Genomic DNA, 72,089 nt, shown 5'->3' with positions numbered 1-72,089 from the left:
CAGAATCTCTACCACCAAGTGTCCTTACTCCTTGAAAAATGTTCCACCCAGTCAACCCTTTGGTAGCTCTGAAGGAACACAGTGGGATCCATCATCTGTACTAAAATGGAAAAATGTAAATTCAGGAATTGGAACAAAAACCTATGGGGCATACTACTAAAAATCTTTAGAACTAAAGGAATTATTTTTGAGAACATATTTTGAAAACTTTGTCATGTTACTCTGTTGGCTCACAAACTGGCCCCTGTACATGAAGGGCAAGGAGAGATGGAAGAAAGAGGCAGACCACTCCAGATAGGTAGGTGGCAGTTTAATAAGCAAAGAACTTACATTATTTTCAGAAAATATTGGCCTTTAACATTTAAGTCTTTATTTATTTATTTGGCCGCACCATGTGGCTTGTGGGATCTCAGTTCCCCAACCAGGGATTGAACCCAGACCCTTGGCAGTGAAAGCACAGAATTCTAATTACTGGACTGCCAGGGAATTCCCCACAAGGGACTTCCATTTCAGGCTTGTCTTGAGCAGCTGCAAGACAGTAGATCTCCATACCTGCTTGCCAGAATCTTGAAAGTTTACATAGAGGCCTTAATGGGGTTCGGTCACATATACCAACCAGATGGTCTCAACATCACATTACTGTCTCAAGGCTGTGTCCTTGAAAACGGCTCCAGCTTTGAGAATGGTGGACTGAAGGTACATTCCAAGGATTGGAGAGGGGATGAGGAGCCTCTGATTGCCCAGGTCCGGCTTGAGAGTCAGCAGTTGGTCATGTCCTCTTGATGACCTCCACCAACATACTAATTCTTTTTTCTTTTTTAACATCTTTATTGGAGTATAATTGCTTTACATGGTGTGTTAGTTTCTGCTTTATAACAAAGTGAAAGAGTTATACATATACATATGTCCCCATATCTCTTCCCTCTTGCGTCTCCCTCCCTCCCACCCTCCCTATCCCACCCCTCTAGGTGGTCACAAAGCACGGAGCTGATCTCCCTTTGCTATGCGGTTGCTTCCCACTAGCTATCTATTTTACGTTTAGTAGTGTATATATGTCCATGCCACTCTCTCACTTTGTCCCAGCTTACCCTTCCCCCTCCCCATATCCTCAAGTCCATTCTCTAGTAGGTCTGCGTCTTTATTCTCGTCTTGCCCCAAGGTTCTTCATGACCTTCTTTTTTAAGATCCCATATATATGTGTTAGCGTACGGTATTTGTTTTTTCTTTCTGAATTACTTCACTCTATATGACAGACTCTAGGTCCATCCACCTCACTAAAAGTAACTCAATTTCGTTTCTTTTTATGGCTGAGTAATATTCCATAGTATATATGTGCCACATCTTCTTTATCCATTCATCTGCTGATGGACACTTAGGTTGCTTCTATGTCCTGGCTATTGTAAATAGAGCTGCAATGAACATTTTGGTACATGACTCTTTTTGAATTATGGTTTTCTCAGGGTATATGCCCAGTAGTGGGATTGCTGGGTCGTATGGCAGTTCTATTTTTAGTTTTTGAAGGAACCTCCATACTGTTCTCCATAGTGGCTGTATCAATTTACATTCCCACCAACAGTGCAAGAGTGTTCCCTTTTCTCCACACCCTCTCCAGTGTTTATTGTTTCTAGATTTTTTGATGATGGCCATTCTGACCGGTGTGAGATGATATCTCATTGTAGTTTTGACTTGCATTTCTCTAATGATTAATGATGTTGAGCATTCTTTCATGTGTCTGTTGGACATCTGTATATCTTCTTTGGAGAAATGTCTATTTAGGTCTTCTGCCCATCTTTGGATTGGGTTGTTCGTTTTTTTGTTATTGAGCTGCATGAGCTGCTTGTAAATCTTGGAGATTAATCCTTTGTCAGTTGCTTCATTTGCAAATATTTTCTCCCATTCTGATGGTTGTCTTTTGGTCTTGTTTATGGTTTCCTTTGCTGTGCAAAAGCTTTTAATTTCATTAGGTCCCATTTGTTTGTGTTCTTATTTCCATTTCTCTGGGAGCTGGGTCAAAAAGAATCTTGCTGTGATGTATGTCATAGAGTGTTCTGCCTATGTTTTCCTCTAAGAGTTGTTCTTAATATTACTTTCAATTTTATTTTCAATGTCCATGGGATTTATAGTGAAATAAAAATTGCAACTATATAATGGAGAAACCTGGCAAACTCTACCTGAGCCAAGTGATCAAGGTTAACTTTATCAGTTACAAGTCAAGTTGATAGCATATACCCCGGATATGTTGTATTGAGAATGTCACTTCATGTCTGTGGTCTTCCTCCCCAAAATCCATAACCTCAGTCTAACCATGAGTAAAACATCAAACAAACACAATTGAGGTGCATTCTAAAAATTACTTGACCAGTATTACTCTATACTGTCAAGGTTATGAAAAACAAGGAAAGTCTGAGAAACTGTCACAGGAATGGAATACTCTTCAGCCTTTAAAAAGAAGGAAATCCTGCCTTTTGTGACAACATGGATGAATATGAGGGCATTATGATAAGTGAAATAAGCCAGACACAAATACAGCATGATCTCACTTGTATGTGGAATCTAAAAAAAGTCAAACTCATAAAAGCAGAGAGTAGAATGGTGATTGTCAGGGACCGGGCAGTGGGAGAAATGGGGAGATGTTAGTCAAAGGGTATAAAAGTTCAGTTATGCAGGATGAATAATTTCTGGAGATCTAATGAACAGCATGGTGACTGTAGTTAATAATACTATATTAGATACTTGAAACTTGCTGAGATAGTTGATCTTAAGTGTTCTTACCACACACGTACAAAATTGGAACTATGTGATATGATGGTTATGTTAATTAGCTTGATTGTGGTAATCATTTCACAACGTATACATGTATCAAAACATCATTTTGTAAGCCTTAAATATATACAATTCTTATTTGTCAAGTATATCTCAGCAAGGCTGGAAAAAAGAAAATTAATAACCATTACCCCCCCCCCCAGTAAAGAAGAGCCTAGGGAGACATGATGACTAAATGTAATGTAGTGTCTTAGATGAGGTCTTGGCACAGAAAAAGAACATTCGATAAAAATTGAACAAATATGAATAAAGTATGGACTTTAGTTAATAATGTGTCAGTGTTGCTTCATTATTTCTGACAAATGTACCATACTAATGGAAGATGTTAACAACTGGGGAAACTGATTTCTGTAAATCTAAAATTGTTTTAAAATAAAATTTCATTAAAAAAAGACTAACCACACTAAGTGTTAGTCAGGATGTGGAAGAGCTGGCATTCTTATACCCTGCTGTGGGAATATATAATGGTACAACACTTGGAAAACAGTTTAGAAATTTCTTTTAAAAAACCCTGGGCCTATGTCTACCATGTGATCCAGCCATTCTAGTCCTAAGCATTTAGCCGAGAGAGAAGAAAGCATACGTCCAAAGGGATCAAGTATACTTCAATAAAATGTTTTTAAAAAGCTAAGGATAATTTCAGTTTGTGATTATTAAAATTACTTGATTCTGAAAAAGAGAGAAAGCATATGTCCATATGAGGAATTGGGAATCATTGGGAGGCGGGGAGCATAGAAGGCTTCCTGGAGAATATACATATCAACTGAGTGTTGATATGAAATAAAATCCCTAAATGACTGAGATGTTAAAAATGTCTCCTTAGTTTATGTTGGTGCCAAGAACTGTGCTAACTGCTATATCAGAAGCTGTATGAGTTTTCTAGGGCTGCCATTATAAAGTTATGACTTAAACAACAGAAATTTATTGTTTCACAATTCTGGAGGCTAGAAATCTGAAATTCGAAATAAATGTGTCAGCATGGTTGATTACTGCTGAGGACTGTACGGGAAAGACTGGTTCCAGGCCTCTCTCCTTGGCTTGTAAATTCATCATCCTGATCTCTGGCTTCATTCTCCCTTTGTGTTTGTCTATTTCTTTACATGGTGTTCTTTTATAAGGACACCAGTTGTATTGGATTAGGGACTAAGTACCTCTGCAATGACCCAGTTTCCAAATAAGATCATATTCTGAGGCAGTGGACGTTAGGATTTCAACATATGAATTTTGAGGGGACAAAATTAAACCCATAACAGATGACAGAAATGGAGCAGAGTTCTGGATCTCCGAAACCTCAGATTTCTTGTACAAATTAAATGGCATCTAATACACAGAAGCTCTTCGTACGGTGTCTTGGAAAGATAACATCTATTATACTAACACCAGTTTAGAATAGGAATTTTTTCCTTACAGTATATTTACAAAATGTTTGTTAAATCAAAACCTCTTCAGGGAGTCCTACCATATTTCAGGCAGTTTCAGGTGCTAGACATGAAAGCATAATGAAACATGGTTCCTACCTTGAAGGATCTCACAGTCTAATGAGGAAGTCAGAAACATACTTTTAAAAGTAGAACCAAAGGTTGTAGTTGTTGAATTCAATATCTGTATTTGTACAGTAGCAGGACAAAGACCATGGGAAGTAAAATAGAAAAGCAGTGTCGAAATGTATAGGAAGAAAATAAAAGCAGTTGTGTCCTCTAGATTGTAAGAGAGCTCACCTGGATGTGACGACTCCATTGTGTATTCATTTCACACTTTTGAGTCTTACTATGTGAGCTTGAAGGAAAACCATGCTTTTCACCTAAAAAATCCAATTAACATATTTGTATTTGTTCAACAGTTCATCCATATAGACATAATTTACTAAGGGCCTCATATGTGTGCTTAATAGCATTGTATTTGGGAAACCTTCAGTGAACGTTCAATTTAATTTGAAGATGAGGCCAGCTCTGAGACAGAATGTAATGGGGAGGCTGGAGTCTTTCATAAATCTACAATGTCAGGATACCAGAAGTCCCATTCTAGAAGTTTTAGAAGTTTAGAGATACAATGGAGAGTGAAGAGGAAACTGAATTCTAGGATATCAGCTATTCACTAATTTTTCATGTACATTCTCAAGTGACCAAATAACTAAATACAATAATAGTGATCTGTGATTCCCTGACCACTTGTGAGTATCTAGACTGGGACTCTGCCATGCTCTGGGGAATACACATGGCAGGTCTTATCCCTTAGAAACCTTACCATCTGTGTTTGCTTAACACAGACAAGCCGACAGATAATTGCAGGATTACCATCGGAGGAGCATAACTGAACCCTAGGACCACACAAGAGGATATCTTATCAAAAGTTGTCAGGAAAGACTTCTCAGATACTGTGGTATTTAATAATGAAACAGATCTGATTATCCCCATTTTACAGATAAGGAATCTGAGGATAAGACAAGTTGTTGGCCAAGTTCACACACCTGGTAAATCTGTGGAGCCAGTTTTCACTCTTGGTCTGTTTAACTCTAAACCACTATGTGCTTTAAATGGTAGCCACCAAGTAGAAGTCCTATGAATTTTTTGGCTTAAAAATTACTAAAACTGCTAAGTCTAGAGTAGTTTTGGATCAGGAGGCATCTTCCAGGGAGAGATTACTGTAAATGTCTCTGTATTTTCCTGGTGTCTCACCACAGGGTAATTGGCTTAGCCAAGCTGTGAGTATTGCAGGACTCTGAAGCAGGCCTTCCACTTTGCCTTTTCTAGTTAACAGCTGTTTCTGTGGAACTGCTCCCTCTTAGGATTAGACATGACTTCTTTTTTAAAATTGAAGTATTGTTGATTTACAGTATTTCAGGTATACAGCATAGTGATTCAGTATTTTTACAGATTATACTTCATTAAAAGTTATTACAAGATGATGGCTATAATTCCCTGTGCTGTACAATATATCCTTGTTGCTTATTTATTTTATGCATAGTAGTTTGTATCTCTTAGTCCCTACCCCTATCTTCTCCCCTCCCCTTCCCTCTCCCCACTGGTAACCACTAGTTTGTTTTCTATATCTGTGAGTCTGTTTCTGTTCTGCTGTATACATTCGTGTATTTTATTTTTTCGATTCCACATATAAGTGATATCATGTAGTATTTGTCCTTCTGCCTGACTTATTTCACTAAGCATAATATTCTCTAGGTCCATCCACGTTGCTGCAAATGGCAGAATTTCATTCTTTTTTATGGCTGAGTAATATTCCATTGTATATGTGATATATATATCACATATTCTTTATTCATTTGTCTGTTGATGGGCACTTGGGTTGCTTCCATATCTTGGCTATTATAAATAATGCTGGTATGAACATTGGGGTGCATGTATTTTTTCGAATTAGTGTTTTTGATTTTTTTGAATATATACCCAGGAGTGGAATTGCTGGATCATATGGTGGTTCTAATTTTAGTTTTTTGCGGAGCTTCCATACTTTTTTCCATAGTCCTTGACACAATAGAACAGTTGGACTTATCTACAGATATCTACAGGACAGTATATCCAAAAACAGTATAATATACAGTCTTTTCAAGTGCACATGGAACATTCTCCAGGATAGATTACATACTAGGCCACAAAACAAGTCTCAACAAATTTAAGTGGACACTACTTTAAGTGACAAGGACAGAAGTTGTATATCCAGTTTCCAAGCCCTTTCACTGGATAAGACACCTATCTTCCCCAGAAGGAAACTTTAATGTTGCTGTTTTCTTCCAAGATGCCTGCTTCTTCCTGATCTCACAAAAAATGTGAGGAAAAAAAAAAGCAGATCTGTGGTTTCCATACAAATTTGATAGGGTGTCTTAATGCAATATATAATATGCAAATCTCTTTTAGACTTTCTATTTTGAAATAATTGCTGACTCACAGGAAGTTCAGAAATGGTACGTAGATTCCTATGTGCCCTTCAACCAACTTCCCACAATGGAGACATCTTATATTTAGAGTACAGTATCACAACCAGGAAATTGACATCAGCAGAATATTATTAACTAGACTTTTACAAAGCATTCAATTTCACTATTTTTTGCAGGCATTAAAAATTGTGTATGTATAGCTTTATACAGTTTTATCCCATGTTTAGATTCATGAAATCATCACCACAGTCATGATACAGAACTATTTCATCATTGCAAAGGAAGTTCCTCATATTGCCTCTCATTTAGCAACAACTCTCCCCCATCTCCATTCCCTGGCAACCACTAATCTGTTCTCCATCTTTATAGCTTTGTCATTTTGAGAATGTTATATAAATAGAATCATACAGTATGTAACCTTTAGAGTATTTTTTTCATTGAGTGTAATGTCTATGACATACATACAGGACGTTGCATTTATCGATAATTCAATTATTTCTTTTTGCTAAATAGTATTCAGTTGTAGGGACGCACTAGAATTTGTTTAACTACTGAAAGATATTTAGGTTGTTTCCAGTATTTTTGTTGTTATGAATAAAGCTGCTATGAACATTCACATGAAGATTTTTGTGTAAAGATAAGTTTTCATTTCTCTGGAATAAATTCTCAAGAGTGTGATTGCTGGGTTATATGGTAAGTACAGGTATGGTTCTATAAGAAAATGCCAAATTACTTTCCAGAGTAGTTGTACCATTTTACATTACCACTAACAATGTATGAAAGATCTAGTTTCCTAATTCTCAGTAGCATTTGGTATTGTCACTATATTTTATTTTAGCCAATCTACTATCTGTGTAGTGATATTACATTGTGGCATTAATTGGCAATTCCCTGATGGCTAAAAATGTTGAACATCTTTTCATGTGCTTATTTTCCATCCATATGACTGACTTCAGTAAGATGTCAGTTCATGTCTTTTACTTCTCTTCTAACTGAATATTGTTTTACTGTTAAGTTTTGCGACTTCATTGTATATTGTAAATATAAGATCATGTTTGATATGTAATTTGCAAAACGTTTTCTCCCAGTCTGTAGTTTGTCTTTTCATCATCTTAACAGAGTGTTTAGCAGCACAAATGTTTTTGATTTTAATTTTGATAAAATCCAATTTATGTTTTTTTTTAAATGGATCATGTTATTGTGTCATGTCTAAGGACTTTTCATCTATCCCCAGGTCATCAAGATTTTCTCCTGTTTTTTTTTTCTTAAATTTTTAAAAGTTTACTCTTGACATTTAAATCCACTATCCATCTTGCATTTGACTTTTGTATATGATGTAAGTTTTAGGTTGAGGTTCTTTTTTTTTTTTCCTATAGATGTCTAATTGTTCCAGTACAATTTTTTAAAGAGGTATCATTCTTCCACTGAATTGCTTTTGCCCTTTGTCCAAAATCAGTTTGGCATATTTGTGTGAATCTATTTCTGTGTTCTCTATGCTGCTCAGTTTACATGTGTGCCTATTCCTCTGCAATACCACATTGTCTTCATTATTGTAGCTATATAGTAAGTCTTAACATTAGCAGAGTGATTTCTCCCACTTTATTTTTCTTTCTCAGAATCGTTTTAGTTATTCTAGTTTATTTGTCTTTCCATAGTAAGTCCCCTATATATGAATGAGCTCTGTTCCAAGAACGTGTTTGTAAGTCCAACAAAGTTAGCCTAGGTACCCAACTAACACAATCGGCTATATAGTACTGTACTGTAATAGATTTAAAATACTTTTCATACGAATAATACATAAAAAACAAACACAAAGGGGCTTCCCTCGTAGCGCAGTGGTTAAGAATCCACCTGCCAATGCAGGAGACACAGGTTCGTTCCCTGGTCTGGGAAGATCCCACGTGCCATGGAGCAACTAAGCCCTTGCGCCACAACTACCGAGCCTGCGCTCTGGAGCCCACGAGCCACAGCTACTGAGCCCGCGAGCCACAACTATGGAAGCCCACGTGCCGAGAGCCTGTGCTCCGCGACAAGAGAAGCCACCACAGTGAGAAGCCCGTGCACCACAACGAAGAGCAGCCCCCATTTGCCACAACCAGAGAAAAGCCCACGTGCAGCAACGAAGACCCAATGCAGCCAAAAAAAAAAAAAACACAAAAATTAAAGAAAACGTTTTTAATCTTACAGTACAGCACCTTGAAAAGTACAGTAGTACAGTACAACAGCTGGCATACCGGGGCTGGCATCGAGTGAACAGGCAAGAAGAGTTACTGACTGGAGGAGGAAGAGGAGGTGGGAGATGGTAGAGCTGAAGGATCATCAGCAATAGGAGATGGAAGGCAAGCTGCAATTTCACTCACGCCTGACGTTGATGGCACAGATTCTGGTTCCTTGCTGGATTCAATTCTATCGACCCTCTTGAAAAAAGGATCCAGTGATATCTGGGTAGTAGCTCTTTTTTCTCGTCATAGATGACACAGTAGCAGTGGGTTGCATTCTGAACGGCTGCTGCAACCATCATGTACCATTCTATGTTCAGGTCCTGTGCCTCAAAAACTAACAGTGCCTCCTCAAATAAAGAGAATCCCCTTGCCATTTCCTGTGTCATGAATATCTTTGGTTCTTCAGTTACTTCTTCTTCCTCATATCTCTCTTCATCCTTTCTCTGGGCATCCAACTCCATCAAGTCTTCATTAGTAAGCTCCTCGTGTTGCACAGCAACGGTACTGTACAGTAAAGTACACAAAAGCACAATCACTTGTAGAGGATGCATGCACGTGACAATGTATACCAGACATGCGAACTAACTTACATGATTGGACATGTGAAGGTATGTTCACATCTTTGAAAGTTTGCAATTTGAAGGTTTGTATGTAGGGGACTTACTGTATAAATTTTAGTACTAACTTGTCTGTATCTATAAATAATCTTGCTGGGATTTTTGATGAGAATTGTGTTCATCCTATAGATCAATGTGAGAAAATTGACATAGTTTCTCTTTTCATTCTTCCAGTCCATGGAAATGTTATGTATCTTCATTTATTTAGTTCTTATTTTATTTATTTAATCAGCATTTTAATTGGCTGCAGTCATAGATGGTGAAATTGCCCCTGACAGTGTTTCATCCATTGATCTTCACAGACATCTTGCCAGCTATGTGGTTTGGAATAGATCAAGGGAGACATGGAAGGGATCTCCATTGACATCAGAAGCTGTGATATCAAGACCTCTTGCTCATCTTCATGTAAGAGATCAACGTACAGATGCTTTACAAGTCTTACTATTAAAATTACACCTAGTATTTCTTTTTTAGGAGTGATTGTAAATGGTATTTAGTTTTTGATTTGGTTCCACATATTCTTTGCTAATATAGAGAAATAGGGTTGGTTTTTGGCTGATGATCTTGTAGCCTGTAACGTTGCTGAATTCTCTTATTCTAGAAGTTTTCTGTGTTTTTTTTTTTTTTTTGTAGAATCCTTGGGGCTTTGTACATAGATAACAATGTTATCTGCCATTAAGGATAATTTAATTTTTCCTTTCCAATCTGTATCCCTTTTATTTCCTTTTCTGGCCTTACTGTATCAATACTTCCTAAGACATCCAGTAATATGTTGAATAAGAGTGGTGGGAGTGGACATACATTCCATGTTTCTAATCTTAAAGAAAAAGCATTCACTCTTTCACCACTAAGTATGATCTTAGCTCTAGGGTGTTTATAGATGTTCTTTTTCAAGTTGAGGAAGTCCCCCTCTCTTCCTGATTTGCTGAGAGTTTTTTTTTTTATCCTGCTTGGGTTTTGAATTTTTTCAAATGCTTTTTCTTTATCAATTGATATGATTTTTCTTCTTTAAGCTATTGTTACAGTTTTTATTTTAAAATATTGAACCAGCCTTGTATTCTTGGAATAAACCCCACTTGGTCATAGTATATAATTATTTTGATATATTACTAAATAAAATTTGCTAGTATTTTTAGGGTTTTTGCTTTTATGCTCATGAGAGATACTGGTTTTTAGTTTTCTTTTGTTGTACTGTCTTTATCTGTTTTTGGTATAACAGGTCTCATAAAAGTAGTTGGGAATTGTACTCTCCTATATTGCAGAAGAGATTTGCGGAATTGGTGTTAATTCTTCTTTAAAATTTTGGTAGAATTCTCCAGTGAAAACCTTCTGGGTCTAGATGATTTTTTGAAGCTTTTAAATTACAGATTCAATTTATCTTATAGATATAGGACTCAATATTATCTGTTTCATATGGGGTGAGTTATGGTAATATGCGGTTTTAAAGGAATTGTTCCAGACTTGTGGTTGCCAAGGGGGAGTGGAGGGGGGGAGGGAAGGACTGGGAGTTTGGGATTAGCAAATGTGAACTATAATATATAGGATGGATAAACAAGGTCCTACTGTATAGCACAGGGAACCGTATTCAATATCCTGTGACAAACCGTAAGGGGAAAGAATATTTAAAAAAAGAATCTCTCTATATAACTGAGTCACTTTGCTGTACAGCAGAGATTGACACAACATTGTAAATCAACTATACTTCACTAAAAAAATAAACTAAAAAAAGGAATTGTTCTATTTTATTTACATTGTCGAATTTGTGTTTGTACACTTGTTTATAATCATCCCTAAGTATCCTTTTAAAGGATCTATAATTATATTCCCTAGTTCAAACTTGATATTAGTAATTTTTGTTTTCTTTCATGTTATTTTTTGTCAAACTCATTAAAGGTTTGTCAATTTTATTGCTATTTTCAAAGAAAGAGCTTTTGGCTTTATTGATAATAGGTTTTCAATTTTATTGATGCCTGGTTTTATCTTAATTATTTCCATTCTTCTGATTGCTTGGGATTCGTTTTACACTGCTACGTTTTACCTCATTCCACTAGTTGGGGTAAGGTAGTTAAGCTCCCCTCTTGGCCTTCCTGACATCAGTCGAGATAATTTTACCATTGCTGCTGGCTTGGAGTAGGACAGGTATTGTCAAAAGTTTTCTGTTTTGCTAGGTTGCCCTATTCCAATACCTTTGGCTAAAGGGCTTATTTAAACATCTTCTTGTTTGTATGTTTTTATTTTTAAAAATTTTTTACAGCTTTATTGGAGTATAATTGCTTTCCAATGTTGTGTTAGTTTCTGCTATATAACAAAGTGAATCAGCTATATGTATACATATATCCCCATACCCTCTCCCTCTTGAGCCTCCCTCTCACCTTCCCTATCACACCCCTCTAGGTGGTCACAAAGCACCAAGCTGATCTCCCTGCGCTATGCAGCTGCTTTGCACTAGCTATCTATCTTACGTTTGGTAGTGTATATATGTCAATGCTACTCTCTCACTTCATCCCAGCCTACCCTTCCCCCTCCCCATGTCCTCAAGTCCATTCGCTATGTCTGCGTCTTTATTCCTGTACTGCCCCTAGGTTCATCAGAACCATTTTTTTTCAGATTCCATATATATGTGTTAGCATACGGTATTTGTTTTTCACATTCTGACTTACTTCACTGTGTATGACAGACTCTAGGTCCATCCACCTCACTACAAATAACAATTTTGTTTCTTTTTATGGCTGAGTAATATTCCATTGTATATATGTGCCACATCTTCTTTATCCATTCATCTGTCGATGGACACTTAGGTTGCTTCCATGTCCTGGCTATTGTAAATAGTGCTGCAATGAACATTGTGGTACATGTCTCTTTTTGAATTATGGTTTTCTCAGGGTATATGCCCAGTAGTGGGATTACTGGGTCATATGGTAGTTCTATTTTTAGTTTTTTGAGGAACCTCTATACTGTTCTGCATAGTGGCTGTATCAATTTACATTCCCACCAACAGGGCAGGAGGGTTCCCTTTTCTCCACACCCTCTCCAGCATTTATTGTTTGTAGATTTTTTTTTAATTTATGTATTTATTTTTGGCTGTGTTGGGTCTTCGTTTCTGTGCAAGGGCTTTCTCTAGTTGTGGCAAGCGGGGGCCACTCTTCATCGCGGTGCGCAGGCCTCTCACTATCACGGCCTCTCTTGTTGCGGAGCACAGGCTCCAGACGCGCAGGCTCAGTAGTTGTGGCTCATGGGCTTAGTGGCTCCGTGGCATGTGGGATCTTCCCAGACCAGGGCTTGAACCCGTGTCCCCTGCATTGGCAGGCAGATTCTCAACCACTGCACCACCAGGGAAACCCTGTTTGTAGATTTTTAATGATGGCCATTCTGACCAGTGTGAGGTGATACCACATTGTAGTTTTGATTTGCATTTTTCTAATGATTAGTGATGTTGGGTTTCATGGGTTTGTTGGCAATCTGTATGTCTTCTTTGGAGAAATGTCTGTTTAGGTCTTCCTCCCATTTTTGGATTGGGTTGTTTGTTTTTTTGCAATTGAGCTGCATGAGCTGCTTGTATATTTTGGAGATTAATCCTTTGTCAGTTGCTTCGTTTGCAAATATTTTCCCCCATTCTGAGGGCTGTCTTTTCATCTTGTATATGGTTTCCTTTGCTGTGCAAAAGCTTTTAAGTTTCATTAGATCCCATTTGTTTATTTTTGTTTTTATTTCCATTACTCTAGGAGGTGGTTCAAAAAGGATCTTGCTGTGATTTATGTCAAAGAGTGTTCTGCCTATGTTTTCCTATATTTAGGTCTTTATTCCATTTTGAGTTTATTTTTGTGTATGCTGTTAGGAAGTGTTCTAATTTCATTCTTTTACACGTAGCTGTCCAGTTTTCCCAGCACCACTTATTGAAGAGGCTGTCTTTTCTCCATTGTATATTCTTGCCTCCTTTGTCAAAGATAAGGTGACCATATGTGCATGGGTTTATCTCTGGGCTTTCTATCCTGTTCCATTGATCTATGTTTCTGTTTTTGTGCGAGTACCAAACTGTCTTGATTACTGTAGCTTTGTAGTATAGTCTGAAGTCAGGGAGCCTGATTCCTCCAGCTCTGTTTTTCTTTCTCAAGTTTGCTTTGGCTATTCGGGATCCTTTGTGTTTCCATACAAATTGTAAAATTGTTTGTTCTAGTTCTGTGAAAAATGCCATTGGTAGTTTGATAAGGATTGCATTGAATTTGTAGATTGCTTTGGGTAGTATAGTCATTTTCACAATGTTCATTCTTCCAATCCAAGAACATGGTATATTTCTCCATCTATTTGTATCATCTTTAATTTCTTTCATCAGTGTCTTATAGTTTTCTGCATACAGGTCTTTTGTCTCCTCAGGTAGGTTTATTCCTATGTATTTTATTCTTTTTGTTGCAATGGTAAATTCTATCAAACATTTAGAGACGATCTAACACCTCTTCTTCTGAAACTCTTCCAAAATATAGCAGAGGGAGGAACACTCCCAAACTCATTCTGTGAGGCCACCATCACCCTGATACCAAAACCAGACAAAGATGTCACCAAAAAAGAATACTACAGGCCAATATCACTGATGAACATAGATGCAAATACCAGCAAACAGAATCCAACAGCACATTAAAATGATCATACACCATGATCAAGTGGAGTTTATCCCAGGAATGCAAGGATTCTTCAATATATGCAAATCAATCAATGTGATACACCATATTAAGAAATTGAAGGATAAAAACCATATGATCATCTCAATAGATGCAGAAAAAGCTTTTGACAAAATTCAACAGTGATTTATGATAAAAACTCTCCAGAAAGTGGGCATAGAGGGAACCTAACTCAACATAATAAAGGCCATATATGACAGACTCGCAGCCAACATCATTCTCAATGGTGAAAAACTGAAACCATTTCCTCTAAGATCAGGGACAAGACAAAGGTGCCCATTCTCACCACTATTATTCGACATAGTTTTGGAAGTTTTAGCCACGGCAATCAGAGAAGAAAAAGAAATAAATGGAATCCAAATCGGAAAAGAAGAAGTAAAACTGTCACTGTTTGCAGATGACATGATACTATATATAGAGAGTCCTAAAGATGCCACCAGAAAACTACTAGAGCTAATCAGTGAATTTGGTAAAGTAGCAGGATACAAAATTAATGCACAGAAATCTCTTGCATTCCTATATACTAACAATGAAAAATCAGAAAGAGAAATTAAGGAAACACTCCCATTTACCATTGTTTTTAATTTTATAATAAAAATTGTTATCTGCAACTGTTGGCATTTCCAGATGGCAGGTTTCTCCAGCACTCTGTCTGGGATATATGGCATGCAAAAGGAAAACCCAGGGACCTCACCACTGTCTTGTACCTCAAGTCCTGAGGTTCTGTGGCAGTCTGCTTTCTTATTTCCATCTTTCAGAATCTTCCTATGCTTGTTTTATCTTTGGATTTTTATTTGTAAGAGGTAGAACCAGGAAGTAATGGGGCTATTGCATTTTGGCCAAAACTAGAGGTACAAATATATGTTAAAAATTTTAAAATTCAGCATTATGAGCAAAAAAAGATCTGAACTTGTTGAGAATGCTTTAACTCATTCAGCACACAAATGATTTATACATACCTCAAAATAGTCTCTGGATCATATTTCATTACATAGAAAACAAAATTTTCACTTTAAATGAAAAAAGTTACACATTTTTATATAGAAATACTGCCATTTTTCAACAGTAAACCTCAACTAGCATGCTCTTGGAACATTCTTTGGTTATCTCTTGATAAACTGCATATCACTGAAAATTTTGCAGTTCTACCCATGAAAGCAAGTTTATTTTAAAGCCACATACACACCCTATTAAAATCCCTGTCTTTACAACGAGGCGTGTTAAGACCCCAAGAAGACTAGACTTCCCTTTGATCCTAGCATGGATGCTTAGTGTGATAGGCTAGTTAAGCCATTTATTTATTTATTTTTAAAATTTTTTCAAGGAAAAGTAAAATTTGTGTTGGTTTATATGCAGGAATTCACTCTATATAAACTTCACCTATAATCTAACCTGCTACTATAAATATAGCCATTTATAACTATATAAATTTTTAAAATACAACTATTTAAATTTATCATGTATTTGTTTTTAAATATGTAAAACAATGTCCATGGCAAAGACTCAATGCATGTTCTATGTATATCTGAGCAGATACTGATAGTTGGATGAAGAGTTGCTACTTGGATAGATAAGTAAGTTGTCCCCAGTGGTAGCAAAATACATATTCAGTGGACAGCCTGGGGAGGGGAGGTTTTGGAAGATGTTGGTTTCTGTTAACATGAACTTTTCAGTACTTGTCATGGAGTCAGATGAGGGCAGACTAGAAAGGCTAATATTTCTTGTCTGTCCAGGCTCTCAGACTATGACCTTGGGCAAGTTATTTGAATTTCTTGTAGGTGGATGTTGTTACCTATAAGATGTAGCCACCTACCATATAAAGATTATTCTGAGTAATTAAAGTGCTTAAAATAGTGCATGAACATGATGTATTATCATATTTATATATAAGAATGCTTGCATCTGTATTCATGAAATAGTTGGTCTGTAGTTTTCTTTTCTTGAAACATCATTGCTTGGTTTTGGTACCATTGTATTGCTGGCCTCAGAGAATGAGTAGGGAAGTATTACCTCCTCTTCAAGTTTCTAGAAAAGCTTGTAAAAAATTGGTATTATTTCTTCTTTAAATATTTGGTAGAATTCCCCAGTAAAGTGATCTGAGCTGAAAGAGTTCTTTCTTGGAAGGTTTTTAAAAAAATGTTACTTATCATAATCAACCTTTAAATAATACTGTACTGCTTCATGTATGAAATAAAAACCATGCAATATTCTACTTTCATTTCTTTTGCCTCCAACTTTATGCTAATATTGCTATGTTCTACTTCTACATGTGACATAAAACCTAAAATATGTTATTATGATCTTTGTTTTACATAGTTGATTACTATTTTTTATAGGTAAGGATTTTTCCAAGAGGGGGGAAAGAGACTATTGCATAGGGAAAATTCTCTGACCGTGAGATCCTCAAGCATCTCAAAAGTTAGGGAGAAAGAGCTTTTCTTTTTTTTTTGACTTTTGTATTTTGGGACAATGTGACTTATTTTTAAAAATTGTGTTGGAGTTGAGGCCACTGGCTGATGAACTCACAAGTGTAGGTAGTGTGCTACATGAGGGGCAAGTTTTTCGCTAACATCACAAGGGTCTCTGGCCCAATGAGTGGAGTTTGATAGTAATACTTGCTACAAATGTAAAAAAAAAAAAAAAATTGTGGTAACATAAGGTAAAATTAACCATTCTAACTAGTTGTAAATGTACAGTTCAGCGGCATTAAGTTCATTAACATTGTTGTGAAAACATCACCACCATCCATCTCCAGAAATTTTTCATCTTTCCAAACGGAAATTCTGTATTTGTTAAACAACTATGCATTCCCCTCTCCCTCAGCCCCTGTAAACCACCATTCTACTTTCTGTTTCTATGAATCTGACTACACTAGTAAATCATATAAGTGTAAACATACAAAATGTCATTTTCTGACTAGTTCTTTCACTTAGCATAATGTCTTCAAGATTTATCCATGTTGTAGCATGTGTCAGAATTTTCTATCTTTTTAAGGCTGAATAATATTCCATTGTCTGTATATACCACCTTTTATTTATCCATTCATATGTTGATAGACAACACTGAGGGTTACATCAACCTTTTGGCCATTGTGAATAATGCTGCTATGTTCATGAGTGTACAATAATCTGTTCAAGCCTTTCCTTTCAGTTCTTTTTGGTAAATACTCAGAAGTGGAATTAATGGATCATACACTAATTCTATTTTTAATTTTTTGAGGAACAGCCAAACTGTTTTCTGCAGCAGCTGCACCATTTTACGGTCCCACAAGCAATGCACAAGGGTTGCACTTTCTCCACATCCTTACCAAATTTGTTTTCTCGATTAAAATTTTTAAATTAAATAACTAAAATAATTTTAATAATTAAAATAATTTTCATTGAGGTAACATTGGTTCTAACATTATATGTTTCATGTGTATACCATTATATTTTGACTTCTGTATATACTACAGTATGCTAACCACCAAAAGTTTAGTTTCTATCCATCACCATACAATTGACCCCCTTTACCCATTTTGCCCTCCCCCTATACCCCCTCCCCTCTGGTAAACACTACTTTGTTCTCTGTATCTATGTTTTAGTTTTTGTTTTGTTTGATTTGTTCATTTATTTGTATTTGTTCATTTAAAAATTTTTATGTTCCGCATATGAGTGAAATCATATGGCATTTGTCTTTCTCTGTCTGACTTATTTCACTTAGTGTAATACCCTCAAGGTCCATCCATGTCATTGTAGATGGCAAGATTTAATCTTTTTTTATGGTTGACTAGTATTCCATTGTGTGTATATATGTGTGTGTGTGTGTGTGTGTGTATAAATCCCATCTTCTTTATTCATTCATCATCAGTGGGTACTTAGGTTGTTTCCATATCTTAGGTATTGTAAATAATGCTGTGATAAACATAAGGGTGTTTTTCAAATTAGTGATTTTGTTTTCTTGGGATAAACACCCAGAAGTAGAATTGCTGGATCATGTGGTAGTTGTTATTTTTAATTGTTTGAGGAATATCCATACTGTTTTCCATAGTGGCTGCACCAATTTACATTCCCACCAACAGTACACAAAGTTTCCCTTTTCCACACATCCTTGCCAACAATTGTCATTTATAACCTTTTTGGTAATAGCCATCCTAACAGGTATGAGGTGATATCTCACTGTGATTTTCATTTGCATTGCCCTAATAATTGGTGATGCTGAATGTCTTTTCATGTGCCTGTTGTCCATCTGTATGTCTCCTTTGGAAAAATGTCTATATTCAGCTCCTATGCCCATTTTTTAAATTAGGTTGTTCGTTTTTTTGTTATTGTTGAGCTGTATGAGTTCTTTATATATTTTAGATATTAACCCCTTATTGGACATATAATTTGCAAATATCTTCCCCCATTTGGTAGGTTGTCTTTTTATTTTGGTGATGGTTTCCTTTGCTGTGCACATGATTTTTAGTTTGGTGTATTTCCATTTCTTTACTTTTTTGCTTTTGTTTCCCTTGCCTGAGGAGACATCCAGAAAGATACTGTTAAGACCAATGTAAACGAGTATGCTGCCTATGTTTTCTCCTAGGAGTTTTACTGTTTCAGGTCTTACATTCAAGTCTTTAATATATTTTAAGTTGACTTTTGTGTATGGTGTAAGATAGGGGTCTAGTTTCATTCTTTTGCATGTGGCTGTACAGTTTTCCCAACACCATTTATTAAAGAGACTATCCTTTCTTCATTGTATGTTCTTTGCTCCTTTGTTATAAATTAATTGACCATATATGTGTGGGTTTATCTGGGGTCTCAATTCTGTTCCATTGATCTGTGTGTTTATTTTTCTGTCAATGCCATGCTGTTTTGATTACTGTAGCTTTGTAGTATGATTTGAAACCAGGGAGTGTGATATCTCCAGCTTTGTTCTTTTTTATCAGGATTGCTTTGGCGTTGGTTATTGCATAAATTTTAGGATTTTTTGTTTTATTTCTGTGAAAAATGTCATTGTGGTTTTTTTTTTTTTTTTTTTTTTTAATTTTATTTATTTATTTATTTATTTATTTATGGCTGTGTTGGGTCTTCGTTTCTGTGCGAGGGCTTTCTCTAGTTGCGGCAAGTGGGGGCCACTCTTCATCGCGGTGCGTGGGACTCTCACTATCGCGGCCTCTCTTGTTGCGGAGCACAGGCTCCAGATGCGCAGGCTCAGTAGTTGTGGCGCACGGGCCTAGTCGCTCCGTGGCATGTGGGATCTTCCCAGACCAGGGCTCGAACCCGTGTCCCCTGCATTGGCAGGCAGATTCTCAACCACTGCGCCACCAGGGAAGCCCCGTCATTGTGGTTTTGATAGGCATTTGATTGAATCTGTAGATTGTTTTAGGTAATATGGACATTGTAACAATGTTAATTTTTCTAATCCATGAGCACAGATATTTCCATTTCTTAGTGTCTTCTGCCATTTCTTTCAATGATGTCTTATATTTATTAGTGTACAGGTCTTTTGCCTCCTTGTTTAAATTTATTCCTAGGTATTTTATTCTTTTTGTTGCAATTGTATCAATAAATGGGTTTGTTTTCTTAATTTCTCTTTCTGCTAGCTTGTTGTTAGTGTATAGAAACACACAGATTTTTGTATATTGATTTTGTACCCTGCAACATTACTATATTCATTTATTATTTCAAATAGATTTTTTGGTGGAGTCTTTAGGGTTTTCTATATATAAAATCATGCAATTCACAAATAGTGACAGTTTTACTTCTTCCCTTCCAATTTGGATACCTTTTATTTCTTTTTCTTGCCTAATTGCTCTGGCTAGGACTTCCAATACTATGTTGAATTGGGACATAGAGTGGGCATCCATGTCTTGTTCCTGATTTTAGAGGGATAGCTTTCAGTTTTTCACCATTGAGTATGAAGTTACTCAATGTGGGTTTGTCATATTTGTCCTTTATTGAGGTATGTTCCTTCTATACCCATTTTTTTGAGAGTGTTCATCATAAATGGGTGTTGAATCTTATCAATTGCTCTTTTGCATCTATCGAGATACTCATATGATTTTTTATCTTTCATTTTTGTTAATGTGATGTATCACATTGATTGAATTGTGGATCTTAAACCATCCTTGCATCCCTGAAATGAATCTCATTTGATCATGACATATTATCCTTTTAATGGATTTTATTCAGTTTGCTAATATTTTGTTGAGAATTTTTGCATCTGTGTTCATCAGAGATATTGACCTATAATTTTCTCTTTTTTGTGGTATCTTTGTCTGGTTTTGGTATCGGGGTAATGTTGGCTACATAAAATGAATTGAGAAATGTTCCCTCTTCAATTTTTAGAAGAGTTTGAGAAGGATAGGTATTAAATCTTCTTTGAATGTTTGCTAGAATTCTCCTATGAAACCATCTGTTCCTGGACTTTTGTTTTTGGGGAGATTTTTGATTATTGTTTCAATCTCCTTACTAGTGATCAGTCTATTCAGAATGTCTGTTTCTTTGTAATTCAGTCTCGTATGGTTGAATGTTTCTATGAAATAATCCATTTCTTCTAGGTTGTCCAGTTTGTTGACATATAGCTGTTTATAGTATTCTTTTATAATACTTTGTATTTCTGTGTTATATGTTGTAATTTCTGTTTCATTTCTGATTTTATTTATATGAGCCTTCTCTCTTTTTTTCCTTAGTGAATCTAGATAAAGGTTTGTCAATTTTGTTTATCCTTTCAATGAACTATCTCTTAGATTCATGGATATTTTCTATTGTCTTTTTAGTCTCTATTTCATTTATTTCCACTCTAATCATTATTGTTTGCTTCCTTCTACTAACTTTGGGTTTTGCTTGTTCTTTTTCTAGCTCCTTTAGTTGTAAGGTTAGATTGTTTGTTTAAGATTTTTCTTGTTTCTTGAGATAGGCCTCTATAAATTCCATCTTAGTAGCACTGCTATAAAATCCCTCTTAGTAGCACTTTTGCAGCATCCCATAGATTTTGGTATGCCATATTTTCATTTTCATTTCATTTTCATTTTCATTCTTCAGGTATTTTTTTATTTCTCCTTTGATTTCTTCATTGTACCCCATAGTTGTTCAGTAGTATGGTGTTTAGTCTCCACATATTTGTGATTTTTTCAACTTTCTTCTTGTAGTTGATTTCTAATTTTATACCATTGTGGTTGGAAAGGATGCTTGACATGATTTCAATATTCTTAAATTTATTGAGACTTGTTTTATGTCCCAATATTTGGTCTATCCTCGAGAATGTTCCATGTGTACTTGACAAGAATGTGTGTTCTGCTGCATTTGGATGGAATGTTCTCTACAAATCTATGAAGTCCATCTGGCCTATTGTTTCATTTAAAGGTACTATTTCCAGACTTCCTTGGTGGCACAGCAGTTAAGAATCTTCCTGCCGGGCTTCCTTGGTGGCACAGTGGTTGAGAATCTGCCTTCCAATGCAGGGGACACGGGTTCGAGCCCTGGTCTGGGAAGATCCCACATGCCGCGGAGCAACTGGGCCCGTGAACCACAAATACTGAGCCTGAGCGTCTGGAGCTTCTGCTCCGCAACAAGAGAGGCCACGATAGTGAGAGGCCCGTGCACCGCAATGAAGAGTGGCCCCCACTCGCCGCAACTGGAGAAAGCCCTCACGCAGAAACGAAGACCCAACACAGCCAAAAATAAAAATAATTAATAAATAATTAAAAAAAAAGAATCTTCCTGCCAATGCACGGGACACAGGTTCGGTCCCTGGTCTGGGAAGATTCCACATGCCATGGAGCAACTAAGCCTGTGAGCCACAACTACTGAACCTGCACTCCAGAGCCCACAAGACACAACTACTGAGCCTATGCACCACAACTACTGAAGCCTGTGTGCCCTAGAGCCCACACGCCACAACTACTGAGCCCACATGCCACAACTACTGAAGCCCGCGTACTCTAGGGCCCGTGTGCTGCAACTACTGAAGCCCGCATGCCTAGAGCCCATGCTCCACAGCAAGAGAAGCCACTGCAATGAGAAGCCCTCACACCACAATGAAGAGTAGCCCCCGCTCGCCACAACTAGAGAAAGCCAGCACGCAGCAACAAAGACCCAACACAGCCATAAATAAGTAAAATTAAAAAAAATAAAGGTACTATTTCCTTCTTGACTTTTTGTCTGGATAATCTTTCCATTGGGTGTTAAAGCCCCCTACTGTTATTGTGTTGCTGTCATTTTCTCACTTTAGGGGTCTGTTAATAATTGCTGTTTATATTTTGGTGCTCTGATGTTGGCTGCACATATATTAATAATTTTTATGTCCTCTTAATGAATTGTCCCATTTATCATTATATAGTGTCCATCTTTGTGTCTTGTTGCCATTTTTGGCTTGAAGTCTGTTTATTCTGATATGAATATGGCTACGCTTGCTTCTCTTGGCAGTCATTTGCTTGGAGTATCATTTTCCATCTCTTCCCATTGAACCTGTATTTGACTTTAGAGCTGAGTCTCCTGGAGGCAGCATATAGTTGGGTCTTGTTTTTTAATCCTTCCAGCCACTCTGTGTCTTTTGACTGGTGAATTAAATCCATTTACATTTAGGGTGATTATTGATACATGAGGGCTTAATACTGCCATTTTATCTTTTGTTTTCTGGTTATTCTATATCTCCATTGTTTATTTTTCCTTGTGTTTCTGTCTTCCATTTTAGTTTAGTGGTTTTCTCCAATGTTTTTCTCAGTTTATTTTTTTTTTATGTCTTGTGTCTTTGCTCTAGATGTATGTTTCATGGTTACCATGGGGTTTGTATAAAACATATCATAGATAAAATAGTCGTTTTTCTGTTGATAGCATCTTATTTTCACTTGCCTATGTGGCTTCCTTCATTTTCCTCTTTCCCTTTTATATTTCTGTTGCCTCAAATTATCTCTTTTTATGGTGTGAGTTAGTTGCCAAATTGAATTAGCTATAGTTATTTTTATTGCTTTTTCTCCTTTAAGCTTTATGCTATAATTGTTTAAGAACATACTTTTATATAGAGTTGCAACTTTCTGATTCTATTTATCATTTTACTCAAAATTTTGTGTACTCTTGCCCTTTCATTTCAGGTAGAAGAACTCCTTTCAACAATTCTTGTAAAGCAGGTCTAGTGGTTATGAACTCCCTCCATTTTGGTTGTCTGGGAAAGCCTTTATTTCTCTTTCATATCTGGAGGATAACTTTGCTGGATAGAGTATTCTTGGATGACAGCTTTTATCCTTTTGTATTTTGAGTATGTCATTCCACTCTCTCCTGGCCTGTAGAGTTTCTGAGAAATCTGCTGGTAGCCTAATGGCAGTTCCTTTGTAGATTACCTTTCTTTTTTCCCTGGCTGTCTTTAAAATTCTTTCTTTGTCATTGACTTTTGACAGTTTTAAAATGTCTTGGAGAAGGTCTGTTTGTGTTGTGGTAATTAGGTATTCTATTAGCTTCATGGACTTGAATACCCGATTCCTTCCCCAGGTTTGGAAAGTTCTCAGCTATTATTTCTTTAAATAATCTCTTTGTTCCCTTCTCCCTCTCTTCTCCTTCTGGGATACCAATTATCCTTATGTTGACCTTTCTAATGAAGTCAGATAGTCTCATAGAATTTCCTTCTTTCTTTCTTTCTTTCCTTCTTTCTTTCTTTCTTTCTTTCTTTCTTTCTTTCTTTCTTTCTTTCTTTCTTTCTTTCTTTCTTTTCTTCCTTTCTTTCTTCCTTTCTTTTCTTCCTTTCTTCCTTTCTTCCTTTCCTTTCTTTCTTTCTTCTTTTTTTTAGTTCTTAGTTCTTTCTCCTTTTATACCTGTATCATTTCTAGATTTCTGTCTTCAAGCTCACTAATTCTCTCTTCCATACTGTTGGCATTATTTCCAATGATTTCTAGTGCAGTCTTCATTTCATTTATTGAGTTCTTCAGCTCCAGAATTTCTATTTGGTTCTTTTTAGTTTCAATCTCTTTGGTAAGGTATTCATTCTGTTTGTTAATTTTACTCCTTAGCTCATTGAACTGCCTTTCTGAGTTTTGTTGTAGCTCATTGAGTTTCTTCATGACAGCTATTTTGAATTCTCTCTCAGTTCGATTGCAATATTCCATGATATTAAGTTTGGTTTCTGGAGTTTTGTCTTTTTTTTGTGATACCATGTTACTGTGGTTTTTCATGGTGTTTGATGAGTGGTTCCTCTACTGGTACATTAGAAATAACAAACACCTATCTTCTTTACATAGTTCTTTTTTTTTTTTTACTTGATTCTAACAATTCAAGAGATTAGTGATTAGAGGGCTTTCTTTTGTTTTTCAGTAGGTGGCGCTAAAGCACAAGTTTTTGGTTTCTCCTACCTGAGCTGCCTCTGGGTATATTTGAGAATCTACACTTTCTACACTCTACTACCTCTGACAGAGGTGTCATCTGATGCCCTCTTTGTCACTGCTTGTGCCTCTGGGGTTGCTGGTGCCTTGTTGCTGCCAGTGTCACTGCTGTTGATGGCATTGCCGCCTGGGGCACTGGGTTGGTGGGTGCTTCCACTGTGTCTGGGTTGCCTGGGTTGCAGGCTCCACTGCCTCAGGGAGAGGGGGAGGTTCGGGGGCATGCCTTTGCCACATCTGGAGTTGTCAAGTTTGAAGGTGCAGCCACTGTGGGCTGGGGGGCTGGAGTGGCAGGTGCCTCTGTGGCTGGGAGGATGGGATTGCAGGCTGTGCTGCCACTGCTGTTTGGTTCCTGTGGTAGAGAGCGCTGCTGTCACTGGGAGGCTGGAGTCATGTGTGCTGTCTCCGCTACTGCTACCAGGTTCTCTGGGGCTGAGGGGCCCATCACTGTGCCTGAGGGGCTGGGATTGCAGGCACAGCCTCCACTGTTCACCCTGGTTCCGCCTCCTCTATGTATTCTAGTCCACCCACCTTTAGATCTACAGATGTGTAGAACTTTCTGGCTTCTGGTGTGTTGGGCAGAGGAACCTTTGTTGAATTATGGATGATTTACTGGTTGTAGATTGAAGGGGAGAGACAAAGGAAGTGTTTCATTCTCCATTTTTTTTTTGGTAATAGCCATCCTAATGAATGTTAACTGCTATCTCATTGTGGAATTCATTTACATTTCCTTAATGATTAGTGATGCTGAGCATCTTTTCATGTGCTTATTGGCCATTAATCCATCTTCTCAGGATAAGTGTCTATTCAAGTTCTTTGCCTATTTTTAGTTGTTTTTGTTTTTGCTGTTGAGTTGTAGGAGATCTTTACATATTCTATTAATCCCTTATTAGATACATTTGTAAGTATTTTCTTCTGTTCTGTGGGTTCCCTTTTCATTCTGTTGATAGCGTCCTTTGATGCACAAAAGGTTTTAATTTTCATGAAGTCCAATTTATCTGGTTTTTGTTCTTTTGTTGCCTGTGCATTTGGTGTCATATCCAAAAAAAAAGACCAAATCCAATGACATGAAGCTGTCCCCTTATATTTGCTTCTAAGAGTTTTACAGTTGCAGCTCTTATGTTTAGGTCTGTGATCCATTTTGATGGATATAGTGTAAAGTAAGGGTTCATTCTTTTGCTTGTGGATATCCAGTTTTCCCAAAACCAATGGTAGAAAAGGCTGTTCTCTCTGCATTGAATGGTCTTGGCACACTTGTCAAAAATAATTTGATGATATACAGACAACATAATGCTATTAAACCAAAAGATTCTATAAAAAAAATCTGTTAGGACTAATAAATTCAGCAAAGTTACAGGATACAAATTCAACACACAAATATCAGTTGTATTTCTATATACTAAGAATAAACAATCCTAAAAGTAAATTAAGAAGACAATTCCATTTACAATAGAATCAAAAACAACAAAATACTTAGGAATAAACTTAACCAAGCAGGTGAAAGGCTTGCTCACTGAAAACTATAAAACATCACTGAAAGAAATTAAAGACACAAATAAATGGAAAGACATCCTGTGTTCATGAATTAGAAGACTTAATATTGTTAGAAATCAATACTACCGAGTGTGATTGATAGATTCAATGCAATTCCTATCAAAATCCCAATATTTTTTGTAGAAATAGAAAAATAAATCTAAAAATTCATGTGGAATCTCAAGGGACTTCAAATTGCCAAAACAATCTTGAAAAACAAGGACAAAGTTGGAGGTCTCACATTTGCCAATTTCAAAACTTAAAACAAGCCTACAGAAATTAAAACAGTATAGTACTGGCATAAAGACAGACATATAGACCAATGGAATAGTATAGAGAGCCTAGAAATAAATACTTGTGTATACCAAAGTGATATCAAAGTCTTGTGATGAGGACTTTTAACATCTAATCTCTTAGGAACATTCAAATACACAGTACAAGATTGCTAACTATAGTCACCATGCTGTAATTTCAGCCCCAGGACTTAATTATCTTATAACTAGAAGTTTGTACATTTTGACCACCTTCACTCATCTCCCCCACTCCTCACTCCCCACCTCTGGCAACCACCAATCTGTTCTCTCTTTCCCTGAGTTCAGTTGTTTCTGTTTTTGTTTTTAGATCCCACATATGAATGAGGTCATTCATTATTGGTCTTTCTCTGTCTAACTTATTTCACTTAGCATAACGAACTCAAGTTCCATCTATGTTGTTGCAAGTGGCAGGATTACCTTCTGTTTTATGGCTGTATAATATTCCATTGTAAATATATACCACATTTTCTTTACCCACGCAGTCATCAGTGGACATGTAGGTTGTTTTCATGTCTTGGCTATGGTAAATAATGCTGCAATGAACACAGAATGCAGATATCTCTTCAAGATAGTGATTTCATGTCCTCAGGTATATAACCATAAGTGGGATTGCTGGATTATATGGTAGTTCTATTTTTAATTTTTTGAGGAACATTTCCAATGGCTTCCAGTTTTCCCAGCACCATTTTTTAAAGAAACTATCCTTTCCTTTCTTCATTACATATTCCAGGTTCCTTTGTTGGAGATTAATTGACCATGTATACATGGATTTATTTCTGGGCTTTCTATTCTGTTCCCTTGATCTATGTGTCTGTTTTTAAGATGATACCATACTGTTTTGAATACTATAATTTTTTAATATAGTTTCAAATTAGGAAGTGTGATGCCTCCAGCTTTGTTGTTCTTTCTCAAGATTGCTTTGGCTATTTGGGATCTTTTGTGATTCCATACAAATTTTTAGGATTTTTTTTCTATTTTTATGAAAAATGTCATTGGAAGTTTAATAGAGATCTCATTGAATCTGTAGATTGCTTTGTGTGGTGTGGATATTAATTCTTCTGTTCCATGAGCATGGAATATCTTTCAATTTATTTGTGTCTTCCGTTTTTTTCATCAAAGTCTTATAGTTTTCAGTGTAAAAATTTATTCCCAAGTATTTTATTTAAATTTATTCCCAAGTATTTTATTCCTTTTGATGCCGTTGGAAATGGGATTGCTTTCTTAATTTCTCTTTCTGATAGTTTTCTATTAGTGTATAGAAATGCAAGTGATGCTTGTATATTGATTTTGTATCCTGTAGCTTCACTGAAATAATTTGTTAGTTCTATCAGTTTTTTGTAGAGTCTTTAAGGCTTTCTATATATAATATCATGTCATCTGCAAATAGTGACAGTTTTACCTCTTCCTTTCCAATTTGGATGGCTTTTCTTTCTTTTTATTGCCTAATTTCTCTGACTAGGACTTCTGCTACTATATTGAGTAAAAGTGGCAAGAGTGGGCATCCTTGTCTTTTTCCTGATCTTAGAGGAAAGCTTTCAGCTTTTCACCATTGAATATGATGTATTTGTGGGCTTGTCATATGTGGCCTTTATTATGTTATAATTATTTTTATTTCTGTAAAATTGGTAGTAATAGCTCCACTTTCATTTCAGGTTTATTTATTTCAGTCTTTTCTCTTTTTTCTTAGTATAGCTAAAACTTCATCAATTTTGTTGATCTTTGGACAAATCAACTATTGGTTTCATTAATTTTCTCTATTGTTCTTCTATTTCTATCTTATTTATCAATGCTCTAGTCTTTGTTATTTCCATCCTCTGCTAGCTTTGGATTTAGTGTGTTCTTTTTAAATTCCTTATGGTGTAAAGTTAGGTTGTTGATTAGAGATCTTTCTTCTTTTTAATGTAAGCATTTACAGTTATAAACTTCCCTGTTAGCACTGCTTTCACTACATGCTATAAGTTTGGGGGTTGTGTTTTTATTTTCATTTGTCTCAAAATATTTTATAATTTCACTTGTGTTTTCTTCTTCAACCCATGGTTGTTTAAGAGTGTGGTGTTTAATTTCCTCATATATGTGAATTTTCCAGTTTTCCTTCTGCTTCTGATTTCTACTTTGATTCTATTGTGATCAGAAAAGGTACTTTGTATGATTTCAGTCTATTAAATTTATTAAGATTTGTTTTGTGTCCTAACATATGCATCTATTATGGAGAATATTCCATGTACACTTGAGAAAAATGTTTATTATGCTGTTGTTGGGTGGTGTAGCCTTCATATGTCTGTAGGTTCAATTAATTTACAGTGTTGCTCAAGTCTTCTATTTCCTTGTTGATTTTCTGTCTGGGTGTTCTATCCATTATTGAAAGTGGGGTACTAAAGTCTCCTACTACTTTTGCAGAGCTCTCTATTTCTCTCTTCAATTCTGTCTATGTTTACTTTGCCTATTTTGGGACTCTGATGTTTGGTGCATATATGTTTATAATTGTTACATCTGGCAAAATTGACCCTTTTATCTATGCATAATGTCCCTCTTTGCCTCTTGTAACAGTTTTAAATTTTTAACTTAGAGTCTATCTTGTCTGATATTAGTATAAACTCTCTGCTCTCTTTTGTTTACTCTTTGTATGTAATATCTTTTTTCATCCTTTAATTTTAAACCGATAGGTGTCCTTATAGCTAAAGTGTCTTTGTGTGTATTGATCTAAGATATAAAAATGAGAACTCCTTTTGTCCCTCATTTCTTCCATTACTGGCTTCTTTTTTGTTTAGTTAGTTTTTAGTAGTGACATATTTGATCCCTTCTCATTTCTTTTTGTGTATTTCTATAGATATTTTCTTTGAGGTTCCCATGGGATTTCATATAACATCCCATCCTAAAATTATAACAGTCTTTTAAAAATTAATATCAACTCCTCTTCAATCACATACAAAAACACTACTCCTTTACAGCTCCACCTCCCCCATTTTATGTTATTGATGTGACAAATTACATCATTATTTAGTGTGTAACCATTAACATCAATTTATAATTATTTTATGCATTTCCCTTCTACATCCTATAGGATATAAAAACTGTACATAAAAAACAAATTACAATACTACTGTCTTTCATATTTGCTCATGTATTTACCTTTAATGAAGAACTTTATTCCTTCAAAAATGGCTTTGAGTTACTATGTAGTGTCCTTTCATTTCAATTTGATAGACCCCCTTTTACATTTCTTGTAGGGCAGGTCTACACATAATGAACTCCTTCAGCACTTGTGTATCTGGGAGTGTCATAATTCCTCCTTCATGTTTGAAGGATAGTTTTGCTGGATGTAGAATTTTTGTCAGTTTTTTTCGTTCAGCATTTTAAGTGTCATCCCACTGCCTTCTGTCCTCCATGGCTTCTGATGAGAAATCATAAATTTATCTTATTGAGAATATCCTTTATGTGAAGAGTCATATCTCTCTTGCTACACTCACAGTTCTTTGTTCATATTTGTCTTTTGACAGTTTGCTTAAAATGTATTTCAGTGTGGATCTCTTTGAGTATATCCTACTGGGAGTTTTTTGAGCTTTTTAATACGTAGATTCATGTATTCCATTAAACTTCTTAAGTTTTTGGCTAGTATTTTTTTCAAATATTCTTTCTGTCCTTTTCTCTCTCTCTTCCTCCTTGGACTCCTATAATGTGTATGTTGCTCTGCTTGATAATACCCCACAGGTTCCTTAGGCTCTCTTCACTGTTCTTCATTATTTTTCACTCTTCTTTTAGACTGGACAATTTGAATTGTTCTATCTTCAAATTTGCTGATTCTTTATTCTGCCTGCTCAGATCTACTGCTGAATTGCTCTAGTGAATATTTTCATGAATCCACTGCTGTACCTTTCAGCTCCTGAATTTCTATTTGTTTCCTTTATACAATTTCTATCTCTTCATAGATTTTCTCATTTTGTTCATATATTGTTTTCCTGATTTCCTTTAGTTCATTGTCTATGGTTTCCCTTAACTCTTTGATCATATTTAATACAGTTGATATGAAGTATTTGTCTTTTTAGTAATTCAAAAGTCTGGAATTTCTCAGGGATTGTTCTTTCAATTTAGGTTTTTTTTTTTTTTTTCTTTTCCTGTAAATGGGCCATAGTTTTCTGGGGTTTTTTTGTTTGTTTGTTTGTTTTTTATACCTTGTGGGTTTTTGTTGAAAACTTAACATTTGAATAATATGATGTACTAAGTGTTGAAGTCAGATTCTCCTCTTTCCCCAAGGTTTTCTATTTATGATTGTTGAAGGCTGAAATCATTCATTTATTTAGTGACTTTCCAAACATTTTTTTAAACATCTTTATTGGAGTATAATTGCTTTACAATGGTGTGTTAGTTTCTGCTTTATAACAAAGTGAATCAGCTATATGTATACATATATTCCCATATCTCCTCCCTCTTGCGTCTCCCTCCCACCCTCCCTACCCCACCCCTCTAGGTGGTCACAAAGCACTGAGCTGATCTCCTTGTGCTATGCAACTGCTTCCCACTAGCTATCTATTTTACATTTGGTAGTATATATAAGTCCATGCCACTCTCTCACTTCATCCCAGCTTACCCTTCCCCCTCCCTGTGTCCTCAAGTCCATTCTCTACGTCTGCGTCTTTATTAATATGCTTGGATTTACATCTAAATTTAAACGTTTTCTCTTTCTTCCCTCGATCTATATTCCTCTGTTTCCTCATATTGCCTTCTTTTGTTTAAACATTTATTAGTATTCCATTTTAATTTACCTGTTATGTTTTTTACTTTATATCTTTGTATAAATATTTCAGTGATTGTTCTAGGGATTTCCGTATAGATACTTAACTTTTTACAATCTACTTATAATCCATATTTTTCATTTCAAGTGGAGTATAGAGTCTTTAACACCTTATGAATCCATTTATTTCTCCCTTTGTTATATTTGTCTTATATATTACATATGAATACACTGAAAATCCCTTTGAACAATGTTACAATTTTTTCTTTCAACCATCAAACATATTTTAAAGAATAGTAGATGTGAAGATTAGTTCATTTTATTTACCCAAATATTTATCATTTCTCTTGTTCTTTATTTTCAATATTCCAAGTTTCTTTTTGGTTTTATTTCTCTTCAGTCTAAACTTCCTTTAATATTTCTTTCAGAGAATGTCTATTGGCAGTGAATCCTCTTAGTTTTCCTTCTTCATGGAATGTCTATATTTATTGCTCATTCATTAAAGATATTTTTTCTGGATATAGAATTTTGGGTTGACAGTTCTTTAACACTTGAAAAGATTTTTGCTTCCTTTTAGCCACTGTGGTTTCTGATGAGAAATACACAGCTATTCAAATTATTGTTCTCCTATTGGTAATGTATCATTTTTTGTTCTGTCTGCTTCAATGTTTTTTATTTGTGTTGTTTTTCAGCAGTTTGATTATGTTGAATGTGGGCATGTATTCCTATGAGGTATTTTGTTTGAGGTTTCCTGATCTTAAATTGGTTGGTTTGTGATTGTTACCAATTTGGAGAAGCTTTTAGCAATTGATATATCTAATAATGTTTTAACAGTAGGCTCTTTTTCTGTATTTCTGAGACTCAGTTGACACAAATGTTAGGCCTTTGATATTATATCTGAGTCTTTGTTCATTTTTAAATATTTTTTATATTTGTTTACTTTATTTATTTTCTTTATCTTTTTGGCTGTGTCGGGTCTTAGTTGTGGCATGCGGGATCTTTCATTGCAGTGCACGGGCTGTTCGTTGTGGCGCTTGGGCTTCTCTCTAGTTGTGGCATGCAGGCTTTCCCTCTAGTTGTGGCGTGTGGGTTTTCTCTCTCTAGTTGTGCCTCGCGGGCTCCAGGGTGTGTGGGCTCTGTAGTTGTGCCTCACGGGCTCCAGAGCATGTGGGCTCTGTAGTTTGCGGCACTCGGGCTCTCTTGCTGAGGCGCGCGAGCTCAGTAGTTGTGGCATGTGGGCTTAGTTGCCCCATGGCATGTGGGATCTTAGTTCCCCCCCGCCAGGGATCGAACCCCTTTCCCCTGCATTGGAAGGCGTATTCTTTACCACTGTACCTACCACCAGGGAAGTCCCTCTGTTCATTTTCAAATGACATTCCTTCCTGAAAATTAATTGACCACCTATTAAACAACACTTGAGTGAGAGAATAAATAGAAATGATAATTATGGAATTTTTTTAAAAGATAGTGAAATTAGTATATATCAGGATCTTTGTTATACATGAAAAGCATGGTTAGAGGAAAATTCAAAGTTTTACACTTTTTATCAATTAAATAACATTTAAAATAATTTAAAATTATAAATAACAACTAAAAATAATAAAAATTAATTAAATGTATAGTTCAAACAGTTAAAGAAACAAGGTAAGTCAAAAGGAAGTATGAAGAAGGACATACTATGGGCTTCCCTGGTGGCGCAGTGGTTGAGAGTCTGCCTGCTAATGCGGGGGACACGGGTTCGAGCCCTGGCCTGGGAAGATCCCACGTGCCGTGGAGCAACTAGGCCCGTGAGCCACAATTACTGAGCCTCCGCGTCTGGAGCCTGGGCTCCGCAACAAGAGAGGCCGCTATAATGAGAGGCCCGCACACCGCGATGAAGAGTGGCCCCCACTTGCCGCAACTAGAGAAAGCCCTCGCACAGAAACAAAGACCCAACACAGCCATAAAATAAATAAACAAATAAAAAAAATTAAAAAAAAAAGACATACTAAATATAAAATTAGCAAGTAGAATGTAGTAATGATGTAGAAAAGAGAAAAACATGTTTTTTGGTTTCTTGAAAAATATTAATAGACATACCACTAGCTAACATAATCAAGAAAAAAAGGAGAAAGCAAAGACATACAATACAAAATAAGAAATTATAAGGGAAAAGAACTATTATTTTTTTAATTTTTGAATTTTATTTTATTTATTTTTTTATACAGCAGGTTCTTATTAGTCATCAGTTTTATACACATCAGTGTATACATGTTAATCCCAATCGCCCAATTCATCACACCACCACCCCCACCACCCCACTGCTTTCCCCAGTTGGTGTCCTTACGTTTGTTCACTACATCCATGTCTCAATTTCTGCCCTGCAAACTGGTTCATCTGTACCATTTTTCTAGGTTCCACATATATGCATTAATATACGATATTTGTTTTTCTCTTTCTGACTTACTTCACTCTGTATGACAGTCTCTAGATCCATCCACGTCTCAACAAATGACCCAGTTTCGTTCCTCTTTGTGGCTGAGTAATATTCCATTGTATATATGTACCACATCTTCTTTATCCATTCGTCTGTCGATGGGCATTTAGGTTGCTTCCATGACCTGGCTATTGTAAATAGTGCTGCAGTGGACATTGGGGTGCATGTGTCTTTATGAATTATGGTTTTCTCTGGGTATATGCCCAGTAGTGGGATTGCTGGATCATATGGTAATTCTATTTTTAGTTTTTTAAGGAACCTCCATACTGTTCTCCATAGTGGCTGTATCAATTTACATTCCCACCAAGAGTGCAAGAGGGTTTCCTTTTCTCCACATCCTCTCCAGCATTTGTTGCCTTGTAGATTTTCTGATGATGCCCATTCTAACTGGTGTGAGGTGATACCTCATTGTAGTTTTGTTTGCATTTCTCTAATAATTAGTGATGTTGAGCAGCTTTTCATGTGCGTCTTGGCCATCTGTGTGTCTTCTTTGGAGAAATGTCTATTTAGGTCTTCTGCCCATTTTGGGATTGGGGGAAAAGAACTATTGAATCTGAAGAAATGTCAGAAAATCATTCAACCTAGTTCACAGGCTTCTATCAAAGTAAATTTTAAAACTTTATGAGATGAATAATTTCCTAAGGAAATATTTGTTACCAAAATTGATACTATTAGAGTTAGAAAGCCTAAATAGACCAATTTTCCTAAAAGAAAGAGAAAAGGTTATCGACTGGTCTACCAGAAAAGCTCAAGGCCCAGATGGCTTCACAGGGGAATTCTACCAAACTTTCAAAGACCTGATTGTTCCATTGATCTGTAAATTGTTTTACAGTATTGAAAAGCAAGGAAAACACTTAATTTTTTAGGTAAAGCAAGTATAAGTTTTTAACATAAACCTTATAAAAACAGTATGAAGAATAAAAGCATAGAATATGATCACTTATTAATATATTAGTGAACAGATCCAGCATATTAAGAAAATAATAGTCCATGACCAGGAAGATTTTATGCTAATAATTCAAAGTTGGTTGAATATTATTAATCCCATAAAGAAAATATATAATACCGATAGTTCTAAAAAGAAAACTCATATGATTCTTTCTGTAGATACCTATAAAAGACCTTTGAAAAAAGTGAACACTCATTCTTAATACAGTAGAAATTGATAGTTTTTTAATGGAAGAAACACTAGAGGCACTTCCACTAATATCAGGAACTAGTTAAAGTTGTCTACTCTCTCCACTGTTATTCAACATTTTACCAGAAGTATTAGCCAATGCAATGACAAGAGAAGTTCATTTATGGCATAGGAATTGGAAAAGAGGATATACTGTTATCTCTATTTGCATATTACATGAAAGTGTACCTGGAAAACTTAGAGAATCAATCGTAAAAATAACTCAAGTAATAAAATATTTTATTAGAGGAGCAGGCTATAAAATTGACATAAATAAATCAATAATCTTCATTTACACAAATAAATAATAACCAATTAGAGGACACGATGGTAGAAAAAAACCCATTAACCATAACAACAAAGAGGATAAAATACTTATTAGGAATACATTTAACCAAAAAATGTGAAAAACTTATATGAGATAAACTTTCAAATCCTCATAAAAGGCAAAAACAGAGACTCTAACAAATGGCAAGATATCCCTTGTTTATGACAGGAAGAGTCAACATCATAAAGATGTCAGTTCTTCCTAAATTAATTTTAATTTGATGCAATCTCAATAAAAATACCAACATAGATCTCTATGGAACTAGACAAGTTGATAACTAAACTTCATATGGAAAAATAATCATTCAAGAATCTCCAGGAAAACACTAAAGAAGAAAAGCTACAAGGGGAGGGGGGACTATCCCTACCATACATTAAAACACACTATAGAGCCTCTGTAATTAAAACAGTGTGGAACTGGCTTATGAATAGACATACCAGTGGAATAGAATAGAAAATCCAGATAAAGAAGATCTGGTACATATATACAATGCAGTATTACTTAGCTATAAAAAAGAATGAAATAATATCATTTGCAGCAACATGGATGGACCTATAGATTGTCATACTGAGTGAAGTAAGTCAGACAAAGACAAATATCATTTGATATTGCTTATATGTGGAATCTTAAAAAGTGGTACAAATGAACTCATTTACAAAACAGAAATAGAGTCACAGATGTAGAAAACAAACTTATGGTTACTGGGGGGAAGGGGGGGGCAGGATAAATTGGGAGATTGGGATTGACATATACACACTACTATATATAAAATAGATAACTAATAAGGATCTACTGTACAGGACAGGGAACTCTACTCAATACTTTATAATGACCTATATGGGAAGAAAAGAATGGATATATGTATAACTGATTCACTTTACTGTACAGCAGAAACTAACATAATATTGTAAATAAGTACACTCCAATAGAAATTTTAAAAAATAATAAAAAGTTATGTTTACACTGTAGGAAAAAAACAAAAAGAATCGAAAATCCAGAGATAGACCCAAATAAAAATGGAATAGAATTTTGGTATATGATAAAGGTGGGATCTCAATACATTGGGACAAAAATGGACTTGTAAAATAAATGGTACTTGGACAACTGGATAGCAGTTTGGGAAAAAATAAGATAAAATTGGATACACACTTCATACCATATAGTGAGTAAATTTCAAATAGATCAGGAATCTAAATGTTAAAAATACCATAAAAGTGCTAGAAGCAAATATGGATGAATTCCTCTTTAGCCTGGGTATAGGAAAAAGTTTTTAAACTATGACTCAAAATCCAGATGCAATGAAAGAAAAGGTTGAGAAATTTGACTGCATAAAAATTTTAAAAGATAGCTTCTGCATTGCCAAAAAATCCCCCACATCATAAATAAAATCAAAATTCAACTAGCAAATTGGGAGAATATATTTGCAACATAAATAACAGACAAAAGGCCAAAATCCCTAATGTTTAAAGAACTCTTAAAAATTTAGGGGCAGAAGATGAGAGTTTTTGTTTCAGAAGTCACACTTATGTTTCTGCAGTTTTCTTTTTTTTTTTTTTTCTCTTAACAGTAAGGTTTAGGGTTTTATTACTCTCAAATACAAATAGAACTACTTCATTCTGTTTAATTCCTTCATAGTAGAACATTCCACAGTGTGACGCAATTAATGAACCATTTAGCTTTTGAGGGTATTAATTGATTCAGCACATGTCTATTAAGCACCTACTGTGTCTCAGTCAGCACTGGATACCCTAAAGATAATAAGGAAAGAAACAGCCCGTGCTCTCATAGAGCTGATAGTTTAATAGTGGAGACAGACAGGAGAGAAGTGCATAATCTAGTATAAGAATCCTCTCCTGACCTTCACATCCCACCCTAGCTGCTCTTCTATATCTCCTTCAAGATTGAGATAGCAGGTTACCCTACCTGCCTCCACCCACATTTCTGGTAGTCATTCCATACCCCCTGCCCAATCAGATGGTTTCTGACCTACTGTGTTTGGTCATCACCAGTCACGTCCAATGTGAACATCCCAATGAGTGTTGATTAGTCCTCATCTCATCTTAGTTAAAGTCTGCAATCATTGACACCTGGTGACATTTTCCACTTCCTTATTTTTTAATTCTGTCTCAGGCCACTATTCTTCAGTATTCCTTGATGAAGACTGAGCAGCAAAATTGTTCTCACCAACTCCAACCCCATATATCCAATTGACTGCTAGACTCAAGTTCAGTGAGAATATAAATGAACTCATCTTCTTTCATGTACCAAGTTTCTCTTAGTTCTCAGTCCCCTATTTGTGCTAATGAGTTTCCAAAGATGGCTTCTGATGAATGTTGACTCAGTATTCACAACTTTGTATAGTCATTTTCCACACTGAATATGGGCTAGCTCTGTGACTAAAGAATAAAGAAGTGATGATATGCCATTTCCAGGCCTAAGCTTTAAGAGAGCCTGACAGCTTCCCATTTCACACCACAGGGAGTCCTGATATACCCTGTAAGAAGATCAGCTATCTTCTTGTAAGGAACAATTAAAAAGCTAGTGTAGTGAGGGAGAGGCTCTGAGACTACTTGAAGAGAGAGAGAGAGAGGCCTAGCAGTCTCAGTTGAGTCTGGCTTTCCAACTGTCCCCTTCCAAGGATCCAGATATATCTACATAAACTGTCATAGATTTTCCAGACTGGTCAAGCCCTTGGATGACTGCTGACCCAGCCAACATCAAGTGGAGCAGAAGAAACAACCAGCATATAATCTAAGAGGTAATAAAACAGTGGTTATTTGAAGCCACTGTCTATGCACCATCTTACCCAATACCAACCACCATATAACCCAAACAACGATACAACAAAATCCTTCTCTCCATAAAGACTACCATCTGCTCAGCCCTGCCTATACCAGGGTCTTCTCATCACATTAGGTGGGATACTCTACACATTCCTGCTCCTACCATGGAGGTTCTCTTCCTTGTAGGTAGGCTTCTAGCCATTCTTACCCACACCTCACTCTTCAACACCACTACATTGCAGTGTCATGGTTCAGTTCCATCATTAATCTCTGTCACCTGTGTGTTCCTTTTTTATTTAAGTTCTATTATATCACTCCTCTGTCATACATAGGGATTCCACAGATACCTATATAATAAAATTTTCCATATGTGTGGTGCTAGAACCTATACTTGGATTTAGAATATACATTACAATTATTACATTATGGTTTTTCCCATGGTTTTCATATGCTCTGTGTGTCTGTGTGTATACCCTCATTTCCTCCATTCAAGTGACTCTGAATGGGCCAGTGGGCACTGGGCCAATTGTCCAAGTTGTAGTACACAAACTGACGCAGCTACTTCACTATTTACAGTATTTCAGAGACCCGTCCCAGACTCTACTTTTAACTCTTAGACCCTGTATTCTATGCCCAGTTGTTCCTCAGTTAGTTTCCTATTGCTGCTGTAATGAATTTCCACAAACTTAGTGGCTTAAAAATCCTACAAATTTATTCTGTTACATTTTTGGGAGGTCAGGAGTCAGAATTGGTCTTACTGGGCTAAAAATCAAAGGATCAGCAGGGATGTGTTCCTTTTGGAGGCTCTGAGAGAGAATTCGTTCTTCTGCCTTTTCCAGCTTCTAGAGCTGCCTGTGTTCCTTAGCTCATGGCCCCTTCCTCCATCTTCAAAGCCAGCATAGTAGCATCTTCAAGTCCCTCTCTTCCATGACCCCTGCTTCCGTGATCTCCTTTTCTGACCCTGGATTTGACCCTCCTGCCTCCCTCTTGTGATGACATTGGGCCTGTCTAGATAATCCAGGATAATCTCCCCATCCTAAGATCCTTAACCACACCTGCAAAGTCCATGTTGTCATGTAAGAAAATATATTCACAGGTTCTGGGAATCAGAATGTGGATCCCTTTGGGAGTCCATTCAGCCTATCATGGCCCTCAATCCCAATTCTCTCACCTCAATGGCCTCACCTTTCAAATGGGTCATTGACAGAACTGTTTGACACCAACACAGCATTGCTGTTGAACAAAGGACTTCAGATTCTCCCAATATTCATGCTCTGCAACTGGTGTTACAATTTCCAAAATCTTTCTAATCCTTCCCAGACTCAACTGTACCTTCCGACACCCTAGCCCAGTTACAGTTCCACATGTCTAGAAAGGGAATTTGGACAGGTTGAGTGGTGGGTAAAATAACTAGGGTGGAGGTCCCTACCCAAAGAAGAAACATTTGAGAAACATAGGGATGAGTGCACAGATGAGAGTCACCTCAAACTGCTTGAGGGAATCAGGGAATCTTCCATGGAGACAAAAATTAGGATCTGCAAGGTGAATGGGATATTGACAAACAAAGAAGCGGCAGAGAGCAAGAAGGAGTTCTGAGATGAAAGAGTAGCATGTACAAAGATGAAGAAATAAAAGAGAGTGTATCTGATTTAAGAATCCTACAAAGTAGTTCAATAGAGCTGAAGGGAGAAAAAGAAAGGTTGGGGTGAGATGGGAAATAAGGGAGAGTGGAGACAATAGGAATGACAAACATTTAATGCATGTTGGGCAATATGCTAGTTGATTTATGTGCATTTCCTTCACTGAATCTTCACTATTAGCCTGAGTGAGCATTTTTGTAGATATTACAGAATTGGATGGCATTAGGTGGCAGACTTGAAATTCCAGTGCAGCTCTGCCTAGAATCAAAGATCATGGTCTTTTCACAAAGTCACTGCTGCCTCAAATGTGGCATGCAAGCCATGGATGGTGCCCAACAGGTCATTACTGGTACATGGACAAAGTTGTTGTGTTTGTTGTTTAATTATAATATATTTGTTTATGATTTTAAAAATAAGATTTAATCAACACGCAGGCCTTTATGGGAAATGAACAAGAGCATTTCCAGGGCGTAAACTAAGGGGCAAACTTCCTTAAATCCCCTCTAAATATGACACTTCCTTTTCAGATGTTCCTCATGGGGCAACAGTTGCCCAATCAAAATCCTACATGCTCTGGTACTTCACGTCTACACACAACATTTGTAAGTCTCTCTTCTTTCCCCACCGCTTACTAAATGTGTATTCTTTTTTTTTTTTAATTTTATTTTATTTATGTATGGCTGTGTTGGGTCTTCGTTTCTGTGCGAGGGCTTTCTCTAGTTGTGGCAAGCGGGGGCCACGCTTCATCACGGTGCGCGGGCCTCTCACTATCGCGGCCTCTCTTCTTGCGGAGCACAGGCTCCAGACGCGCAGGCTCAGTAATTGTGGCTCACGGGCCCAGTTGCTCCGCGGCATGTGGGATCTTCCCAGACCAGGGCTCGAATCCGTATCCCCTGCACCGGCAGGCAGACTCCCAACCACTGCGCCACCAGGGAAGCCCTAAATGTGTGTTCTTCATTTTACTAACTGCTCTCTGCCTCAGTTTCCTCATCTATATAATGAAGGTGATAATAGGAGCTAACATGTTAGATTATAATTAGGACTAAATGACTTAAAGTTCTTAGATAAGTGCTTGACATATGGTAAACACCATACAAATATACTTTTAAAAACTTCAATAGACAAATCAATCTCTTCCATAAAGATCTTCCCTTGTATACCACCCCATGTTGGGTCCAAAGCTTCATTGCCTGCTGGCCACCTGCTCTAACTCCAGTCGCCTCTCCAACTTCCTGCGTCTAGCCATCATCCCTCATATTGTTTCATAAAGGTGACAGTATGGTTTCTCAGCTCTTATTTATATTTTCTCTCTAAGTTATCAGCTTTGCACCACAAATTCTCCTCATAAACCACAATTCTTAGTGAATATCAGAAAAATATAAATACCAATCATCTCTTCATCTCAAAAATACTTAAAAGCAAAGTTGTTTGTTACAAAGGGTTAGTTTCAGGGAAGATACTCTACCCTGTAGAAGATGACATGGAGTAACAAGATTCCAAAGGAGATAACTAAGCAAGCAATCAGGTTGGCTTGCCAAAAGTTGGTAAGTGCTGAGAGTAGATAATGAGACAATGAATCAGAGCAAGACAGTTTATTACAGCACAGCAATAGCAGGAACATCAGTATGGTAGAACTGGTTTCCCTGTCCCCAAGTCCCACAGGGCCCAGAAGGTGGCTTCACACACAGTGGATTGCACCACGGCTGAGGAACCAAAGAGCAAGGGCTCTGCACCTTTTGTAGCAAGCAGCAAGCAGGTAAGTTCTATTTCCCAAGGAGTAAGCAGTCACATAGTAGTTAAGGTAAGGTCACCTTGACCTATTTAATTGCCTATATGACCAGCTACAGAAACTGCTCAGTGTTAAGGGACAATTAGGCACTGCAGTTTGGATGTGCAGACACTCAGGGCCCATGGTGGACTGCTTTTCCCAACAGGTAGAAAATCCATGTACACTATTGTAATATATCACAGAGGGTGAAAAAAGAAGTCAATGTTGGGTGTGCACAGCATTTAGCCACTGGATCTGGAGGGAAGGCTCAGGAATGAGGAGCATCTGAAACTGTTAGAAGATAGGATGAAAATTGTGAAGAGCTGTAACAGAGAGGAAGGGCAAAGGAAAGAGTGGGAATTGCCAGATCATTAGTAAATTGGGGATTTCCTAAATTACAGGCCACTGGGACTTTAGAATAAAATAGTCATAGGATTGAATTCTGGCTCTGTCACAGGTATATTAGGGAATAATAATACATGCATTGAGAAAACAATGAGAAGAGCAATTTAAATAGCTTATATGAGACACAATTAAATTTAAAATCCCCTGCATTTCTTATAATTTAAGTTTCCAAAATCTTCCAATGTTTTGTTTTCATTGTAATTATATCTTTATGTCAATTAATCTTACATAAAAATATTAGGCATATAATTAAATGAGCTGTGTAACTGACAAAAACCCTAGGGGTAGTATAAGAATGAGGTATAAAAAAATGTTGTTCAAGTCATGGTGTATATGGGCAATTTTGCTAGTGTGTGTATAGGTTGATGTAGAAAAATATGTGAGAATTCCACATTCCCTGGTACACAAAGATCTCACATATAGTTACATATGGCAGATAGGATCTACTGTACTGACTCTTAATTGGAAAGAGGGCTATTTCTCTATCGAGTGTTATTACCATAAATTAATTTTTCAATTAAGCATTTATTGATGTCTACCAGACTTCAAGAAGTGTACTTTGCTGGATATGCAAAGACCAATCACTCAAGGCCCTACCTTTCAAAGATCAAACATCTTAGTGAAAGAAGCAATCACGTAAGTATATAGGTCTTAAAGGATAAGTTACTGAAGGTCACAGAACTAGTAGTGGTAGTAATAAATTGTCTGCTCTAGTTCTGCCAGTCTATGGTCCCATGAAATTGTTCTCTTATGATCTCCATTTTTACTTATCTCACTTCCCCTGGCTCTGCTTGCCCATAAATTATTAAAATATGCACACTAAGTTAATAGACTTGGATCAGGAGGCAGCTTCCAAGAAGAGATTGCTGGACACCTCTCTGTATTTTCTTGGTGGTTCCCCAGAGGAGAATTCTGGAAATAAAGCTCTGCCCATCTGTGAGTGGTACAGGGATCTAAGGAAGGCCTTTCACCCTCCTTTTCCTAAGTAATAGCTGTTCCAGGGGAACTGCTTTCTCATAGTCATTTAAGGAGTAATGATAAAAGGGACAGCTCCAGCTCCCAACCTTCTTAAATTATCCTCAGAGACGGCCCTTAGGGGGGCTTCTTTCATTGTCCAAATTGCCTAATCCTTTCTGATGTATAAAAATGTCAGGTAGTTGGACGCCAGGCTGGTTGGTTTCAGCTTAGATCTCTGAACTTTGACCTAGGCTTTTGAAGGATGCTACAACCTTGGGAGTTCCTGGATTTTCCAAGTGTCCTCCTGTGTTGGCAGGAATATGACTTTGTTGTCGGGAATGACATCTACATCTCAGCAACTGTAACATAAGCAGGGTTTCCGTGGTGAATGGAGAAAGGCCCACTTTTGGAGTTCAGCAGGCCTGGATGTGAATCCAAGTTCCACCACTTAACTACCTAATTTACCTAACTCATAGCCTATTTCTTCAACTGTAGAAGGGGAATAATAATATATTTCTCACAGGTCTTTGAAAAATAACAAGTGTAAAAAGTTGAGTATGCAGTTGATATTCAATATAGGTTATCACAGAAATATGTTTATGTTGTTCTTTTATATTGTTGAGCTCCTCAAGGTATGGCCCCTGTGTGAGTCATCTCTGTGTCCTTTAAACTCCTAGCACAACTCTTGATTTTTTTACAGTTCTGTATACAGGCACACCCCCGTTTTATTGCACTTTGCAGATACTGCGTTTTCTACAAATTGAAGATTTGTAGCAACCCTGCGTCGAGCCAAGTCTCTCAGTACCATTTTCCATCATTTGTTGGTTTCATGTCTCGGTGTCACATTTTGGTAATTCTTGCAATATTTCAAACTTTTTCATTATTATTATATTTGTTATGGTGATTGATAATCAGTGATCTTTGATGTTATTTCTACAACTTGCTGAAGGCTCAGACGATGGTTAGTGTATTTTAAGCAATAAAGTATTTTTAATTAAGGTATGTACATTACTTTTTTAGACATAATGTTATTGCACACAATAGACTATAGCATAATGTAAACATAACTTTTATGTACACTGGGAAACCAAAATATTCGTGTGACTCACTTTGTTGTGATGTTTGCTTTATTGTGGTTGTCTGGAATTGAACCCCCAATATCTCCGAGGTATGCCTGTAAACTACTTATATGCCAGCGTTGTTGATACTGATCTCTGTTATAATAAAGTAAAATGTTGCTTCCTGTAACTCTCTTGCCATGATGATTTTCATTTGTGCTGTTGAGCTACATGGGACTAGGGCTTGACTACAGCATTTCTCTTCCTCAAATCCAGACAGGGCAATATGCAAAGGCTGAAAGATTTGGTCTCTCACCTCATATGCTGTTTTTTAAGAGCAGAGAAGTGTATCCAAGAATCACCTCAGCAGACTTCCCCTCAGGGAGCATTGCCCAGCACTGGGCCACACGCACAATCTAAATCAAATGTAAGGAAGGTCTTGTAAAAGAGGTGTGTGTGTATGCAGGTGTCTGGGGCAGGAAGGATGCAGTTGTGCATGTGTATGTATGTGTCCATGCCCAATGAATGGCTCATACCTGGGTCCATCAAGATGGTGCAGAGTGAAAATAGTCCGATAGTTTACAGATTTCAAGGAATAGGGGACAGCCAACATGAAATTTGCATATAATTTTACCTGTTTAATGGCATCAGGATAAGATAGCCCATTGTATCTATCTAGTAATTGTTAAAGCCTTGCAAATGGGATCGGACATATGCATAATCCCCTGGGTAAGACTTTTTCTACCCTGGACAGTGCTGGAGCGGGCACTATGATTGTTTCCATGGCTGACTAAATATTTACCTTCTGATTGATCATTTTTTTCTGTAACTGTTATAACATTTGAATGGTTTTATGCTTAAGTTTTTAAAGACTCTTTGCAAATATCTTCCCTGATTTTATAGTTCAAACTTAGAGAACAAATATATTTACCTGGAGTCTCAATGTTGCCACCACCCCCCATGAACACCCATTGGAAAGCTTTTACATTCTGGGTTTTTCTCTCAGGCTTCTATATCGGTACATGTTCATGTAAGGAGCTCTTTCCCATGGGGTAATTCTGGCTTCAGATAACAAGTGTAAGGTCTGAATGAACTAGTGGTCACTTGTCACATAAATCCCAAGAGGCATGGAGATGCTACTGCAAAATTGAGTTCTCTGAAATATGACAGATTTGAGACATGTTCTCCAGTGGCACAGTGATAGCTAATGTTTATTGAACGCTTATGAGATACTTTTCTGAATGCTTTAATCATATTAATTAATTTAATGATCAAAGCAAGGTCCCTATTAGTGTAGGTATAGGCATTATCCAATTTTATCAATAAAGATATTGATAGAGAGGTTCAGTGACATACTGATAGTCATTCAGCACACAATAGTAGAAGCAAGATTTTTACCCAGTCAGTCTCCCTCCAAAGTCCAACCTTGTAACCACTATGGCACAGGGCTTCCACTCCAATGGCTAGTTCAGGAGAGATGCTCAGATTTGTTTATTATTTGGGGGAGGTCAGTGAGACACAGTGCAAAGGGCATGGATAATGTGAGTAATAATGTGCCTTCTGATTTTCTCTGAGGATGAATGAGAGAAAATATCATGCTTAGCACCTGGAATGTATGTAGAAGCCCAATGAATGATAAATGGGATATACAGAAAAAAGGCAAAAGAAGAAAACAATCTTTTTTGTGTGTTCAGAGTGGTAATAACCTAACTATGGGAAAATAGACTGTCAGATTATTTTGTAACTCTTTTCCCAGACCACCCCCTAGGGTCTGAATGAGGTTTCTTCTGAAAAAGAAAAATGGTCTGCTGTTACACACTCTAAATGAAGGTGAGTCCTGGGGCTTAAAATCAGGGTACTTTAGAATTCCCCCTTCTTAGACTGAGATGAGGGAAAAGTTTTCCAACACTCCCCTTTGGGCTGGGAGTAAGTTTGGCCATGATTGCGAGGTAGAAAGGCTAGTAGAAAATACTGGTGTTGGAGGTGATGAACTGCTCCTGGCCATTTGGAGGCAGTCTGGGAGCAAGGTAGGACCCTGGCATAGTGAGAAATCCCAGAATGGATCAGAGGTCTATAAATGGTTGTAAGTCCTAGTATTTGTGTTACACTTTTCTCCCACAGTCCAAGAAGTCTCAATAAAATCTCATTAAATATTACAGCCTGGATTCTGCTGTGAGATGGGAAATCTGTTAAAGCCCCAAATCCATGCCTGGGTAGAGGTCAGAGAGCAGGATCCCCTCCACTGAAGCCTGAGTGCTGATGGCTAGAGGCAGTCACCAGCCTGGAATCAAAATGCCCTATGGAAGAACATCATGAGGGTCAAAAGTGTCAGAGCTAGAGTGGTGTGGCAGTAAAGGCAAGAAGTCCAGAGTAGACGGGACTCCAGGGGACTTTTTCACATCACGGGGAAAGAAGCAGCAGAACCACCTCTAGCAAATCTGATTCATGAAACCAAATTATAAAAAGGACTCCTCATCTCTTTGATCAGGAAGATGGCCTTGGTTTTCTTGCTTTTGTCATTTTAACAAGGAGAGGATTACCATCAGTACAGATAAACACTGTACAAAGCCTAAAAACTGTTTTACCTTTTAGTTTTGTTTTGATTTTGCTCTGTTAATCCCAAACCTAGATAGATCATGAAAAAAGAGATGAGGTATTGAAATAAAGAGCAAGTCTAGGTCTTCAGGGTAGCAAGGTTTGATGATACCCAAGATTTCAGTGAAGGTCACAGGCTCTGGAGAGAAACATTTCTATGCTGAAAAGTATGGTTCCACCATTAACCAGCTGAGTGACCTGGTGATTGTTACCAAACCTCTAGAAGCCTTACTTTCGTCACCTGTGGAAAGGAGCTGATGATGGCACCTATGTGAAATTTTTAAACTGGTATAGATTTGGTGAAACAATCACTCTCATAATCTTCTGGTAGTACTGTGAGATCATTCAATGTTTATGGAAGTCAGGCTGCATCTAAAGATTAAATACGCAGAACCATTGAATCAACAACGTCCCTTCAACAGTTTATTCTGAAGGAAATAAATGGACATATGTACAAACATGAGAGTAAAAGAGCATTCACTTCTGCACTGTCATTCACATAAAAAAATGCCTTAAATGTACATTGTCTCAGTTTAGACTTCATTAACTTCCTCTGGGATACATTTTTGGGCTACACTTAAACAAGCTTATTTTCTTCCCTTCCTAGGAAGGTATGAGGCCCTTCCTGGGGTCAGTTCTGAGTTGGTCTCCTAGGGCCTGGAGGCGGCTTCTGGATGGTCTGCAGAACGTGTTGTGCCTGGGGAATGAGAGTGTTGTGGGGTGGGAACCTTGGGCTCTGGGGTGTGCAGTTCTCCTCAAACCCTAGCACTCACAACCTCCAGTCAGCACCTCCCTACATTTCCACTGCCTCCGTGGCTCCACTCCTGTAGCTATGCATCAGCTATGCCCTCTGCAGGAATGCCCTTTTTAGACAAAGTGCTCAGAAAGGCTTTCATGGGATGTGCTCCTGTGTAGCAGCCCCACGCTTGCCGGCTTGCCCCTTCACGGGGATCCATGCACTTAGGGACATGAAACCCTACCTTCTCTGTTTCCATGTTTCTGACTTTGCCTCCCTCCTCCTTCCCTGGACTCCATACCTCTTCTTTACTGACCCCTTCTGCAGCGATGTGAGTTTCTGAGAGGAACTGTATATCCAGCTTCTCCATCTCTGCCATCATCCTGGACACAGGGGGAGACGGAAGAGGAGGAAGAAGGAGATGAAGGTTAGACAAGGAAGAGAAGAAAAGAAGAGGAAAAGAAGAGAGGATGGGGTGAGGAGAAGAGAGAGGAGGAGGAAAGGAGAAAGGGGGAAGGAAGGAGAGGAGGAGAGAGAAAGAGGAAGGAGGGGAAATAGGAGGAGGTGGAAGATGGGGAGGGCGGAGTTGATGGACAAGGTAGGGAGAGGAGGGAAGGAGGGTGGAAGGAAAGGAATATAGAGAAAGACTGGGGGAAGGTAGAGCATTGGGAGATAGAGGAGAAGGAGTGGAGGAGCAAGTGAGGGAAGAGGGGGAAGACTAGAGGGAGGATTTTGTGTAGAGGGGGAGGGGGAGAAGGATAGGGAAGGAGAAAGAAGAGCTCAGAGCAGGATGAAGAGAAGGATAAGAGAGGCAGAAAGGAAGAGTTTAAAAAAAGAGAGAAAGAGAAGAGGGTTGTATGGAGGTATGGGGGGATTTGTATGTCTGAGGATCTCGATTCGTGCTCCCCAGGGACAGCTTTCCCAGGTGGGGTATGAGTCCAGCCCTTCCCTGCTTCACCCACAGGCAGCCCCTTATGAGGGTGCTCCCGGCCCACCTCTGGCGCTGGCGCTGCAGTTGCTGGTGTTGCTTGGAAGCTGCCTCCAGGAACTCCTTTGTCTTCCTGTTCTCTTCCTCAAGCAGCTGCCTGGAGGGCCGGCCACAAGGGTTGGGGGTCATCAGTCCATCCCCCAACTCCTCCCTTCAGCCTCCTTCCATTCTGCTATGGAAGAAGAGCCTTTTCGCTGAGTACAGTGGCCCTTCCCATAGAACAGATGGCTCAGCTGATGCTGCTAATCCTCCTTCACCTGTATGAGTTTCTCTGTGGAAGGAAGCAAGGCAGGGCGGGGACCTCTTACCTCTGAACCTCACTTTCCATTCCCTTGCATTGCATCAGGAAGATCTTCAGTGTCTCTGTGGGGAGAGGAACCGAGGAGGCCCTGTGAGAGTTCACAGGAGGAATCGAAGTTGGGCAATTAGGTGGAAGATTCCAAACTAATTTAAAGGAATTCCGCTTCTGTGCCTCCATGTCCCACCTCCAGAGTCCCTATTGTATAGATTGGGCCCCTAGAAGACAAACCTGCATTTAATTAATCCATCCTGTTGGCCTTGGCACATAGTAAGGGCCCTGGCACAATTGCCACATATTTGCATGAACTGAACAGAATCCTTAGGTGTCATAGCAGTCTGTACCTGTGTGTGTACCTGTAGGTGTTGCTCTCTTCCACCAGCTGGCAGAGCGGGAACTCCATAAATGTCTATCAGAAATGGGCAGTTTGTTCTGCGATCATTTAACCTGGCCACTGAGGCATCAGGTTTTACACACCACACACACAGATACACACACATACACATAAATATATACAGCAAAGGTAGGCTTCTGAGAAAAGTCTGGGGTTCCCATGACCTTTGCCTCTATTCCTGGATGATTCTTCTTTTCTCCAGGAAATGATGGATGGAAGTTGGAAGGATTTATGAGTGTACAGGTGGATGACTAAATGACTGGATGGATATATGAAGAGAGAAAAACACATGGTTGGATGAATGGATGGAACGTCAGACAGTTTAATAAATAGATGAAAAATAAATAGTGGAAGGATTATGGATGAATAAGTAAATGATTGGATGGATGGTTGAAAGGAATGGGAAATGGCTGGTTGGATGATGGTATGAATTTTTGTGTGGATGAATGATGGATAATTGGATGATGGTTATTATATAGATGTATGCTTGAATGGATAGATGAACATCTGTTTGGATGACTGAATTGATAGATGGTAGGTAGATGGGTGGATGATGAAATGGATGAATGGATGGGTGGATGGATAGATGGTTGCATCAATTGCCGGTTAGAGGAATAGATGGATGGGTAGATAGTTAGATGGATGGACGGTTAGATGCAAAGGGTGGAAGAATGGAAGAGTGGATACACTGGATAATTTGGATGGATAGATGGATGGATGAAGGCTGGGTGAATCAATACCTGGTAGGATGACTGGATGGTTAAATGGATGGAGAGATGGTTAGTTGAATTGGATAGTACTGCTTTTAAGTTCTTGCATGGTTTTGGCCTGTTTGGCTCCCTGTGTATTTTCTTTCTTACCCTGGTTTCCTCTTGCAGTTTCCTTAAGAGAGGCTTGGTTAAAAATAATAATCTTTCATCCTACTAGGAATTTATTCCATTCATTTGTTCCATAAACATTTATCCAATGCCTATACTATGTGTCAGACTTTGGTAAAAATTCAATGAACAACAAAAAAAGGGTGATTAATTACCACTAGGGAATCAACAGACTATAGGAGGCAAATATTAAGTTCATTATGATACAAATAGCTGTCATTATTTATGAAAATTATAACTATCAGTGAGTGGAGTGTTCCAGGCAAAAGGAATGGCAGAATTAAAAGTTCTGAGGTTTTGAAATATGCCTAGTGAATGTCTGGGAATAGTGAGGAAATAGAATGACTGGAATGAACTTAGCCAAGGGAAGTAGTAAAATGGAGAGCTAGAGGGGCCAGATAATATCTAGGCTGCAGCTCATTGAGAGGACACCTGTGTTTACTATGAGTGAGGTGGGAGGTAGGAAGGGGTTTTATTATAGGAGAGATGTGAATTGAGTTACATTTGAACAGGATTAATCTGTCTACTATAGGCAAAGTAGCTTTTGTGGCTAGGGCAGAAGCACAGAGAGGGAGAGAGAGAGAGAGGAGACAGGGAGAGAGGGAAAGGTGGAGAGAGAGAGACACAGAGATACAGAGAGACAGGGAGAGAGGGAAAGGTGGAGAGAGAGAGACACAGAGATACAGAGAGACAAAGAGAGAGAAGCTATTAAATACCTTGCGTTTTCCTCAAGATCCCCTCCAGGCACAGCTGCGCTAGGTTCACTGAAAAAAAAATAGTGACACTTTCAGACATCAGGGACCAGACCCTGCCCTGCCCCCCGCCCAAACTCCAACTTCTGGGAAGGGACTTGCTTGATGTAACGTCCAAGGTCTTGTACAGACCCAGGAGTGACCTGAGTGTCTTCTATCCCATCCCTTTTGCTACTAAAGATCACTCTGAGACCAGCCCTCTCCCCTATGTGTTCTCATATTCTCTGTAAGTGCTAAAAGGCATGGCTTTTACAAATGGCAGTGTGAGTATGGTGCAGGATGAACATAGTTTTACACAAACTTTACATTGCATCGGAGAGCTACAATAACGAAGATGTAAATATACCAAGTCAGGTAGGGATAAGGGCTATAAAGAAAAAGAAGCAAGGTAAGGAAGAGAGGAATGATCGGGTAGGGGCAGCTGCTATTTCTTCGATGGGAAGATAAGTTAAAATCTGTATAAGGAGCTGAGGTTTGAGCTGAGAGCTGAATTCCTAGAGGCAGTAGGATGACATCAAGGGTGAAAAGCACTACAGACAGAAGAAACAGAGTGAAAAGTCCTGAAAGTGAATGTGTGCTCTGTGTTTGTTGTCATTTTAGTGGAAGGGGGGCTGGGGTGAGAGGTAGAAGTTGAAGCCAAAGAGGTGGCAGGACACCCAAGTGGGCCTTGGGGACCACATTTTAAAATCTGTGTGTCTGCCGGTCAGAATGGCCATCATCAAAAAATCTAGAAATAATAAATGCTGGAGAGGGTGTGGAGAAAAGGGAGCCCTCTTGCACTGTTGGTGGGAATGTAAATTGATATAGCCACTATGGAGAACAGTATGGAGGTTCCTTAAAAAACTAAAAATAGAACTACCATACGACCCAGCAATCCCACTACTGGGCATATACCCTGAGAAAACCATAATTCAAAAAGAGTCATGTACCAAAATGTTCATTGCAGCTCTATTTACAATAGCCAGGACATGGAAGCAACCAAAGTGTCCATCATCGGATGAATGGATAAAGAAGATGTGGCACATATATACAATGGAAAATTATTCAGCCATAAAAAGAAATGAAATGGAGGTATTTGTAATGAGGTGGATGGAGTTAGAGTCTGTCATACAGAGTGAAGTAAGTCAGAAAGAGAAAAACAAATACAGTATGCTAACACATATATATGGAATCTAAGGAAAAAAAAAAAAGGACATGAAGAACCTAGTGGCAAGATGGGAATAAAGACACAGACCTACTAAAGAATGGACTTGAGGATATGGGGAGGGAGAGGGGTGAGATGTGACAGGGTGAGAGAGTGTCATGGACATATATACACTACCAAATGTAAAATAGATAGCTGGTGGGAAGCAGCCGCATAGCACAGGGAGATCAGCTCGGTGCTTTGTGACCACCTAGAGGGGTAGGATAGGGAGGGTGGGAGGGAGGGAGATGCAAGAGGGAAGAGATATGGGAACATGTGTATATGTATAACTGATTCACTTTGTTTTAAAGCAGAAACTAACACACCATGGTAAAGCAATTATACTTCAATAAAGATGTTAAAAAAAAAAATCTGTGTGTCTGGAATCCTGGGTTGAGGGCGGACATGGGGAGTTACAACTTAGAGATGCCATGGGGCATCGCTGTGTTCTGCTCGAACCACTTACATGAATCTAATTCCTTCTGTTTGGTCTCCCAGAGGGCATGGACCTCTCTCACCTCATCACTGGCTTTCTGTTTCACTGGGCCAGAGAAGAGAAAGCCAGACATTGGGTAAGCAAAGCACTCAACTCTGCTCCCCCTCAAATTGTTGCATTTCAAATGACTTGACAGACATCCCCAGATTATGCAGATGAAGAAACAGAAGCTTCAAAGACCAGGCCCTTCTCTCTGAGCTAAGCCAGCCAGCCAAGGTCCCTGAGCTCACATTTTTGAAACTCCTTAATCCGGTTAACCAAGTCCTCAATCCTCGGATCCAGGCTTTCTGCTGCAGAGGGAATGGAAAATTGAGCTGGAGACAGCCAGCCATCTGAAGTAGGTGGAGATGGGGTGGGTGTTTACACAGTGTCCATCCTGCTTTCATTCAATATGCATTTATTGAGTATCTCCTGCATCACAAAAGATGTGCAGGACCTTCATGGGCTTCTGTGATGAGTGGTAGAAAAGGACAGTGAACAGAAAAACAGATCACGATATTTGACATCCTGTTGATAACTGTGTTGTAAAGTAACAATAATAACACAAGGCATACGGAGATAAAGAGTGAAGGGGTGGCAGGTGCTTCTTTAAGTACAGGAACGACTTTCTGGGCCCCAACTAACGAAGATGAGCAGACTCTACAATTCTCAAGGAGGGGAGGGTGTGGGGACATTTCCAGGCAGAGGGAACAGCAAAATGAAAATGCCTTGAGCTGGGGAGGAAGGAAGTACATGTTCCAGGGTACAGGGAGGATACCAGGTGAGCAAGTGGAGAGTACCAGGATGTGAGGTGGGGTGAAGGGAGAAGGGAGATCCTACAAGGCCTTGTGAACCGAGGTAAGGGCTTCTGGATTTTACTCTGTGTTGTGGGAAGCCAATGGAGAGATCTCCCTGCAGCCTCATCCTATTAAGATCCCTGACAAGGGTTGGGGAAGAACATGACAAATCTGTGACTAAGGGATTGGCCCCATTAGATAAAAGGAAAAAATGCTGCCCCCTTGCATGCCAGGTGGCAGATTGCAAACCCCATCCCCCCGAAAGGGAGCACACTGCCTCTTGGAGAACTCTTGCCACGGTCCTCTTTAACTTAATCTCTTCACAAGTTTCCCAGTTTCAATGATCTGAACTGAGAAGCATCTCTCCTCTTGCCCCTCTGGCTCCAGGATCATCAGTGCAAAGCTGGGCGTCTAAGCTTGAGGAAAAACATCCCAACCATCCCTGAGCCCTCTACCAATTCCCCAAGAACTCCTGGGCCTCAAGTACCCAGTTTTTCTGTAAGCCAGGGTTCTACCTGTGGGACACAGACCTTACAATTCTACTTCTGAGATGGGATTTAAACAAAACAAAACAAAACATGGAAATATAAGGAAAACACATCCCATCCATCTATTTAAAAAATACCCAAGGCCTTAAAATGCTCATCTCAACTCATTTTCTAGGTTGGATCCTCAACTCCTCGCAAGGTAGGAACTAGGCGTCTTCATCTCTGCATCTGCCCAGGGCCAAGCCCACAGAACCCATCAAGACTCCACAGAGTTATAAGCGCAAGCAAGGGATTTCTGAAGTCACTAACTGCTTATATGACCTTTGGGCCACAGAGCACTCTCTGAGGTTCTAATAATAACTTCGAATACCACCATCCCTGGGGCATTTTGTTTTCATGAGGTTAGGTGGTTTCTGAGGTTCCTGTCCTGTGGCCTCTCTACCTAATTTCTGCCCAGGGAGCAGGCCTGATGTGCCATTGAGGAAGAGGTGCCAAAATTCCTACTTATCTGGTTTTGGCTGACTTACCACAGCGTTTTAAACTAAGAATGGACTTGGCAGAATTCCTTTGCCCTAGTTCTGCTGTGGGCTCTGGGCTCATGTCATCTCTGTCACACAGCACAACAAAAGGAAGGTGCAAAGCCATCTACATGGTTTTCTGCCACTTGTGTATTAAAAAATGTGGGGAAGTATATATATTTATACCTATATATATTTTTACATATTTATATATAAATATTTATATATATTTATACTTCTCCATACTTGTATATATAAAAAGATCTCTGGGAGGATACATAAATTATCTAATAACAGTTGTTACTTGCCTGCCTGTGGGGAAAGCAAATGGGAGACAAGAGTTTAGGGAAATCATTTGCCATCTATCCTATCTAACTTCTTGAATTCTGAATTGGTTCAAAGAATTAAATTTTAAAATAAAAGTAGAATGGAATAATTTCCTGAGGTTTGAATTGTGAAGCTCTGAATCGTGTCCCCAAACCCCAGACCCGGACCCAAGCACAAGGAGACACATGACCTTGCTGCAGCTTTTCTACCATCTCTAGAAACTCTTCTATCTTCTTTGAGGTGGATTTCCCTGTGGAGGCAAAAACCAGAATTACAGGATCTTCTGAGTATGAGAGGGAAGTGAGGAAAGGGCCAAATCCATCTGGAAGTAGAAGGAAGGGACCCTAGTGGACTTTTTAAAACAAGCCCAGGCTTCCCAATATTTCAGATCCAAATACTTCAGAATGAATCTCTAAAAATTAAAGGTATTCTCTTAGAAATCCAGAACTTTATTATAACGGCCAAGAACATTCCTTAATATCATCCCAAACCTAAACCTATACAAATGTTCATGATTTTTCCAAAAATTTCTTTTAACAGTTGGTAGGTGCAACCATTTCTCAGTGTAGGGTTGGCAACAGACGTGACCTTCAGCCCTCCAGCCCATTATACTCCCCACCTTATTTCTAGAGTCAGTCACAAGCTATGGCTTAGTGTATTCTCATATATTTCCCTAGGATGGTGTCATTATTTTATGACATCTGCTCAGGACAGTAGAAAAGATGTAATAAAATATTTTTAATTATAGTGCTTTAAAGGGAGTGTAGAGGAATTGATGAAAACAAGAAAGGCAGTAAGTCAATGACTGTTGAAGGTACAAAGGGCTTCATTATACAATATTCTCTCTACTTCTCTTTGAAATGTTTTAATAAAAATTATAATGGCATATCTTCTGAGGGATGGAATATAATTATGGGAGATGGTTATAGGATCCTATTTTGCAATGCTCTACCTTTTCTGAATAGCAATTTTCAGAAATTATCTAAAACAAAATGCACTAGCTATTAATTCCATAGGAAAAAAAATCATAATCCAAAAATAAAGGGAAAAATGTATTTGTGATAGTAGACATTCTTTTATTTTTTTAATTAATTAATTTATTTTTGGCTGCATTGGGTCTTTGTTGCTGTGTGCGGCCTTTCTCTAGTTGCGGCGAGTTGGGGCTACTCTTTGTTGTGGTGCGCAGGCTTCTCATTGCAGTGGCTTTTCTTGTTGTGGAGCACAGGCTCCAGGCACGCAAGCTTCCGTAGTTGCAGTACGTGGGCTCAGTAGTTGTGGCTCGTGGGCTCTAGAGCACAGGCTCAGTAGTTGTGGCGCACAGGCTGTTGCTCCATGGTATGTGGGATCTTCCCAGACCAGGGCTTGAACCCATGTCCCCTGCAATGGCAGGCAGATTCTTTTTTTATATATATAATTTTAAAAAATTAATTAATTAATTTTATTTTTTGGCTGCATTGGGTCTTTGTTGCTGCGCGCAGGCTTTCTCTAGTTGTGGCGAGTGTGGCTACTCTTCATTGCGGTGCACAGGCTTCTCATTGCAGTGCCTTCTCTTATTGCGGAGCACAGGCTCTAGGTGTGCGGGCTTCAGTAGTTGTGGCACACGGGCTCAGTAGTTGTCTCACAGGTTCTAGAGCGCATGCTCAGTAGTTGTGGCACATGGGCTTAGTTGCTCCACGGCATGTGAGATCTTCCTGGACCAGGTCTCGAACCCGTGTCCCCTGCATTGGCAGGTGGATTCTTAACCACTGCACCACCAGGGAAGTCCCAATAGACATTCTTGATTAAGAAATTCTTAAAAGACTCTATGCAACATGTGGACACTGGTTTGAAAAAATCTCACTTGTGAAAGCGATTGTGAGGACAAGGGAGGAAATCTATATAGGGGCTGCTTGAAAGATGATGATATTGGGGAATTGTTATGTTTTTCAGTTGTGGTAGTAGTATGATTCTTCTTGAGGAATATGTTCTTTTATTAAAGAAACATACTAAAATATTTCAGAGGAAATCAAAAGGATTCTATAATTATTTACTTTTAAATATTTAAAAAATTGTTGTATAAAAATACGGTAAAATTAACAAGATCGAAATCTAGGTGACAGAGTCAGAAAATGGTGATGGTGCTAACATGGTCTATCAATCTCTCTTAATCTACTCTTAGAAACAAAACAACTAGATAGCAAAAACAAGTATTACCGTCAACATTTATAATGCAACATGATGATACACTATTCTCATAGACCTTAAAATGCACATAGGTGGAGACAAATCACCACTAGCCACAGGACCTGTTGGCATCTGTGTGACAGTAAAACAAGGAAATAATGGCACAGAATCTGATGGACCTAAGACATGAGAAGAACAAGATAGCCAGCAGATATTCAGTGGAAAACACAGTAAGTCAAGATGAGAAAGGCAGCTGAAAGCGGTAGTGGTTTTGCCTTCTCCAATAACGGGTGAGTGTAAGGGACCAAGGTAAAGACAGCTGGAGCAGTTTAAACACTAAGCCTGTGGGAGGTGGCCAAGATGGTGGAGAGGAAGACCCTGAGCTCACCTCCTCCCACAGGCACACCAAAACTACAACTATTTACAGAGCAACTATCAATGACAAAATCCTGAAGACTAGCAGAAAATATCTTCTAAACAAAAAGATATAAAGAAGGAACCACAAGGAAGGATTCCATAAACCTACCTAAGGAGGTAAAAGAACTATACCAGAAAACTATAAGACACTGATGAAAGAAATCAAAGATGACATAAACAGATGGGGAGATATACCATGTTCTTGGATTGGAAAAATCAATATTGTGAAAACGGCTATACTACCCAAAGCAATCTACAGATTCAATACAATCCCTCTCAAACTACCAGTGGCATTTGTCACAGAACTAGAACAAAAAATCTTAAAATTTGTATGGAGACAAAAGACCTCAAAGAGTCAAAACGATCTTGAGGGGAAAAAAAACAAAAACACAAAAAACGGAGCTGGAGGAATCAGATTCCCTGACCTCAGACTCTACCACAAAGCTACAGTAATCAAGACAATATGGTACTGGCACAAAAACAGAAATATAGATCAATGGAACAGGATAGAAAGCCCAGAGATAAACCCACGCACCTATGGTCAACTAATCTATGACAAAGGAGGCAAGGATATACAGTGGAGAAAACACAGTCTCTTCAATAAGTGGTGCTGGGAAAACTGGACAGCTACATTTAAAATAATGAAATTAGAACACTTCCTAACACCATACACAAAAATAAACTCAAAATGGATTAAAGACTTAAATGTAAGACCAGACACTATAAAACTCTTAGAGGAAAACATAGAAAGAACACTCTTTTTGACATAAGCCACAGCAAGCTCTTTTTTGATCCACCTCCTAGAGTAAGGGAAATAAAACCAAAAATAAACAAATGGGACCTAATGAAACTTAAAAGCTTCTGCACAGCAAAAGAAACCATATACAAGACGAAAATACAACCCTCAGAATGGGAGAAAATATTTGCAAATGAAGCAACTGACAAAGGATTAATCTCCAAAATTTACAAGCAGCTCATGCAGTTCAATATCAAAAAAACCAACAACCCAATCTAAAAATGGGCAGAAGACCTAAATAGACATTTCTCCAAAGAAGACATACAGATTGCCAACAAACACATGAAAGGATGCTCAACATCACTAATCATTAGAGAAATGCAAGTCAAAACTACAATGAGGTATCACCTCACACTGGTCAGAATGGCCAGCATCAAAATATCTACAAATAATAAATGCTGCAGAGTACTTGGAGAAAAGGGAACCCTCTTGCCCTGTTGGTGGGAATGTAAATTGATACAGCCACTATGGAGAACAGTATGGAGGTTCCTGAAAAAACTAACAATAGAACTACCTTACGATCCAGCAATGCCACTACTGGGCATATACCCTGAGAAAACCATAATTCAAAAAGAGTCATGTACCACAATGTTCATTGCAGCTCTATTTACAACAGCCAGGACATGGAAGCAACCTAAGTGTCCATCAACAGATGAATGGATAAAGAAGATGTGGCACATATATACAATAGAATATTGCTCAGCCATAAAAAGAAATGAAATTGAGTTATTTGCAGTGAGGTGGATGGACCTAGAGTTTGTCATACAGAGTGAAGTAAGTCAGAAAGAGAAAAACAAATACCGTATGCTAACACATATATATGGAATCTAAGAGAAAAAAAAAGGTCATGAAGAACCTAAGGGCAAGACGGGAATAAAGACACAGACCTACTAGAGAATGGACTTGAGGTTATGGGGAGGGGGAAGGGTAAGCTGTGACAAAGTGAGAGAGTGGCATGGACATATATACACTACCAAATGTAAAATAGATAGCTGGTGGGAAGCAGCCGCATAGCACAGGGAGATCAGCTGGTGCTTTGTGACCACCTAGAGGGGTGGAATAGGAAGGGTTGGAGGGAGACGGAAGAGGGAGGAGATATGGGGATATATGCATATGTATAGCTGATTCACTTTGTTTATATAGCAGAAACTAACACACCATTGTAAAACAATTATACTCCAATAAAGATGTTTAAAAAAATAAAACTACAATGAGGTATCACCTCACACCAGTTAGAATGGGCATCATCAAAAAATCTACAAACAATAAATGCTGGAGAGGGTGTGAAGAAAAGGGAGCCCTCTTGCACTGTTGGTGGGAATGTAAATTGATATAGCCACTATGGAGAACAATATGGACCTTCCTCAGAAAACTAAAAATAGAATTACCATATGACCCAGCAATCCCACTGCTGGGCATATACCCAGAGAAAACCACAATTCAAAAAGACACATGCACCCCAATATTCATTGCAGCACTATTTACAATAGCCAGGACATGGAAGCAACCTAAATATCCATCGACAGATGAATGGATAAAGAAGATATGGCACATATATACAATGGAATATTACTCAGCCATAAAAAGAAACGAAACTGGGTCATTTGTAGACATGTGGATGGACCTAGAGACTGTCATACAGAGTGAAGTATGTCAGAAAGAGAAAAACAAATATCATATATTAACGCATATATGTGGAATCTAGAAAAATGTTAAAGATGAACCTGTTTGCAAGGCAGAAATAGAGACACAGATATAGAGAACAAATGTATGGATACCAAGGTGGGAAAGGAGGGGTGGGATGAATTGGGAGATTGGGATTGGCATATATACGTTAATACATATAAAATAGATAACTAATGAAAACCTGCTGTTTAGCACAGGGAACTCTACTTCACTTTGCTGTACAATAGAAACTAACACAACATTGTAAAACAGCTATACCTCAATAAAAACATAAAACTACATAAGCAACCAGAAAACAGTTAACAAGATAAAAATAGTACATACCTATTAAGAATGACTTTAAATTTAAATGGACAAAATGCTTCAGTCAAAAGACATTGATTGAAAGAATGAAATTTTGCCATTTGCAACAACATGGATAGACTTGGAGGCTATTATGTTAGGTGAAATAAGTCAGACAGAGAAAGACAAATACTGTATGATATCATATGTGGAATCTAAAAAATAAAACAAACTAGTGAATATAACAGAAAAGAAGCCGACTCACAGATATAGAGAACAAACTAGTGGTTACCAGTGGGGAGAGGGATGGAGGGAGGTGAAAATAGGGGTAGGGGATTAAGAGTTACAAACTATTATGTATAAAATAAGCTACAAGGATATATTGTACAACACAGGGGATATAGCCAATATTTTATAATAACTATAAGTGGAGTATAACCCTTAAAAATTGTGTATCACTATATTTTATACCTGTCATTTATATAATATTGTACATCAACTATACTTCAATAAAAAAAAGAATGAAATATTGCCATTTGTGACAACATGATGGATGGATCTAAACTATATTATGCTAAGTGAAATAATTCAGACAGAGAAAGACAAATACTGTATGATTTCACATATGTGGAATCTAAAAAACAAAAGAAATGAACAAACATAACAAAACAGAAACAGAATCATAGATAAAGAGAACAAATGGGTGGTTGCCAGACGGGAGGTTTATAGAGGGAGGAAAGAAATAGGTGAGGGATATTAAGAGGTACAAAATTTCAGTTACAAGAGCAATGTTGCAGGGATAACAAAACTCCACAAATTGATCTATATACTCAGTGCTATCATAATCACATTTCAGCAGGCGGTATTCAAGACATTGACAAATTGGTTTTAAAAGCATATGGGAATGAAAAGGACATAGAATAGCCAATAAACTTTTAAAAATAATAGAGTTGGAGTACTCGTAGTACCTTATTTCAAGACTTATTATAGAGCTGCAGTACCGGGACAGTGAGGTATTTGCCTAAGACAGACAAATAGATCCATGGAACAAGACAGATCCAGAAATAGACCTAGGCATATATATATGGACAACTTATTTTCAGCAAATGTTAAGACAATTCAATGGAGAAAAGACAGTCTTTTCCACAAATGGTGCTGGCACATTTGGATACCCATATGCAAAAACAAACAAAAAACAAAAAACCAAAAAAGTTGGAATCACAACTCACAACATATCGAAAAAATAACTCAAGGTGAATCACAAACCTAACATTAAAACATAAAACTATAAAATTTTTAGAACACCCAAGAAAACAGGAGAAAACCTTTGTGAACTTGGGTTAGGTAAAGATTATTTAGATACAAAAGCAAAGCAGTATCCATAAAAGAACAATTTGATAAACAGTACTTCAAATTTTTAAAACTGTGCTTAAAGACACTGTTTACAGAATAAGAAGACAATCTGGAGACTGGGAGAAAAGCTTTGCAAAACATTTATCTGATAAAGGACTTGTACTCACAACACAAAACAAATTCTCAAAACAATAACAAGCAAGCAAACAAACCAATACAAAATAGGCAAAAGGTTTGAGCAGACACTTCACCATAGAATGGTGATGGCAAATTCTGATGGCAAATAAGCACATGAAAAGATGCTCAATATCATTATTTGCTAGGGAAATGCAAATTAAAAACACAAGATATCACTATACACTTATTTAAATGGCTAAAATTAATAATGCCAGCCATGCTAAGTGTTGGTTAGGCTGTGGGAAATCTGGAATGTACACACTACTGGTGGAAATGTAAAACGTAAAAATTTTAAGTAGTACAACCACTTTGAAAAACCATTTGGCAGATTCCTAAGAAATTAATCATAATCTCAGCCTGTAACCCAGCCATTCCCATCTTAGGCAATTACCCACAAGCAAAACTATGTCTATAAAAAGACTTTTCACCAAATATTCTAAGCAGCATTATTTGAGTAGACAAAATCTGAAAACAACCCGAATAAGAACACCTGAACAAATTGTATATTATACAATGGCTTACTACTCGGGAGTAAAAAGGAATGCGCTATTGATATGACCATGAATGAATTTCAAAATGATTATGCTGGTGAAAGAAGCCAGACCAAAGAATGCATATCACATTGTTCCACTTATTTTAAAAATGTCAAAATTTCAAACTGATCTACAGTGACAGAAAGCTGATCAGTAGCTGTGGATGGTGGATAGAGAGGAGGGTGAATTACAAAAACGAACAATGTGGGCTTCCCTGGTGGCACAGTGGTTAGGAATCCATCTGCCAATGTAGAGGACACGGGTTCGAGCCCTGGTCCGGGAAGATCCCACATGCTGTGGAGCAACAAAGCCCGTGTGCCACAACTACTGAGCCCACGTGCCACAACTACCAAAGCCCACGCGCCTAGAGCCTGTGCTCTGCAACAAGAGAGGCCACTGCAATGAGAAGTCTGCGCACCGTAACAAAGAGTAGCCCCCGGCTCGCCGCAACCAGAGAAAGCCCATGCGCAGCAACGAAGACCCAACGCAGCCAAAAATAAATAAATTAAATAAATAAATTTAAAAAGCTTAATATGCCATTATTTTAAAATTCATTTTTCGTAGTATTAGTATTTTATCCAGAGAAAGCTTCCTTCTTTAACTACATCCCTCACGCCTAAGCTCGTCTCTGCCGGATATGAAGTCCAGACTATTTTTCCTTGCCCACCTCCCAAACTTGTCACTAGAGGGAGGTCCTCCGTGGCCGCCCACTCTCCTTACCCTTAACCTGCTCAGTCAAGTCCATTGCTCCTGGAGCCCCCGATTTGGACATTCCTGAAGTTCCCGCCGCGATCCAGTGTTTTTTTCTGAAGGTCCTCTCGCGTGCCTTGCCGTCCCCTCTGCTGGTGATTGGACCAAAACCCCGCAAGGGGTGGGTGCTCTGAAGCCCAAGCCTGCGCAGTGTACTTCCAGTCCTTTGTTAGTACCAGAAGCCCAGGAGCAAGAAGAACTAGTGGTTGGTCTCGGCAAGCGGCAGGTTATCTGGCGTGAGGAAGATGGAGAGTAAGAGTGCCAGGCGTATGTCTTCACCTGCTGTTCTGCGTCACCAGCTGTGCCTGTGTTGGGGGATCCTGGGGAACAGATGGGGCCATTGTGGTGGGGATGCTGAGGAGCCCCCTGGGGGAGAGGGGAGGGGCTGGGGCCTCACCGAGAGGGGCGGGCAGGGCCTCCCTGCTGAGGATTTCTTTGTACAGTTCCTCCCCTGCTGGTACTTGTTCTGTTTCAGGTAGGCTGAGGCCTGTGGTGAGGGCATAGTCTGGGTGATCTTGGCTCAAATCTGGGAGCTTCCCAGGCCCCAGCACTGCACCCAGGCACATCCTTCCAGCCCCCGCAGGAAGAAGCACAGGTTTACACCACACTCCAGGCCTCGGCCGACAGCAGGGTGGGCTTGGAGCCCAACCCCACCACTTCCCGTAGAGTAGGTGACTTCCTGACTCAGAGCAGGAACCTGTTCCCCACTCTACCTTGAGCCAGTGACACACCTCTCTGTGCCTCAGTTTCCTCATCTGCAAAATGGGGCAACAGGAGCACCTACCTCATAGGGCTCTTGAAGAAACGGACAGTACAGGCAAAGTCCTAAGAAGGGGGTTTAGCTCAATAAATGCTCTCATCTGCAAAAAAAAAAGAGTGCCAGGCGTAGATGCTTGTGGTTTGGGACAACTTAAGCACAGGATTCTCTTTTAAAATCGTCTCAGGCAGGCCGTGGGCAATGGTGTCTTTTACGTCTGGTCACCACCGCCCCCCAAGCAGGCACTGTCTTCCAAACAGAATACCCCTTTCATCCAGAAGTGCCATCCGACTGCCAGTGGGACCTTAGCAGGCCATGGATAATTCAGGCCAGTAATCTCCTCAGAAGGCAAATCTCTGATGTAGAGCCGAGGGTAGGCTGTCCAAGAGTAAAGGTGCAGCCCCTGCCAGAGGCTGGAATATCACTTGGTGCGGGGCTGAGGAAAGTGGGGCAAGGGTTTACCAAAGGCAGAAGGAATTCTCTCTGGGGGGCATCCAGCACGTCATGTGGTCTACAGTCATGCGGATTCCTTACCCACATTGTGTCCAGACCCTCAGAAACTGCCCTCCTGAGTGCAAAAGTTCCAGCCACAGGACCCTCTAGCAGTCTTCCTCTTCTCCCTCCCAACATGGTGCAGAGATAAAGGGTCAAAGCTGAGGCTAGTCCCTCTTCAGCTTGCTTCACATAGTTTCAGTTTTCAGAGATACATACATAAGTCATTATGGCTGGGTCACTTCTGCAAAAGCCAGGTGGGGAGGCATAGAGCCACTCCTATTATGTCTTCACCCAGGGGGTGTTTGTTCAGCAATTACAGTATATAAGGCCAGTTCTAAGAGACAGACCTACTTGGGTTGTCTTCATCCATAATAGGTGTGTAATACCAAATAAGTGAAAATGTATTAGATATAATGATACTCAAAGAGAAGTATCAGGGTAATATTAGTCTAAAAATAAGTAATGTTTCCTCCTCTTCCATTTTCTGGAAGGCATTATGTAAAATTGGTGTTAATTATTTTCTGAATGTTGGGTAAATTCTTCAGTGAAACCATCTGAGCCTGGAGATTTCTTTTTTGTGAGCTTTTTTCTATTAAAAATTTTTTTCCTTCTAGTTTTATGGAAATGCAATTAATATACAGCACTGTATAAGTTTAAGATGTACAGTATAATGATTTGACTTACATACTTCATGAAATGATTACCCCAATAAGTTTAGTGAACATCCATTATCTCATACAGATACAAAATAAAAGAAAAAGAAAAAAAATTTGTATTTGTGAAGAGAACTCAGGATTTGCTCTCTTAACAACTTTCACATATAACATACAGCAATGATAATTATATTTATCATACTGTACATTACCTCCCTAGTACTTATTTACCTTATAACTGAAAAATATGGAATGCTTCACGAATCTGTATGTTATCCTTGTGCAGGGGCCATGCTAATCTTCTCTGTATCACTGAAATGAGCACTGTTGATCTTCCTTTTATTAGGTTGTCAGAGCTGTTTGTATATTCTAGTTACAAGTCATTTGTTGGGTATGTGTTTTGCAAATTATTTTTTCCCAGACTCTCACTTACCTCTTCATTTTCTTAACAGTGTCTTTGGAAGAGCAAAATGTTTTAATTTTGAAGTTCAATTTATTGATTTTTTTCTTTCGTAGTTTGTTTTTTTGTGCTGTAATCAAGAAATTTTTGTGAAATCCAAGGTCACTAAGATTTTCTCCTATTTTTTTTAGAAGTTTTATAATCTTAGCTCTTTTAAAATTTTTTAATTGAAGTATAGTTGCTGTACAACATTATATGTTACAGGTGTATAATATACTGACTTTGGGGGTATGATACCAAAAGTGCAAGCAAGAAAATAAAAAATATACAAGTGGATCTACATCAAAATAAAAAGCAAGCTTCTGCTCAGCATAAGAAACAATTGACAGAATAAAGAGGCAAGCTGTGGAATGGGAGAAAATATTTGCAAACCAAAAAGATAAGGGTTTTATATCCAAAACGTATAAGGAACTCATACAACTCAATAGCAAAAAAGCAAATAATGTAATTTTAAAATGGGTAGAGGACCTGAATAGACATTTTTTTCCCAAAGAGGACATACAAATGGCCAACAGGTACATGAACAGATGTTCAACATCACTGATTATCAAGGAAATGCAAATCAAAACTACAATGAGATGTCACCTTCCACCTGTTAGAATGGCTATCATCAAGATGACAAGAGATAACAAGTGTTGGCAAGGATGTGGAGAAAAGGGAGTCCTTGTGCACTGTTGGTGGGAATGCAAATTGGTGCAGCCACTAAAAATACAGTATGGAGCTTCCTCAAAAGTTAAAAATAGAACTATCATATGATCCAGCAATCCCACTTCTTTGTATATTTCCAAAGGAAATGAAAACAAGATATTGAAGAGATATCAACACTCCCATTTTATTGCAGCATTATTCACAATAGCCAAGATATGGAAACAACCTTAGTGTCCATCAGTGGATGAACGGGTAAAGAAGATGTGGTATATACATACAACAGAATATTATTCAGCCATGAGAAATGAGTAAATTCTGCCATCTGTGTCAACGTGGATTGACCTTGAGGGCATTATGCTACATGAGAATGTCAGAGAAAAACAAATACTATACGATCTCACTTATATGTGGAATCTAAAAACATCAAACTCATAGAAACAGAGAGTAGACTGATGGTTACCAGGGGCTGGGTGTAGGGGAAATAGGGAGATGTTGGTCAAAGTGTACAAACTTTCAGTTATAAGATGAATAAATTCCAGAGAACTCATGTACAACGGGGTGAGTATAGTTAACAATACTGTATTGTAAACTTGAAAGGTACTATGAGAGGAGATCTTAAATATTTTTACCATAACACCAAGAATAACAGCAAAATGATAATTACACGAGGGGAAGGATGTGCTAACTAACCTGATTGTGGTAAACATTTTGCAACATACATGTGTAACAAATCATTACACTGGACACCTTAAACTTACACAATATATAGGGCAATTATATCTCAATAAAGCTGGGGGAAAACATAAAATCCCTCCCAAACGAAAGAGGCAACACTAATACGTATTACCACTCACCACAGGAATACATTTTCTCTAGCCCAGACTAATATTGCAAATTTTTTTATTTTGCCATCTGATATGTGAAAAAGTATAATTCATTATTGTTGTTTGTGGTTGCATTATTTCTTTATACAACCATTTATAATTATAATGAATGCTTCTGAGAATATTCTGTGTTTATCCTTAAGCATTTCACTATTGTTTTTTTTTGGATTTACTAAATAGTTTGCATAAAATCATTATATATTTCATATGTTTATCTTTGGCATTTTTATACATTTCAAATATTTCTTTCCAATTTGTCTATTATCTTTACCTTTTTAGTTGTAAGATTTCTAAAAAAAAAGTTTATGCTTTCAGATTGATCAGTCTTCTCCTTTATGATGACTTTTATCTTCTTGAAGAAATCCTTCCCTATCTCTAGGTCATAAAATTAGTCTCTTATTTATTTTCTAAAAAATGTTTATAGTTTTGGGGCTTCCCTGGTGGCGCAGTGGTTGAGAATCTGCCTGCCAATGCAGGGGACACGGGTTCGAGCCCTGGTCTGGGAAGATCCCACATGCCGCGGAGCAACTAGGCCCGTGAGCCACAACTACTGAGCCTGCGCGTCTGGAGCCTGTGCTCCGCAACAAGAGAGGCCGCGACAGTGAGAGGCCCGCGCACCGCGATGAAGAGTGGCCCCCACTTGCCACAACTAGAGAAAGCCCTCGCACAGAAACGAAGACTCAATGCAACCAAAAATAAAAATTAATTAATTAATTTTAAAAAAAAAAAGCAAAAAAGTAGAAAAAAAATGTTTATAGTTTTGATTTTACATTTAGGTATTTAACCTATCTTGGTTTTATTTTTGTGAATTATATGAGAGATAAGCACACTTTTTCCCCAAGTGAATAACCTATTTCCCATTACAATAAAATATTCCTACTTTTCCCCATTGAGTTAAAATGCCATGTTTCTCAAAAACAAATTTCCATATCTAATGAGTCTGCTTCTGACACCTCTCTTTTCTCCCATTGATGCAATTTTCTATTAACAGACCATTACTGTACTCTTTTTAGAATTACTAGAGCTTTGATCCCTTGTTGTCAAACTACCCACAGTATTTAACTTTTTTTTCAGATTGTCTTCTCTTCTTGTCTGTTTTTTATGACAGAAAAATTTTTAAATTGTCTTCTTAGGTTTCTTTTTTAAAGTTATTTTTTTTAATTGTTGGTATATTGTTTAGGATTGTCTTGAACTAATGGATTAATTTGAAATATCAATCCATCTCAAGACACATGGTATATTTCTCAATCTATTATATATATATATATATATGTATGTATATATATATATATATATATATGTATGTATCTTTTTTTACAGCCTTCAGTAATGTTTTATGCTTTTCTTGTTGTTCTGGCATATTTCCTATATGATTGTTTAAATATAATTTATGGATTTTTGACCGTTACAAGTGTATAGAACAACACTTGCTATTTGTATGATGACACAGTAGTCTTCCTAGGTTGTTTAATTTCCTTACTAGCTCTAAAAGTTTATTGGTGGCTTCATTTGGATCACCTACATAGAAAATAAATTCATATCTTTTATATATAGACTTATTAATTGCCAAGATGTCCAATACTAATGAATGGTAATGGCAATTGTGGTCACAATTGTTTTGGATATTAAGTACAGTGATTGGTATATCTTTTGATACATTCAATTTTTTATATAGTTAAGAACATTCTCTTCCAAAAGTTATTTATCAATAATAAATATTCAAAGTTCTGTAACTATTGAGATTGTTACCCACACTATTTCTATTTTCTCACCTCCTAATCCTCTTCAATCCACGGCAAAATAAGTTTTAGCTTCAGCACTCCACTGAAATTGTACTTACCAAGGTCCTTACTGGCCTCCATGTTGTTAAATCAACTGGACACCTTTTAGGGCCAAGCTTTGCTTTGCCCATCTCAACTGTATCGACCACTCCCTCCTTCTACAAATATTCAGTTGCTTGATTTCCATACACCTAGATGTAATTCTACTTCTGACTAATATTTCTCCTCTCATTTTACAGCTCTGCTTCCCCTAACCAACATTTAACTGCAGAAGATAGATCTGACTCCTCTTCTCTCTTCAGTTTGCACTCCATGGATGATCAAGAACTCCCATGTTTTCTATTACTAAATAAATATATGTCTATGAGTTTACATTATGCGCTCAGTACACATACCTCATCCTAGTCAGATGTTATGATTACTGAGATGCCACACTCATTGATTAAATGCTCTATTAAGCTCAATAAGTACTATTAAGTGCTGACTAAAGCCCTTTGGGCAGGAAATTTAAACCCATTCCCAGAATATGTATTTTTTCATATGAGAGTGAACTATTGGCCCTTCCAGGATGGAAGGGAGCCAATGTAGCCAATTTGCCACCAAATGACCATTTGATTTCCTTAAAGAATGGTGCTATATTGGGGGTTTGACATTGGAGTCTCTTTTTAAAAAATATATTTTACTGAAGTATAGTTGATTTACAATGTGTTAACTTCTGCTGTACAGCAAAATGATTCAATTATACACACACACACACACACACACATTCTTTTTCATATTCTTTTCCATTATGGTTTATCAAGGATATTTAATATAGTTCCCTGTGCTATACAGTAGGACCTTGTTTTTTATCCATTCTATGTATAATAGTTTGCATCTGCTAATCCCAAACTCCCAATCTATCCCTCCCCCACATCCCTCCCCCTTGGCAACCACACATCTCTTCTTTATGTGTGTGAGTCTGTTTCTGTTTTGTAGATAAGTTCATTTGTGTCATATTTTAGATTCCACATATAAGTGATATCATATGGTATTTGTCTTTCTCTGTCTGACTTACTTCACTTAGTATGTTAATCTCTAGGTCCATCCATGTTGCTGCAAATGGCATTACTTCATTCTTTTTTATAACTGAGTAGTTTTCCATTGTATATATGTACCACAACTTCTTTATCCATTCATCTGTGGATGTACATTTAGGTTGCTTACATGTCTTGGCTATTGTGAATAGTGCTGCTATGAACATAGGGGTGTGTGTATCTTTTTGAATTATAGTTTTGTCCAGATGTATACCCAGGAGTGGGATTGCTGGATCATATGGCAACTCTATTTTTAGTTTTTTGAGGAACTTCTATACTGTTTTCCATAGTGGCTGCACCAATGTACATTCCCACCAACAGTGTAGGAGGGTTCCCTTTTCTCCACACCCTTTCTAGCATTTGTTACTTGTAGATTTTTAAATGATGGCCATTCTGACCAGTGAGAGGTGGTACCTCATTGTAGTTTTGATTTGCATTTCTCTAATAATTAGTGATGTTGAGCATGTTTTCATGTGCCTGTTGACCATCTGTATGACACTGGAGTCTTACTGGCCAGTTGGATAGTCAGAGGTGACATTAGCTAGATAAGCATTGATAGATTAGAGGTCATTAATAGCCTCCATCCCTGCCATCATGGCCACTGCATTCATATGTCCATTGTACAGGCACTGAGACGGCTGATGCAAGAGGCTAGCTGATGTCTTTTGTCCACTTGGTTGTTTAGTGCCTCTTGTATGGTGGATGCTCTGTGGTTTGTGTTAACCTGTGATACCAAGAGTTGTACATTTCATGTACGTTCCCCTATATCCATCTACATTCCTCAAACCCCAGAATTCCTTGTCACCAATCTTCTAATCTTTTTCTTTTCAGGACCCTGACCAGCCAACTAGAACATTCACCACTGTCATGTGTCAATATATTCTAACCTCAGGCTACTTCTCTTTCCACACAAAGTGGATGGTCAGGTGTACTCCCTGAAGCTCTGCCCACTGGTTGGATTTTACCTCTATTCTTTCTTCTTAGGACACTCCTGAAAGTGACTGTTATGCACCTCCCATCCATTTTTAGCGTGCACTCACATACCACATACTAATCCAACCCACCTATAAACCAAGCTCAGGATTGTGCCTCCTTCTTCAGCTTTTGATACAGGGCTTCCCATGTGAGCATAGATGTGAGCCTAGAAAGGAGCACTGTTGCAAGTATGGTGAAATGAGGTTCTGGGTCACCTGCTTATGAAACATACTGGTCTTGCGTGAGCTCAATCCTAGATATACCATTTCCAATTTATGACAGATTGCTTCTAGACCTTCCTGACCTTAAGACTTAGTGATTCTAATAGAGCTTAGCTAGTGATGGGCATTTCTGGCCACATTGTCACTTGGTAGCCCATGGTCAAGTCTTTCATCTCTACCGGGGCCCAGTGACATACCATGAGTTGTTTCTTTTTTTTTTTTTTTTTTTTTAATAATCAGTTTTTTTTTTAATGATTACTTTTTCTTTTTAATTTTATTTATTTATTTATGGCTGTGTTGGGTCTTCGTTTCTGTGCGAGGGCTCTCTCCAGTTGCGGCAAGTGGGAGCCACTCTTCATCGCGGTGCGCGGGCCTCTCACCATCGTGGCCTCTCCTGTTGCGGAGCACAGGCTCCAGATGCGCAGGCTCAGCAATTGTGGCTCACGGGCCCAGCCGCTCCGCGGCATGTGGGATCTTCCCAGACCAGGGCTCGAACCCGTGTCCCCTGCATTAGCAGGCAGATTCTCAACCACTGCGCCACCAGGGAAGCCCCATGAGTTGTTTCTTAAAAGGCAAATAATTCTCCGTTGCCTATGGTGCCGCAGACCGGCTGCAGAAAGCTAGAAGTTCCTGGCGGTGAGGGGTAAGGAACTGAAAAGCACCAGTATGGGGTCAGAAGGGCCAAGACAACTGATGGTTGCAAGGCAAGTTTATTCAAAGAGCATGAATGTATATATAGGTTTAGTATGGAACGAATACTAAACAACAAATCAGTAAACCTTGTATTTCCACATAATTCTGTCGCCACTATCTATGCACCACTATCTATGCACCACTATCTATGCGTCAGCATGCCTTATGGGCCATTCTTTGGAGATACAGACTTCCCCCTCAGGGCAGCACGTCCTTCTTCTGGGGAACAATCAGGGGCTCTTAGATCCAGAGCAGACACCTGGAACGAAACTGGCCGCAAGCCATTTTCCTTTTTTACGCTCAATACCGCAGCGTCAGGAGTGCATACCAAGAAAGAGACAAGCAGTTCTCCGGAAAGCAGAAAGCTGAATAAGCTTACAGCTTGGGGGCCACCATATTTCCCCCTTTTTTATTATTTTTTAAAGCTTGATAATATAGTTTTAAGCCATGAACATCCTGACGCAAGACAGCGAAGCGCCCCATTACAAATCTAACAACACAAGGTAATAAACTGATCACCAATAAAAGTAGTACACCAATTGATATCAGGCCTGAGAGCCCTCCATGAATCCATTGTATCGGATTTAGCCCTTGTAGTTGATCTAATAATCCTTGAATCAAATTCTGGGGTCCATCTTCGTCCAGGTGGGCCTCTTGAATAGCTTGTATTTCGGCATTTAACTTTTGAATATCAAGGCTAATGTGTCCATCAGTCCATACACTTAATATATGCATTTTTACTTTTTCCCAATCCCATTGTGAATCATTATATAAATGTTGAGTTACACAAATCCAGGTATATTTGGCATGACAAATCAAACGCATTTTTAATTTTAAAGCCATAACTTGGATCCCCTATTCCTATTAGAACATTTTTTAATTCATCTACTTCCGTTTTTAGTTGGGTATCAATATGACTTTGTAGGGCTAATGCTACACTAGTATTTTTAGATAACTGATTAACATAATGAGCCTGGTGAATAGTTTGTGAAAGAGCAATCCCAGCAGTGGCCACAGTAGCAGTTAAAGCTGCTAAGGCTAGGATTGCACATATTAGAACACCTATAAATCTCTTTGGTCGTTTTAATGCTTCAGTCAATTCCAGCCAGGCTTGCATGCCAGTGTTATGATACCATGGTTC

At 38.2% G+C, this 72,089-nt stretch overlaps 1 long non-coding RNA gene across 1 annotated transcript; it reads left to right on the top strand.

Moving 5' to 3' along the window:
- The first annotated feature begins 16,865 nt into the window (after window positions 1-16,865).
- LOC309651960 lies at window positions 16,866-32,053 on the top strand. Its single transcript, XR_014258501.1, has 2 exons — window positions 16,866-19,184; window positions 19,513-32,053. It is a non-coding gene; the product is annotated as an uncharacterized lncRNA (long non-coding RNA).
- Window positions 32,054-72,089: the final 40,036 nt, after the last annotated feature.

Source organism: Balaenoptera physalus (assembly GCF_965194825.1).
Source record: "Balaenoptera physalus genome assembly, chromosome: X".
NCBI classification, from domain to species: Eukaryota; Metazoa; Chordata; class Mammalia; order Artiodactyla; family Balaenopteridae; genus Balaenoptera; species Balaenoptera physalus.
Note: the sequence above shows the minus strand (reverse complement) of the source record. Positions and strands in the feature narration are given on the sequence as shown.